Source organism: Salvelinus namaycush, unplaced genomic scaffold (genome assembly GCF_016432855.1).
Source record: "Salvelinus namaycush isolate Seneca unplaced genomic scaffold, SaNama_1.0 Scaffold651, whole genome shotgun sequence".
Classification (NCBI taxonomy): domain Eukaryota; kingdom Metazoa; phylum Chordata; class Actinopteri; order Salmoniformes; family Salmonidae; genus Salvelinus; species Salvelinus namaycush.
Window position 1 is genome coordinate 4974 of NW_024061366.1, and position 72089 is coordinate 77062.

General features: G+C 42.0%; 2 protein-coding genes and 1 pseudogene across 2 annotated transcripts; all 3 read right to left on the reverse strand.

The window, feature by feature from the left end:
* Positions 1–4886: 4886 nt before the first annotated feature.
* On the reverse strand, positions 4887–15041 carry LOC120042313 (solute carrier family 15 member 2-like). The gene is made up of 13 exons (XM_038987131.1): positions 14970–15041; positions 14218–14305; positions 12923–13064; positions 12596–12688; positions 9939–10038; positions 9606–9696; positions 9018–9095; positions 7478–7560; positions 7199–7282; positions 6859–6948; positions 5607–5651; positions 5311–5346; positions 4887–4979 (listed from the first exon to the last, which is right to left on the reverse strand). The coding sequence occupies exons 1-13, from the start codon at positions 15039–15041 to the stop codon at positions 4887–4889; spliced, it is 1095 nt and encodes a 364-aa protein (XP_038843059.1).
* A 4290-nt stretch (positions 15042–19331) lies between these two features.
* LOC120042314 lies at positions 19332–37175 on the reverse strand (annotated as a pseudogene).
* A 7310-nt stretch (positions 37176–44485) lies between these two features.
* Positions 44486–49317, reverse strand: LOC120042315 (ELL-associated factor 2-like). Its single transcript, XM_038987132.1, has 6 exons — positions 49126–49317; positions 48621–48715; positions 48363–48499; positions 47976–48145; positions 46438–46701; positions 44486–46191 (listed from the first exon to the last, which is right to left on the reverse strand). Exons 1-6 carry the CDS (start codon positions 49226–49228, stop codon positions 46142–46144), a joined length of 819 nt encoding a protein of 272 aa, XP_038843060.1. The 5' UTR covers positions 49229–49317; the 3' UTR covers positions 44486–46141.
* Between the last annotated feature and the right edge of the window lie 22772 nt (positions 49318–72089).

Below are 72089 nucleotides of genomic sequence, written 5' to 3' on the forward strand. Positions count from 1 at the left end.
TCTAAAGGGGAGATGGAGACGGTATCAGGCATTCTGTCTCTAAAGGGGAGATGGAGACGTATCAGGCTTTCTGTCTCTAAAGGGGAGATGAGACGGTATCAGGCTTTCTGTCTCTAAAGGGGAGATGAGACGGTATCAGGCATTCTGTCTCTAAAGGGGAGATGGAGACGGTATCAGGCATTCTGTCTCTAAAGGGGAGATGGAGACGGTATCAGGCATTCTGTCTCTAAAGGGGAGATGGAGACGTATCAGGCTTTCTGTCTCTAAAGGGGAGATGGAGAAGTATCAGGCTTTCTGTCTCTAAAGGGGAGATAGAGACGTATCAGGCATTCTGTCTCTAAAGGGGAGATGGAGACGTATCAGGCATTCTGTCTCTAAAGGGGAGATGGAGACGGTATCAGGCATTCTGTCTCTAAAGGGGAGATGGAGACGTATCAGGCATTCTGTCTCTAAAGGGGAGATAGAGACGGTATCAGGCATTCTGTCTCTAAAGGGGAGATGGAGCCGTATCAGGCATTCTGTCTCTAAAGGGGAGATGGAGAAAGTATCATTCTGTCTCTAAAGGGGAGATGGAGACGGTATCAGGCATTCTGTCTCTAAAGGGGAGATGGAGACGTATCAGGCTTTCTGTCTCTAAAGGGGAGATGGAGACGTATCAGGCATTGTCTCTAAAGGGGAGATGGAGACGTATCAGGCATTCTGTCTCTAAAGGGGAGATGGAGACGGTATCAGGCATTCTGTCTCTAAAGGGGAGATGGAGACGTATCAGGCTTTCTGTCTCTAAAGGGGAGATGGAGACGGTATCAGGCATTCTGTCTCTAAAGGGGAGATGGAGAAAGTATCATTCTGTCTCTAAAGGGGAGATGGAGACGGTATCAGGCATTCTGTCTCTAAAGGGGAGATGGAGACGGTATCAGGCATTCTGTCTCTAAAGGGGAGATGGAGACGGTATCAGGCTTTCTGTCTCTAAAGGGGAGATGGAGACGGTATCAGGCTTTCTGTCTCTAAAGGGGAGATGGAGACGTATCAGGCATTCTGTCTCTAAAGGGGAGATGGAGACGTATCAGGCATTCTGTCTCTAAAGGGGAGATGGAGACGGTATCAGGCATTCTGTCTCTAAAGGGGAGATGGAGACGTATCAGGCATTCTGTCTCTAAAGGGGAGATGGAGACGGTATCAGGCTTTCTGTCTCTAAAGGGGAGATGGAGACGTATCAGGCATTCTGTCTCTAAAGGGGAGATGGAGACGGTATCAGGCTTTCTGTCTCTAAAGGGGAGATGGAGCCGTATCAGGCATTTTGTCTCTAAAGGGGAGATGGAGACGTATCAGGCATTCTGTCTCTAAAGGGGAGATGGAGACGGTATCAGGCATTCTGTCTCTAAAGGGGAGATGGAGACGGTATCAGGCATTCTGTCTCTAAAGGGGAGATGGAGACGGTATCAGGCATTCTGTCTCTAAAGGGGAGATGGAGACGGTATCAGGCATTCTGTCTCTAAAGGGGAGATGGAGACGGTATCAGGCATTCTGTCTCTAAAGGGGAGAGGGAGACGGTATCAGGCATTCTGTCTCTAAAGGGGAGATGGAGACGGTATCAGGCATTCTGTCTCTAAAGGGGAGATGGAGACGTTTTCAGGCATTCTGTCTCTAAAGGGGAGATGGAGACGGTATCAGGCATTCTGTCTCTAAAGGGGAGATGGAGACGGTATCAGGCATTCTGTCTCTAAAGGGGAGATGGAGACGGTATCAGGCATTCTGTCTCTAAAGGGGAGATGGAGACGTATCAGGCATTCTGTCTCTAAAGGGGAGATGGAGACGTATCAGGCATTCTGTCTCTAAAGGGGAGATGGAGACGGTATCAGGCATTCTGTCTCTAAAGGGGAGATGGAGAAAGTATCATTCTGTCTCTAAAGGGGAGATGGAGACGTATCAGGCATTCTGTCTCTAAAGGGGAGATGGAGACGGTATCAGGCTTTCTGTCTCTAAAGGGGAGATGGAGCCGTATCAGGCATTCTGTCTCTAAAGGGGAGATGGAGACGGTATCAGGCATTCTGTCTCTAAAGGGGAGATGGAGACGGTATCAGGCATTCTGTCTCTAAAGGGGAGATGGAGCCGTATCAGGCATTCTGTCTCTAAATGGGAGATGGAGACGGTATCATTCTGTCTCTAAAGGGGAGATGGAGACGGTATCAGGCTTTCTGTCTCTAAAGGGGAGATGGAGACGGTATCAGGCATTCTGTCTCTAAAGGGGAGATGGAGACGGTATCAGGCATTCTGTCTCTAAAGGGGAGATGGAGACGTATCAGGCATTCTGTCTCTAAAGGGGAGATGGAGACGGTATCAGGCATTCTGTCTCTAAAGGGGAGATGGAGACGTATCAGGCATTCTGTCTCTAAAGGGGAGATGGAGCCGTATCAGGCTTTCTGTCTCTAAAGGGGAGATGGAGACGTATCAGGCTTTCTGTCTCTAAAGGGGAGATGGAGACGGTATCAGGCATTCTGTCTCTAAAGGGGAGATGGAGACGGTATCAGGCATTCTGTCTCTAAAGGGGAGATGGAGACGGTATCAGGCATTCTGTCTCTAAAGGGGAGATGGAGACGGTATCAGGCATTCTGTCTCTAAAGGGGAGATGGAGACGGTATCAGGCATTCTGTCTCTAAAGGGGAGATGGAGACGGTATCAGGCATTCTGTCTCTAAAGGGGAGATGGAGACGTATCAGGCATTCTGTCTCTAAAGGGGAGATGGAGACGTATCAGGCATTCTGTCTCTAAAGGGGAGATGGAGACGGTATCAGGCATTCTGTCTCTAAAGGGGAGATGGAGACGTATCAGGCATTCTGTCTCTAAAGGGGAGATGGAGCCGTATCAGGCTTTCTGTCTCTAAAGGGGAGATGGAGACGTATCAGGCTTTCTGTCTCTAAAGGGGAGATGGAGAAGTATCAGGCTTTCTGTCTCTAAAGGGGAGATGGAGACGTATCAGGCATTCTGTCTCTAAAGGGGAGATGGAGACGTATCAGGCATTCTGTCTCTAAAGGGGAGATGGAGACGGTATCAGGCATTCTGTCTCTAAAGGGGAGATGGAGAAAGTATCATTCTGTCTCTAAAGGGGAGATGGAGACGGTATCAGGCATTCTGTCTCTAAAGGGGAGATGGAGACGTATCAGGCATTCTGTCTCTAAAGGGGAGATGGAGACGGTATCAGGCTTTCTGTCTCTAAAGGGGAGATGGAGACGGTATCAGGCTTTCTGTCTCTAAAGGGGAGATGGAGACGTATCAGGCATTCTGTCTCTAAAGGGGAGATGGAGACGTATCAGGCATTCTGTCTCTAAAGGGGAGATGGAGACGGTATCAGGCATTCTGTCTCTAAAGGGGAGATGGAGACGTATCAGGCATTCTGTCTCTAAAGGGGAGATGGAGACGTATCAGGCATTCTGTCTCTAAAGGGGAGATGGAGACGGTATCAGGCATTCTGTCTCTAAAGGGGAGATGGAGACGTATCAGGCATTCTGTCTCTAAAGGGGAGATGGAGACGGTATCAGGCTTTCTGTCTCTAAAGGGGAGATGGAGCCGTATCAGGCATTCTGTCTCTAAAGGGGAGATGGAGACGTATCAGGCATTCTGTCTCTAAAGGGGAGATGGAGACGGTATCAGGCATTCTGTCTCTAAAGGGGAGATGGAGACGGTATCAGGCATTCTGTCTCTAAAGGGGAGATGGAGACGGTATCAGGTATTCTGTCTCTAAAGGGGAGATGGAGACGGTATCAGGCATTCTGTCTCTAAAGGGGAGATGGAGACGTATCAGGCATTCTGTCTCTAAAGGGGAGATGGAGACGGTATCAGGCATTCTGTCTCTAAAGGGGAGATGGAGACGGTATCAGGCTTTCTGTCTCTAAAGGGGAGATGGAGCCGTATCAGGCATTCTGTCTCTAAAGGGGAGATGGAGACGGTATCAGGCATTCTGTCTCTAAAGGGGAGATGGAGACGGTATCAGGCATTCTGTCTCTAAAGGGGAGATGGAGACGGTATCAGGCATTCTGTCTCTAAAGGGGAGATGGAGCCGTATCAGGCATTCTGTCTCTAAATGGGAGATGGAGACGGTATCAGGCTTTCTGTCTCTAAAGGGGAGATGGAGACGGTATCAGGCTTTCTGTCTCTAAAGGGGAGATGGAGACGGTATCAGGCATTCTGTCTCTAAAGGGGAGATGGAGACGGTATCAGGCATTCTGTCTCTAAAGGGGAGATGGAGACGGTATCAGGCATTCTGTCTCTAAAGGGGAGATGGAGACGTATCAGGCATTCTGTCTCTAAAGGGGAGATGGAGACGGTATCAGGCATTCTGTCTCTAAAGGGGAGATGGAGACGTATCAGGCATTCTGTCTCTAAAGGGGAGATGGAGCCGTATCAGGCTTTCTGTCTCTAAAGGGGAGATGGAGACGTATCAGGCTTTCTGTCTCTAAAGGGGAGATGGAGACGGTATCAGGCATTCTGTCTCTAAAGGGGAGATGGAGCCGTATCAGGCTTTCTGTCTCTAAAGGGGAGATGGAGACGGTATCAGGCATTCTGTCTCTAAAGGGGAGATGGAGACGGTATCAGGCATTCTGTCTCTAAAGGGGAGATGGAGACGGTATCAGGTATTCTGTCTCTAAAGCCTGATACCGTCTCTGTACCAAGAAGACTGTAGTTTCCAGCCGTCAAACCCTTTCTTCCTCCGTCCTTGTTTCCACAATTCCTCTTGAAGCTCATTGGAAGTGAGGATCCAAGAGCCGAGGTCCAAGCTCCCTACGGTATCCTCGTCCAATGAGCTTTGAGACAGAGTGAGGAAATAAGGACAGAGGAAGCAAGGATTTGACAGCTGCATAATAAGGTTTTCAGACACAGCCATGGTCCACTCACGTGAGATTGATCCTGCACAGGCCTATGAGTGGGTAGACAACCACGTCAAAGATAGGCACAAACATGAGGATCAGCAGAGCGTTTAACATCTGAAACAACAAGGATAAAACAAAACACAGGGAAGCTTCTGATGACTCAATATAAAATCACAACAAAAAATACCATCAAATCATATTGGTTGCTGAAGCAAACTTAGAAAAGACACTAGTAAATATTCTTGCTCAATTTATTTAGTCAATAACGAGATAGCATTATGGTGATAATGTCCATTATAAAAGGGTATGGGTTCAGGTGAGAACACGTGTGGTCTTACTCAAGGCCATTATAGAGAGAACCTATGGTTACAGTTACAGTATAAACATCACCAGCAGTCGTAATGCACTATAGAATACTAGGAAGAGAGTAAGAAGCTGCAGGCACCTGCATTTGATCAGGCTTCAGAACGAATGTTGATCCCTGTAACATAGAGACAGATTCCAAACAAGATCTACACAGATTCCAAACAAGATATCTATTTCAGATTACAGTCAACGATAGTAAAACAATGCAAAATACTATGAAATCATAAATGTTGTACACTTGGGTTTTACCACAGTTGTAGAGCACATTGTTACACCGTTTCAAAAGCTAGAAAAGGAAAGGAACTTACGAAGGCCATTCACTACGAGACTCCTGTTGTAATGTCCTGTACATTGAAAGAAAGACAACGAACTTACAAAGGCCATGTTCATCCGGGTGGCCTGGAGAGTCCAGCGGGATCCCTATAGTACCATATAACAAAGAAGGCTAAATGTTATCATGTTATCACTGGCCCATTCACTGTATTCTATGGCACTGGATAGCTGGTTCGCCATCACCATTCACTTCAATGGTATAATCAGACCTCATCAATCCAGCATGTCCTTGGCTTCTAACATGCCTAATGCAAAGCCAAACAAAATGTTCATGCCTATAAACAACATAGATTCCCTTCATTAAAACTAAGATAGAGGTTTTTGTTCTTCTTGTTAGTTTTAATCACAGTGTTTTATCAGAGGAATGTGCCCAGGGACTCTGGGTTAGAGAAGGTTGGATGGATGGGGTTTTGGGGTTTGCAGTTTTTCTTAATCAGTTGTTATTGTGGTGTTGTTTGGTCGTTGACCAGAGGAGAGGAGATGAGAAGAGAGGAGATGAGAGGAGATGAGAAGAGAGGAGATGAGAGGAGATGAGAAGAGAGGAGATGAGAGGAGAGAAGAGAGGAGATGAGAAGAGAGGAGATGAGAAGAGAGGAGAGGAGAGAGGAGATGAGAAGAGAAGAGAAGAGAAGAGAAGAGAAGAGAGGAGAGGAGAGGAGAGGAGAGGAGAGGAGAGGAGAGGAGAGGAGAGGAGAGGAGAGGAGAGGAGAGGAGAGGAGAGGAGAGGAGAGGAGAGGAGAGGAGAGGAGAGGAGAGGAGAGGAGAGGAGAGGAGAGGAGAGGAGAGGAGAGGAGAGGAGAGGAGAGGAGAGGAGAGAGGAGAGGAGAGGAGAGGAGAGGAGAGGAGAGGAGAGGAGAGGAGAGGAGAGGAGAGGAGAGGAGAGATGAGAGGAGATGAGAGGAGATGAGAGGAGATGAGAGGAGATGAGATGAGAGGAGATGAGAGGAGAGGAGAGGAGAGGAGAGGAGAGGAGAGGAGAGGAGAGGAAATGAGAGGAGAGGAGATGAGAGGAGACAACAGAACAATACCTTAAGATCAAGCAGAACTTGGGGTCCCAGAGGGCAAAGCTGGTTGGAATAATATCATTAAAAAAAGTAAAGAGTTGTAATCTGGTTGAAATTATGTAATTTCAAACCGTTTTGTCTTTACTTGGTCCGTATCTACTGTATTGGCCTGAATCCTGGGTTTGGGAACCATGAAAGGTCCTGCTTAGGGGCTTTTTAACAGCCAGGGTGGTGGTTACTGTTCTATTTAGGAAGGTCCAAGCTGGTTAGGGTAAGCATTGGGTCCTTACCTGCTGGTCAAACAGAGCCCAGAACATGGGCAGAGGGATGTAGAGCACCAGAACCCTCAGGACCATCTTAATCTCATGGATCAGACGTTTCTGTAGAGAAGCACATAGGAGAACATACAGTATGGGTCCATTTCACCAGAAACTTCTTCATACATACACATATACCTTTTCCTTAGAATGGATACATACCTTTTACCTGTAAGCCAGATCGCCATAAATGTTTCTCATCTTTATATTATATTATGGTATTATAATCTGAAACATTGTTAATGGGACAGTTAAAAGCTCCATGAAGTCATTATAGTCCTCACTGAAGTTATTTCATTCTTGATAATCATACCGGATACTTCTCCTCTGCCCAGTCCAGCCAGTGTTTCCTCTTAGAGTCATACTTAGAGCTCATCCAGCGGTTCTTGATGGCCAACTGTAGGATGGAGCGAACAGGAACAGTCATGGTCCAGTAAGCCCAGGGGTAGTATTCTTCAGTTGTTTATCTTTCTATTATCTCAGAACCCAGAACCAGATCTTGAGTGTACTAGCCAGCAATGTTAACAATCTGCCACAAGAGACTCATCTTTCTATGGAAATGTGTGACTGTTGAGAGAGGTGAATGACTTACCCCCAGGCACCGACACACATCCAATAAGACGTTCCCCTCAGGTGGACTCTTCTTATACATCCCACTTCCAGAGATGAACACGACTACAAAGACATAGACACATTTGAGTAGATGTTGAGTAGAATCTACTGATTGTAAATGTACTATCGCAATAAAATAAAATCCTCCAAAGAGCATTGCCTAACCGCAAAACAAAATACCATCAATATTGTCTTTCTGTCAGATCCAAGGGGAAATGAGTTCCCTCGTTGAAATACTTTTGACATGTAAAACTGAATTCTAGGAGTTCCTGTAAAACTGTGAATTCTAGGAGTTCCTGTAAAACTGAATTCTAGGAGTTCCTGTAAAACTGAATTCTAGGAGTTGCTGTAAAACTGAATTCTAGGAGTTCCTGTAAAACTGAATTCTAGGACTTCCTGTAAAACTGTGAATTCTAGGAGTTCCTGTAAAACTGTGAATTCTAGGAGTTCCTGTAAAACTGTGAATTCTAGGAGTTCCTGTAAAACGGTGAATTCTAGGAGTTCCTGTAAAATGGTGAATTCTAGGAGTTCCTAGAGTGGGTTTTTGGCATTTCTATCCCTGGTAATTTCTATCCGTGGTAATTTCTATCCCTGGTCATTTCTATCCCTGGTCATTTCTATCCCTGGTCATTTCTATCCCTGGTCATCCATGAAGGGGTAAAGGTAAAGAAGAAACACACTCCCTGTTAGAGTAAACTTCTTGTCTAGCACGGAGTGTTGATGATGTGTGTTATTTGGGTGTGTGACATTTATTCAGCCCAGGAGCTAAAACCAACTAGCCAAAAGACCTTCAGACTGTATTTTCATATGTCAACAACAGGTTGTATTGTTACTGTCCCCCACCCACCACTGAATCAAGCACTATGTTATTATGGACAAGACTGTGTGTGTGGTGTGTGTGTGTGTGTGTGTGTGTGACACAGTTCTGGGTTGTTTTGACTGGCGAGGCGCCATGTTTACACACCTCTGTGGTCCTCTAGGGTCTTTCTGATGACTGCCTCTGTGGTCCTGCCACTAGGATCTTTCTGATGACTGCCTCTGTGGTCCTGCCACTAGGATCTTTCTGATGACTGCCTCTGTGGTCCTGCCACTAGGATCTTTCTGATGACTGCCTCTGTGGTCCTGCCACTAGGATCTTTCTGATGACTGCCTCTGAATCCCATTCCTCTCAATCCATATGGGATTTAGTGTTCACTGCCTCTACCTCACTAAAGCATGTGCCATCAAAAGAAAATCCTGTTTTCCAACTCGTGGGGCCACATCCCCCCTGGTGTGACCCATAATGGCAGCTTGGCTATATGAATAGTGCAGTAGCTCGTGTATACAAGCCTGCTGCACAACCAGGTCTGTGCTGAATGCATTCAATACATTCTGTACCCCCAGCCGGCAAGGTTGTAATCTGGTCATTTAATAACGTCATTTCAACCAGGTTTACCCACTGGGTATATTCTACTCCAAGTATGCAACAGAAACCCAGACTAGCTTCATTAGATAAGGTGTGAAGAAGAGAGCACACTCACCTAGAGCAATGACCATCAAAATGGCTGGTACTCCGAAAGCAAGAGCGTAGCAGTCACCGCCAAAACACTGTACATTTCCTGTAAGTGCAAGAACATACAGCAGCAGCCATGAGCAAAGGCAGAGGCCTGAGCCCTCAATGCCTTTCACCTGAGAGGCCTGAGCCCTCAATGCCTTTCACTTCAGAGGCCTAATCCCTCAATGCCTTTCACCTGAGAGGCCTGAGCCCTCAATGCCTTTCACCTGAGAGGCCTGAGCCCTCAATGCCTTTCACCTGAGAGGCCTGAGCCCTCAATGCCTTTCACCTGAGAGGCCTGAGCCCTCAATGCCTTTCACCTGAGAGGCCTGAGCCCTCAATACCTTTCACTTCAGAGGCCTAAGCCCTCAATGCCTTTCACCTGAGAGGCCTGAGCCCTCAATGCCTTTCACCTGAGAGGCCTGAGCCCTCAATGCCTTTCACTTCAGAGGCCTAAGCCCTCAATGCCTTTCACCTGAGAGGCCTGAGCCCTCAATGCCTTTCACTTCAGAGGCCTAAGCCCTCAATGCCTTTCACCTTTGAGATAAGGGTTAAGGTTAATGTGGACACGAACCTCGCAGTATTGGAGTGATGACTGTCGATAAGACACTCCCAGCATTGATGGACATATAGAAGATGGAGAAGAATTTCCTCCTTTCGTTCGTCTGAGGTAACAAGGGAGAAAACCCAATGATGGTGAACACCGTTTAATATCATAAATTAATTTGATACTTTTTCAGGTCAAATTAGTTTTTTCTTCAATTTGTAGCATGATTTTCATCCCATTCTTCTGTAGCTAAGCCTACACACTTCAGTAATAACAGGTATTAGATTGAGAACTTCCTCATATGTTGCAATAAGAGTATTATTAGTGTGTATTTAAGACTAGACTGATAGAATCTCTTACATGTTCTTCATCAAACTGATCTCCTCCGAACGCTGCTACACAGGGTTTGATGCCTCCTGTGCCAAAGGCTATAAGGATCAGCCCCACCATAGACAATGCTCTGAGAGAGAGAGAGAGAGAGAGAGAGAGAGAGAGAGAGAGAGAGAGAGAGAGAGAGAGAGAGAGAGAGAGAGAGAGAGAGAGAGAGAGAGAGAGAGAGAGAGAGAGAGAGAGAGAGAGAGAGAGAGAGAGAGAGAGAGAGAGAGAGAGAGAGAGAGAGAGAGAGAGAGAGAGAGAGAGAGAGAGAGAGAGAGAGAGAGAGAGAGAGAGAGAGAGAACATTGTTGAGTTTAAGGTTGGTCAACATTCCTATCTCAGATGCACATTGAAGTCGGAAGTTTACATACACCTTAGCAAAATACATTTAAACTCAGTTTTTCACAATCATTAAAAGTCATTAAGAGCTGTATGTGTTTTCTAGAGTAATACATGACTCATACTAACGGGTCAGTTAAACAATGAATTGATGCTGCTGTCCATAATGCTTTACTACTGAGCAAGTCTCTGTCCTACACTTTAGCCAAATACATTTAAACTCAGTTTTTCACAATTCCTGATTTAATCATAGTAAAAATTCCCTGTCTTCGGTCAGTTAGGATCACCACTTTATTTTAAGAATGTGAAATGTCAGAATAATAGTAGAGAGAATTATTTATTTCAGCTTTTATTTCATTCATCACATTCCCAGTTGGTCAGAAGTTCACATACACTCAATTAGTATTTGGTAGCGTAGCCTTTAAATTATTGAACTTGGGTCAAATGTTTCGGGTAGCCTTCCACAAGCTTCCCACAATAAATTGGGTGAATTTTGGCCCATTCCTCCATGACAGAGCTGGTGTAACTGAGTCAGGTTTGTAAGTGTCCTTGCTCGCACATGCTTTTTCAGTTCTGCCCACACATTTTCTATAGGATTGAGGTCAGGGCTTTGTGATGGCCACTCCAATACCTTGACTTTTGTCACGTTCCTGACCTGTTTTCTGTTGTTTTGTATGTGTTTAATTGGTCAGGGCGTGAGTTGGGGTGGGTAGTCTATGTTATGTGTTTTCTATGTTGGGTTAATGGTTTGCCTGGTATGGTTCTCAATTAGAGGCAGGTGTGTGTCGTTTCCTCTGATTGAGAGCCATATTAAGGTAGGTTGTTCTCACTGTTTGTTTGTGGGTGATTGTTCCTGTGTCTGTGTATACCACATGGGACTGTTTCGTTTGTTCGTTCATTTTAGGTAGTCTGTTCCTGTTCGTGCGTTCTTCGTCTATATGTAAGTTCGTTTGTTTCAGGTCTGTTGCCTTCGTTTATTGTTTTGTAGTTTGTTCTAGTGTTTTGTCAGTGTTTCGTCTGTTTAATAAATTCAGTATGTATTCATCACCCGCTGCGCCTTGGTCCGTTCAATCACCACAAGACGAACGTTACAACTTTGTTGACTTTGTTGACCTTAAGCCATTTTGCCAAAACTTTGAAAGTATGCTTGGGGTCATTGTCCATTTGGAAGACCCATTTGCGATCAAGCTTGAACTTCCTGACTGATGTCTTGAGATGTTGCTTCAATATATCCACATAATTTTACTTCCTCATGATGCCATCTATTTTGTGAAGTGCTCCAGTCGCTCCTGCAGCAAAGCACCCCCACAGCATGATTCTGACACCCCCGTGCTTCACGGTTGGGATGGTGTTCTTCGGCTTGCAAGCCTGCCCCTTTTTCCTCCAAACATAATGATGGTCGTTATGGCCAAACAGTTCAATGTTTGTTTCATCAGACCAGAGGACATTTCTCCAAAAAGTACAATCTTTGTCCCCATGTGCAGTTGCAAACCATAATCTGGCTTTTTTATGGTGGTTTTGGAGCAGTGGCTTCTTCCTTGCTGAGCGGCCTTTCAGGTTATGTTGATATAGGACTCGTTTTACTGTGGATATCGATACTTTTGTACCTGTTTCCTCCAGCATCTTCACAAAGTCCTTTGCTATTGTTCTGTGATTGATTTGCACTATTCACACCAAAGTACGTTCATCTCTAGGAGACAAAACGCGTCTCCTTCCTGAGCGGTATGATGGCTGCGTGGTCCCATGGTGTTTATACTTGCGTACTATTGTTTATACAGATGAACGTGGTACCTTCAGGCGTTTGGAAATTGCTCCGAACGATGAACCAGACTTGTGGAGGTCTACAATTTTTTTCTGAGGTCTTGGCTGATTTCTTTTGATTTTCCCATGATGTCAAGCAAAGAGGCACTGAGTTTGATGGTAGGCCTTGAAATACATCCACAGGTACACCTCCAATTGACTCAAATTATGTCAATTAGCCTATCAGAAGCTTCTAAAGCCATGACATAATTTTATGGAATTTTCCAAGCTGTTTAAAGGCACAGTCAATTTAGTGTATGTAAACTTATGACACACTGGAATTGTGATACAGTGAATTATAAGTGAAATAATCTATCTGTAAACAATTGTTGGAAAAATTACTTGTGTCATGCACAAAGTAGATGTCCTAACCGACTTGCCAAAACTATAGTTTGTTAACAAGAAATTTGTGGAGTGGTTGAAAAACGAGTTTTAATGACTCCAACCTAAGTGTATGTAAACTTCCGACTTCAACTGTATCAATCAATTTGTCAGACTACTCACATGTGTATGGTCGAGTCCCCCACACTCGGTATGGCCCCAACCGACTTGACGACGTGACCGAGTACATAGACAACAGAGAGGTAAACAATGGTCCTGTGGATGACATGACACAGTAGTGACTTTCACAGTTACTTGAGCTTCTCGTCAACTAAGACAAGATTCAACATCGGAACAACAACAGTGGAAGCTGTTGGAGGGAGAAATCTGAGGACAGGCTCATTGTTATGGCTGGAAAGGAATGCAGCCCATCCTCCAATCTAAAGTGACACCACCCTCATATATTTCCCACTGAGGGATAGGAGGCATTGACTTCTCCATCTAACTCACTTGAACTTGCCCAGCCAGGAGTCAGCAATGAGGGCCCCCAGAACAGGGGTGAAGTAGCAGAGGCTGGAGAAGGCATGGTACACTGCTGTGGACAGGTTCTGGTCCCAATGCAGGTAGTTGATGAAGTACAGCGTCAGCACCGCTTCACGCAAGCACAGCCGGGAAGTAAGGAGAAATAGATAAGGAAGCACCGGGGATCAGAGAATACAGTATATCATCGCTCCCTCTTGGTCAGGTCTTTATTGTAAAAGAAAATGTGTTATCAATAAATGCGATAAATAGAGTTTGGCAATAACACAAGAAAATGTGTTTATTGATAACACATTTTCTTTTTCAAGAAGTGTGTTTCAGGAAGTAGATGAGGTAGAGGAAGTAGCGGTCAGACAGGGAGTCTAGATCATGTGATGTTTCCATCTTAAATCAGCGATAAAGCCCCTTGTGACAGCGGGAATGGAACCTTGTGTGCAATAGGGAGGGGTACATTTAATGAAAGCTTAACCAAAAAAATATAAAATTGCTAAAACCTTTTTAGCCTATCTATCTATGGGTAAAAGGGTTGACGTGTTATGCTCGACCCATTCAGTTTTCCACCACAAAACAGGCAAAAAGAGTAGAACCAGCTCACCTGCTCTACACTACACAGCAAATTCACCAGCGTTAAAGAAATACAAAATGAACAGAGACTGTTGAGTCTGTGGACCCATATAGACACCAAAACAGTGTTAAGTCTTGAACTACTCTGCTCTGTCGCCTATACACATTAAATTGTTAGGCCACTACTACCACATATCAGTTCAATTGGTAGAGCATTCTCACTAACAGGTGCAACAAATATAGCCACTTGCAAGGCCCGTCTCGAAATATGTTAATGAGCCAGCGACTCATTACCCGCACACAACATTTCTCCACAATGCACCATAATTCACAGCTTCCTCTGCTGGGATCTCTTGATTGGGCCAATACTGACTGTGAGTGTATCATTTAGAACCTGTGTGGTGTTGTGATATTGATTGCCATTGCAAGGGCATGCTGAAGAAGGGCTCATACCCAAACGTTCGTGCGGCAATAAAAATATGTCAATTTAAGTTATTTACCGGAGTTATTTACAGTATTTCTGTTCTGTGGAATTACAGTACCATTCGAAAATAAAGCACAATGAACCATCATTTACAGTAAGCTGCACTAAAACTTTTCTGTTTTTTTTTACTATTGATAATACCTAAAATGACCGTATAAATTACAGTTTTCCATTACAGTGTAGTTAGGAGAACCATTCTTAATTATAGGTTACCTACCTTTCATGCCATAGTAGGAGAAGCGTTCACAGAACTCATTCACCACAATGAAGGAGATGCAGACAGGGTAGTTGGTTCCACATAGTTTCTGAGGAGAAGAAAGTAAGAAAGAAATATGAAAAGAGAGAGCGAAAGACAAAGACAAATAGAGAGAGAGAGAGAAAGAGGGAACGAAAGACAAAGACAGAGAGAGAGAGAGAGAGAGAGAGAGAGAGAGAGAGAGAGAGAGAAAGAGAAAGAGAGTCATTAAAAGCTGTATGTGTTTTCTAGAGTAATACATGACTCATACTAACATGTCAGTTAAACAATGAATTGATGCTATTGTCCATAATGCTTTACTACTGAGCAAGAGTCAGTAAGTCTTCGTCCCAAATGGCACCCTATTCACTACATAGGGTAGTACTTTTGACCTGGGCCCATTAAGCTCTGGTCTAAAATAGTACACTAAATAGGGAATAGGATGCCATTTAGGATACATTATAAAGAGTCATTCATTAATCACACCAGCACATTACAGATTAGACTAAAGAGCAACTGACAGGTAATTTGACATTAATCATGGTCCAAAGAAAAGAGAAGTTAATAATAAGTCTGAAGAAGAAATGAAAGTTGAAATGATCAACGAAGGAAAACCCAGAAATCTTGCCAAGAATTTTCCAGTCAATATCCATTGTTTTACCTGTTCAATGCGGTCCAAATACATGACCATGAATATATTGTGCAATAAAACATGAAGAAATATAAAACATTACCGGTGATTTGCTTGTCTTTCCACTTTCATGAATTTCCAATTTGAGCTCTGTGAAGTAATCACAAAATAACATAATTTTAGAGGTATTGTATGCACACGATGCATGGACATGACTAGCCCTATAAATAGTACTCCAAATTCATGATATTCAAAATGAACATATATGAGCATTTAACATTACAAGTCTACACCTATTGTATTCTGTGCATGTGACCAATCAAATTAGATTTTTTAAATGTATTTACACTATGAAGACAATATCCAAATATTAAGTGTATTATCATGAATTTGGCGTAATATTTGTAGGGCTGGCTAGGACATGACATGACATACTGCATTTACATTATCTAATGCTGGTCTTTGGAATGAGTAAGACTTTCACTTGAGCACTATTCAATCAAACCCGTCTTGCAGCATTCACGGAGGAACAAATACAAGTAAATTTTGCGCATCATTTTGGAAATGGTCATTATTACTCTATTACATGACTGACTATTAATAATAAAATAATAATTAATGATGGACTACTCATTATTATTAGGCTATGGTCTAAGAGAAAACAGTGGTTGATGCTAATAACCTGTATTTTATGAGATAGCCAAATTAGAAAATAGGCAAATACAAACACTCAGTAAAATGTGCGTGTTGCATCAGTTCCCTTGCAATAGTGATGGTGTCTGAGAAGCCTAATGACAGGTGTGATGGCAAACATCTTCCGAACTTTCTACAGTAAAAATCTAACACTAGCTAGATTTCGATTCCAATGGCTAATCTGGAGGCGAAAGAATAGTATACATGTTTAGGCAAGGTGCTGGCTAGCGGAGTAGAACAGTTGAAATAGAAAAAGTGACAGATTTTCATCCAAATATTCTAGAATCCGCATAAAGAAAATGTGCATTTTCCCACCAGTGGTGTTTCGACCAAACATACCTGTGGATAAAAATAAGTGGGTGATGACATAGTGCACACAAAATGTACTTTTTCGTGTAAGTTTTCATATACCGAATAAAAATATCCTATATTATTATTGAAAAAGAAACATCACCGTGCACTTTCACCACCCTGTGAAATTCATCATCATTTATTTATTATCTGTAGACAACGTTTCCCGAGTCGTCGTGGGAGGACCACACACCCATATCATCGCGTGACTTCAAATTTACTTCGATATGATGGTTATTATATCAATATTTTAACACAAAGTTTCCACCGCCATTTCTCGCATAATACATTTTACCAACACAAAAGATCCCACCATGTAGAACGAACAAATCATCCGTCGGCATTTATAAAATTGTACGGAAACTTCATGTTTCCATCACAGCTGTCATGATGGTATCACTTTACTTGCATAAAAACTGTGTATGGAAACGTGGTTACTGAAGGCAAAATGCCAACCACTACACATACAGTATTTCAGCATTTCTATAAATCGAGCACATATGTTAGCAATTTGCCTAGATCCATCCTGTGAAAACACTGAATGCATACACCATTATCACAACAGTCTGAAAGTTGCAGACAGCGCTATCAAACGCGTCATTTTTGTAAATTGTCACAACTATTGATAACATTTGTGCATAAAACGCTTTCCTTCAATAATCCACGGCACATGCATCCAATAAAAAACATCTTCCGAATACTTTATTTTCCAAAGGTCTATGCACGCATTACCCTTTCGTTTCCCCATTCCTGTGTATTTTCTGAAATGTTTTTGGCACTAGTGTTGCATCGGTCGGTGGACCTCTTGACGTGAGTCCAAGTCCGTCCCTCTCTTGTCTGTCTGTGACTGTGAGCGCAGCAATGGAAACGCAGCTCTCTTATAACATATGTTCAACCCGTTAGTTAATATTCCACTCCTGATCCATGAATTTTTTACTTAATCTTCAATGACTTTTCAGTGCAGATCTGATCCTGTCACGTAGTCAATTGAATAGCGGATCTTACTTTACAGAGAGCAGTTGAGTATGGGAACCCGCCTGTGAGCCAGACTCTTTGGATTCACAATAGAGTTCTTGTTTGGGTCTTTTAACCCGCAAACCTGGGCGTGGAGTGCCTGTTGAAATTAGCCTGAAGTGATCATCGTGAGTCTCACGAGTCACATTGGTGGATAGTAACAGTACGTGTTTGCTCATGCAGAGTAGGGTACCTTATGAAGTGGACAATTTCCATACTTTCTGGTACTTATAATTGGGACAAGTTATGCATTTCTGGTTGTTCAAAAAATGCATTGTTTCTCACTGATTGTACTGTTGTTGAAGTGACTCAAAAACAACTATTCCTACAAAAAATTATCATTCATTTCTTCTATTTCCCGATTTCCAACATCTAGGAGACAATGAGCCCTCTAAAAATCACAATGCATTGTAAAACTCTGTAGTCTATACAGTAATATTAGCATAAAACTATTTCCCAAATAAACCCCTGCCATGCCAATGGGTTGTATTTGTCATTGTCAATAGACTCCTATTGTAAAATAAATTAATGTTTAGCATGTGCCATTCACATTATCCTTTGATGTGTTATGGAGTTCCACCATGGTGCCAGAGCCCATCTCCTATGCATGGGCACCACAGGCAGTAGAGACACTGACTACATAATTCATCTGAGTTGTTGTGGAATGTGCTGAATGAAAGAGTGAGTGAGTGAGTGAGAGAGAGAGAGAGAGAGAGAGAGATGGGAGAGAGATAAAGAGAGGAGAGAGAGAGGAAGAGAGAGAGAGCACAAGAAAAGGGGAACCAAAAATACTTTAAAGTACTACTTAAGTAGTTTATTGGGGTATCTGTACTTAACTATTTATATTTTGACAACTTTTACTTCACTACATTCCGAAATAAAATCATGTACTTTTTAATCCATACATTTTCCCTGACACCGAAAAGTACTTGTTACATTGTGAATGCTTAGCAGGACAGGAAAATGGTACAATTCACACACTTGTCAAGAGAACATCCCTGGTCATCTACTGCCTCTGATCTGGCGGGCTCAATAAACACACATGCTTCGTTTGTAAATTATGTCTGAGTGTTGAAGTGTGCCTTGGCTTTCTGTAAATTAAAAAAAACAAGAAAATGGGGCCATCTGGTTTGCTTAATGTAAGAAATTTGAAATGATTTGTACTTTTACTTTTGATACTTAAGTATATTTTTGCAATTACATTTACTTTTGATACTTAAGTATATTTAAAACCAAATCATTTTAGACTTTTACTCAAGCAGTAATTTACTGGGTGACTTTCACTTTTACTTGAGTCATTTTTTATTAAGGTATCTTTACTTTTACTCAAGTATGACAATTGGGTACTTTTTCCACCACTGTAACTAAAAGACGCAGCCCACTGGGTACACACTGGTTGAATCAACGCTGTTTCCACGTCATTTCAATGAAATGGCGTTGAACCAACGCGGAATAGATGTTGAATTGACGTCTGTGCCAAGTGGGAAACAGATCTGATAGTAATATTCCTTATTAACACCCTTATTATCTAATGACTCACTCTGAATCCACAATACTGACTTGGAAAAGGCATTTTATGTCACAATTAACTCCAAATCATGCCAGAAAGAATGATTATCTTGGGAGGGGGAGGAGTCATATCAAACTATACTATGAAAACATGAATAACAGGACTTTTACGGAATATATTTTGTGATAAAATACTGTTCAGTATGCCTAAGACTTTTATCCCACTGCTTGAATAATTAAAGTTACCATGGTTGGTGGAGAAAATCCTGTTGGTCTTCAATACTGAATTTATAACATTAACATATATTTTTAGGTAATTATCATCTATAATAGTATGTGCATAGTCATTTTAATATAAAATACATGTTAAAATCACAACTTTAAAAAAAAATGCCACTGCGTTTGTTAGTGACAAAGAGTAAATAGCCTCAACTGGAGCAGTTACATGTTAAACTAATGACATCAAATGGTCAGCAACAGGGCCTCACTGGGGTCTCACTGTGTTGTGGTCATGATGTTACACATTTGTGGGTCACTTGTTAATGTCAGGGATGGAACTTAAAGATTTTGGGCAGTGGCCAGCCTGACTAGTAGACCACAATATTTACTAGCCCAGGTCCAAAATATGTGCCATGCGATACTTGAAAAAAGACAGATTTCACTAGCCGTCGGGTTAGTGAGGCACATTTTCTACTAGCCCCGTCTGACAGGTACTAGCCTGTCATAGCAGGCTAGCTTAATGTTCATCGCTGTTTGTTAAGGTATGGGAAAGTTAAGTGAGATAAAGTACACCAAGTGACCATCCGTAAAGTAGTGCTTGGTGACAGGAAGACGTACACCGTGTGCATACTAATGTGGTTTGTAAGGAAACTCCTACTGCCATTGGTTCCTCCTGCTGCTAGACTGTCCTTTCAATAAACTGCAGGTTGACTGGGGTAGCAGGGACCAGAAGGGTTCTTGTGATTGGCTTGACTGTGGCTCCGGTAGGGTCAGTGCGTATTTCATAGTGTTTTATCAACTGTGAGGAAAGAGGAAAACACATTGATTATATGATGTTATTGTCCTAGTCTGATAGAATGTCAGCTCTCCACATGTTAAATGAAAAGAGATATAAAGAATAGATAAAAGGTAGAACATCATATGAATAGTACAATTACATAGAAATATGAACTTTCCAAGTGGGACAATCAATGGCAGTGTTTAATCACAATGTGTTCCGGATTTTCTTGAACCTGACTTGCCGTGGCTGTTGATATGAAGATTTATGTTATTATGTTATGTTATTTGTCACATGCGCCGAATACAACAGTGAAATGCTTACTTACAAGCTCTTAAACAATGCAGTTTTAAGAAAAATACGTGTTAAGAAAGTATTTACTAAAATAAACTGAAGAAAAAAATATATAATAAAAAGATTAATAATACAAAATAATTAAAGAGCAACAATAAAATAACAGCAATGAGGCTATTTACAGGTGGTACCGGTACAGAGTCAATGTGCTATATACATTCCAAGATCTTGAGAGGAACGTATATCTTCCTCAACGAGGACTATCCTGAAGCTGTGCGCCAGAAGAGGAAAGAACTGATCCCAGCCATGAAAGCTGCCTGAGCGCGTGGGGACATTGCTTACATCCGCTATGACAGGCTCATTGTCCACCCTCCCTCCCAGAAGCCTGGAAGGGATGAGAGAGCCAAGCCTATGGGTTCGTAGCCTCAACCCCACAGCACACACACCAATTGATTAATGGACTGCTGAATGTACATTTTTTCTCTTGCTTTGTCTGCTCTTTTCAGTATTATGTCTATCTCTGATAAGCTACCCAGGAAAGAGCTGAAAATGGCCCATATGAATACATGTAGCCTTAGAAATAAGGTTCATGAAATCAATAACTTGCTAACATCAGATTACATTCATATATTAGCCATTTCTGAGACTCACTTAGTGTTACGTCCGTTGTTCGAATGAGACCAAGGCGCAGCGTGGTAGGCGTACATTTTCTTTATTAAAATGTTCCACCAAAAAAACAATAAACAACTCAACGAACAAAAAGCTTAGGAGTGCAACCCATGCAACAAACAAAGACAAGATCCCACAACTGAAGGTGGGAAAAAGGGCTGCCTAAGTATGATCCCCAATCAGAGTCAACGATAGACAGCTGCCTCTGATTGGAAACCATACTAGGCCAAAAAAGAGAAGAAAACATAGATATACAAAAACTAGAGTACCCACCCTAGGCACACCCTGACCTAACCAAAATATAGAGAATAAACAGGGATCTCTAAGGTCAGGGCGTGACACTTAGATAATTCATTTGATGATACACCAGTAGCAATACAAGGATATAGCATTTATAGAAGAGACAGAAACGCTTATGGTGGAGGTGTTGCTGTATATATTCAGAGCTATATCCCTGTATTGCTTAGAGAAGATCTTATGCCAAGTGTTACTGAAGTATTGTGGGTGCAGATTCACTTGGCACATCTAAAGCCTTTTCTTTTGGGGTGTTGTAATAGGCTATCTACATTTGCACACACTGTACATAGATTTTTCTATTGTGTTATTGACTGTTTGTTTGCTTATCCCATGTGTAACGCTGTGTTGTTGTTTTTGTCGCACTGCTTTGCTTTATCTTGGCCAGGTCGCAGTTGTAGTGAGGTGCGTAATGGCGGCAGAGAAGTCAGGTGCAGGAGAGCGAAAACTGATTTACAACAGTGTCGTTTAATATCCATAAACCACCGTCAACAGAACAATACAATAAATGGGTCAAACAAAACCCGGTAAATACCAGCATACCGTGCACAAGCACTACACAAAACAATTACGGACAAGGACATGGGGGGAACAGAGGGTTAAATACACAACATGTAATTGATGGAATTGGAACCAGGTGTGATGGAAGACAAGACAAAACCAATGGAAAATGAAAAGTGGATCAGCGATGGCTAGAAGTTCGGTGACTTCAACTGCCGAACGCCGCCCGAACAAGGAGAGGGACCAACTTCGGCGGAAGTCGTGACAGCAGTTGTAAATGAGAACTTGTTCTCAACTGGCCTACCTGGTTAAATATAGGTGGAATTTTTTTTTAAAGGCCACCAAGTGCTAACAGTCAGTATCTAAATATTATGTGTGAAATGCTTGATAGTGTCTACTTTCTTGAGGACCTGAATATTGACTGGTTTTCATCAAGCTGTCCGCTCAAGAGGAAGCTTCTTACAGTAACCAGTGCCTGTAATCTGGTTCAGGTTATTAATCAACCTGCCAGGGTGTTTACAAACACTACAGGAACAAGATCATCCACATGTATCGATCACATTTTTACTAATACTGTAGAACTTTGTTCTAAAGCTGTATCTGTACCCATTGGACACAGTGATCACAATATAGTGGCTATATCCAGGAAAGCCAAAGTTCCAACAGCTGGGCCTAAAATAGTGTATAAGAAATCATACAAAAGATGTTGCTGATACTCTTATGTAGATGATGTAAAAAATATTTGTTGGTCTGATTTGATTAATAAGGAGTATCCAGAAGCTGCACTAGAGGAATTTATGAAATTGCTTTGTCCAATTATTGATAAACATGCACCTGTTAAGAAACTGACTGTTAGAACTGTTAAGGCTCCGTGGATTGATGACGAATTGAAAAACTGTATGGTTGAAAGAGATGGGGCAAAAGGAGTGGCTAATAATTCTGGCTGCACATCTGACTGGTTTACTTACTGCAAATTAAGAAATTATGTGACTAAGCTCAACAAAAAGAAGAGGAAACTGTATTATGAAGCCAAGATCAATGACAGAAATAATTAAATTATGGGCAGAAAGACGAATTCAACTCCATCTTTCATCGAATCAGATGGCTTATTCATCACAAAACCATTTGATGTTGCTAATTATTTGTATGATTATTTCATTGGCAAAGTGGGCAAACTTAGGCAGGAAATTCCAACAACGAACAGTGAGCAATTGTATTCATGTATAAAAAAACAAATAATGAAAGAAAAGCAGTGCAAGTTTGAATTTTGAAAGTTAGTGTGGGAGAGGTGGAAAATGTATTGTTATTGATCAATAATGACAAACCTCCTGGCATTGACAACTTAGATGGAAAGCTACTGAGGATGGTAGCTGAGTCTATAGCCACTCCTATCTGTCATATTGTTATTCTGAGCCTAGAGGAAAGTCTTTATCCTCAGGCCTGGAGGGAAGCCAAAGTAATTCCGCTACCCAAGAGTGGTAAAGCGGCTTTTACTGGTTCTAACAGCAGACCTATAATCTTGCTGCCAGCTCTTAGCAAACTGTTGGAAAAAATTGTGTTTGACCAAATACAAAGCTTTTTCTCTGTAAACAAATGAACAACAGACTTTCAGCATGCTTATAGAGAAGGGCACTCAACATGTACTGCACTGACACAAATGACTGATGATTGGTTGAAAGAAATTGATAAGATTGTGGGAGCTGTACTGTTAGATTTTTCCCTGTTGTTAAAAAAACTTGTGTTATGGCTTTTCAACCTCTGCCATATCGTGGATTCAGAGTTATCTACCTAATATAACTCAAAGGGTTTTCTAATGTCTAATGTCAATCATGTAAAGTGTGGTGTACCGCAGGGCAGCTCTCTAGGCCCTCTACTCTTTTCTATTTTTATCAATGACCTGCCACTGGCATTAAACAAAGCATGCGTGTCTATGTATGCTGATGATTCAACCATATACGCATCAGCAACCACAGCTAATGAAGTCACTAAAACCATTAACAAAGAGTTGCAGTCTGTTTTGGAATGGGTGGCCAGTAATAAACTGGTCATGAACATCTCTAAAACTAAGAGCATTGTATTTGGTACAAATCATTCCTTAAGTTCAAGACCTCAGCTGAATCTGGTAATGAATGGTGTGACTGTTACACAAGTTGAGGAGACTAAATTAATTGGCATTACCTGAGATTGTAAACTGTCATGGTCAAAACATGCACACAACTCAATGGTTGTAAAGATGGGGAGAGGTCTGGCCGTAATAAAGAGATGCTCTGCTTTTTTGACACCACACTCCAAAAAGCTAGTTCTGCAGGCTCTAGTTTTGTCTAATATTGATTACTGTGCAGTTGTGTGGTCCAGTGTTGTAAGGAAAGACCTAGTTAAGCTGCAGCTGGCCCAGAACAGAGCGGGAGGTTTTGCTCTTCATTGTAATCAGAGGGCTGATATAAATACTATGCATGCCAGTCTCTCTTGGCTAAGAGTTGAGGAGAGACTGACTGCATCACTTCTTCCTTTTATTAGAAACATTAATGTGTTGAAAATCCCAAATTGTTTGCATTGTCAATTTACACACTGCTCTGACACACACACTTATCCCACCAGACATGCCACCGGGGGTCTTTTCCCAGTCCCGAAATCCAGAACAAATTCAAGAAAGTGTACAGTATTATAAGATCCCTTATTGAATGGAACTTCCTTCCATCTCATATTACTCAAATAAACAGCAAACCTGGTTTCAAAAAACAGACAAAGAATCCTCACGGCACAAGCCTCTCCCCGATTTGACCTAGATAGTTTGTGTGTATGCATTGATATGTAGGCTACGTGTGCCTTTAAAAAAATGTATGTAGTTCTGTCCTTGAGCTGTTGTGGCTGAATAAAATAAAAAAGTCTTATCTGCATAATATTCTTATATGATATGCTTGTTATTAGAATGTATCCCTTCGGACTCTGGTGTTGGCAGTTGCACTTCTCCCTCAGCTGGGGCTCAGTCAACTGGGTCCCAGAGAGGGGAGAAGTCAGACTTGTCTTTCACATGTCTCTGGTGCTATGCAGAATATCAGAAAGAGAAGAGAACATTATCTTCACATGTAATTGTGTCTTTACCTATTCTAAACCATGTGAAGGGATGGCGTGATTAATGGGGAACCACTTGTCTCCACAATGTCTGTGCGCCAGTCACTCCCTCCTTTGGGGAGATAAAGCCCTGCCTTATCTCAGCTCACTGGTTACCATAGCAGCACCCACCCGTAGCACGCGCTCCAGCAGGTATATTTTACTGGTCACCCCCAAAGCCAATACCTCTTTTGGCCGCCTTTCCTTCCAGTTCTCTGCTGCCAATGACTGGAACCAATTGCAAAAATCACTGAAGCTGGAGTCGCATATCTCCCTCACTAACTTTAAGCATCAGCTGTCAGAGCAGCGCACAGATCATTGCACCTTTACATAGCCCATCTGTAAATATCCCATCTGTCACGATCGTCGTAAGGATTGGACCAAGGTGCAGTGTTGTAGGCGTACATTTTCTTTTATTTAAATGCACACCGAACAAAAACAACAAAATACTGAACGAAACGTGAAGCTACTGGTGTGCACACAGGCAACTATCTGTAGACAAGATCCCACAAAACACAAAGGGGAAATGGCTGCCTAAATATGATCCCCGATCAGAGACAACGATAAACAGCTGTCTCTGATTGGGAAGCATACCAGGCCAACATAAACCATTAATCACCTAGATGACCCACCCTAGTCACTATCGCGCCCCAACCAACATAGAGAATAAACCGCTCTCTATGGTCAGGGCGTGACACCATCCAACTACCTCATCCCCATATTGTTATTTATTTTTTTGCTCCTTTGCACCCCAGTATCTCTACTTGCACATTCATCTTTTGCACATCTATCACTCCAGTGTTTAAATGCTCAATTGTAATTACTTCGCCACTATGGCCTATTTATTGCCTACCTCCCTAACCTAAACCTCATTTGCACACACTGTACATAGATTTTTTCTATTGTGTTATTGACTGTACGTTTGTTTATTCCATGTGTAACTCTGTGTTGTTTGTGTCGCACTGCTTTGCTTTATCTTGGCCAGGTCGCAGTTGTAAATGAGAACTTGTTCTCAACTGGCCTACCTGGTTAAATAAAAGTGAAATAAAAACAATAAATATAAGGTCTGAGAAAAGATGTGTGGGGTAGTGTCTGGAACCATTGTATGTCATCTCTGATGTTGCACCTATCCTGGGGTAGTGTATGACCTAGAGGCTCACTCCTCAGTGAGCTTGTCCATGTGTGTGGTCATGAAGGGGTTTTACTTGAGATGGGAGTATCTGGAGTTGACAATTGATTTATGCCATAGAATGCATTGGTGTTTCTGTGCTATGAAGTACCAGGAATGAGATCGGAGCATCATCTTAGGGCCCAGACTTAACAATAAGAACAGTCTTCATAGCAAATACTATCTGGCTGCGGGATACTCCTTTCACATATCAAATTTCACCTTGTGACCCATTCCATACATCTGCTGTTTGTCATGAAGACTAAATGGGCGTATCTTTTCTATAAAATATTTGTGTATGTCAGAGCTACTCGCCACAACACTTGGAAGTGTTGAGCCGACCAGCCTCATCATTATAGAAGCAATTGCTCTATGCTTTCCTTATTAATATGTTTTGAATAAAGTAATATCCTGATTGGTGATTGACCTCATCTCTCCTCACTGTTGATTAGAATTTCCACCACACTGTTCTTGTCTATTGATGTTCTGTATTATGTTTCATGTTGTGTGGACCCCAGGAATAGCTGCTAGTTTTGCAACAGATAATGTGGATCCTAATTAAATACAAAATGTGCGGGGGCAAAGGTAAGTCAAGTTAATATGTACAGTACCAGTAAAAATTGGACACAACTACTTATTCAAGGATTTCTCTTTATTTTTACATTGTAGAATAATAGTGAAGACATCAAAACTATAAAATAATACATGGAATCATGTAGTAACCAAAAACGTGTTAAACAAATCAAAATATATTTTAAAATCTTGAAAGTAGCCACCCTTTGCCTTGATGACAACTTTGCACACTCTTGGCATTCTCTCAACCAGCTTCACCTGGAATTATTTTCCAACAGTCTTGAAGGAGTTCCCACATATGCTGAGCACTTGTTGGCTGCTTTTCCTCCACTCTGCGGTCCAACGCATCCCAAACCATCTCAATTGGGTTGAGGTCGGGTGATTGTGGAGGCCAGGTCATCTGAAGCAGCACTTCATCACTCTTATTGGTCAAATAGTTTTTACACAGCATGGAGGTGTGTTGGGTCATTGTCCTATTGAAAAACAAATGATAGTACCACTAGGCCCAAACGGGATGGCCTATCGCAGCAGAATGCAGTGGTTGCCATGCTGGTTAAGTGTGCCTTGAATTCTAAATAAATCACTGAAAGTGTCACGGGCAAAGCACCCCCACACATCCTCCTCCATGCGTCATGTGTGAACCACACATGCAGAGATCATGTTCACCTACTTTGCGTCTCACAAAGACACAGCGGTTGGCCCCAAAAATTTGGACTCATCAGACCAAAGGACAGATTTCTTTGCAGCAGTTCGACCATGAAGGCCTGATTCACGCAGTCTTCTCTGAACAGTTGATGTTGAGATGTGTCTGTTACTTGAACTCTGTAGTGCATTTATTTGGGCTGCAATTTCTGAGGCTGGTAACTCTAATGAACTTATTCTCTGTAGCAGAGGCAACTCTGGGTCATACTTTCCTGTCCTCGTGAGAGCCAGTTTCATCATAGCCCTTGTCATGTCTTAAAGTAATGATTGACTGTCGTTTCTCTTTGCTTATTTGAGCTGTTGTTGCCATAATATGGACTTGGTCTTTTACCAAATAGGGCCATCTTCTGTATACCACCCGTACCTTGTCACAACACAACTGATTGTATAAGGGCACAGGGCGAGACCCAGATGCAGACACGGGAGGCAGATGGTTACGAATAAATATCAGAGACTCGAACCAAGGGGCAGGCAAGAGAATGGTCACGGACAGGCAAAAAGATCATGACATGGTCAGAGTCCAGGAGGTACAGAGTGGCAGGCAAGCTCAAGGTCAGGGCAGGCAGTATGGTCTGGCAGGCGGGTTCAGAGTCAGGGCAGGCAGTATGGTCTGGCAGGCGGGTTCAGAGTCAGGGCAGGCAATATGGTCAGGCAGGCGGGTTCAGAGTCAGGGCAGGCAAGGGTCAAAACCGGGAGGACTAGCAAAAGAGAAAATAAAAAGCAGGAGCACGGGAAAAACACGCTGGTTGACTTGACAAGACGAACTGGCACAGAGAGACAGTTAACACAGATAAATACACCAAGGAAAATAAGCGACACCTGGAGGGGGTGGAGACTAGAGGTCGACCGATTATGATTTTTCAATGCCGATACCGATTATTGGAGGACAAAAAAAGCCGATACCGATTAATCGGCCGATTTATTAAAAAAAAATATCACACACACACTTTTGTAATAATGACAATTGCAACAATACTGAATGAACAATGAACACTTATTTTAACTTAATATAATACATAAATACACAGCTCTGAAGTGACAATGATACTGAAGAGTCTGCTTAGGAGACAAATACTCTCAACTGTTTGAATAAAAGAGTTTAAGTTACCTGTGATGAATGTTGAAAACAAAAACTTTAATTTCTATATGCAGGAAATCCTATTTTAATAATGGGCATGGTAAGAATTGACAACCAAAGTGCGAGTCATAATTCCCATGACACCTAGCAAAATCTGAAAAGCGGTTCCTTCATTTATTCCATAGGATATTTTTAGATTCACTTAAAATAAGTTCTGTGTTTCGTGTAGGCTTACATCACCGTGCCAATTTTATAACTGTGTAGATATCCATAGGACAAGGTAACTCTGATCAATATTGGCTAAATATATGCGAAGAAAAAAAAAAATTGTAGAGTGGATTTATGAAAATATGTTGACAAACGTTACCTTATCCTAGTGAGATTTACACGGGTATCAAAACGTCGAGGCAGTTTAAGCCTGCACGAAACAGACCTTATTTGAAGTAGATCAAGACATTCTCTATGGAAGACATGAACGGTAAAATAACGAAGGAACCCCTTTCAAATTCAGCCGCAAGTTATTACAGGAATTATAACGCGTCGACTATCTCTCTAAACCATATACCTTTGACTAATCCAGAAACTATCACCTCGAAAACAAAACCTTTATTCCGTTCCGTATTTTATCTAACGGGTGGCATCCATGAGTCTAAATATTCCTGTTACATTGCACAACCTTCAATGTTGTCATAATTACGTAAAGTTCTGGCAAATTAGTTCGCAAAGAGCCAGGCGGCCCAAACTGTTGCATATACCCTGACTCTGCGTGCAATGAACGCAAGAGAAATGACACAATTTCACCTGGTTAATATTGCCTGCTAACCTGGATTTCTTTTAGCTAAATATGCAGGTTTAAAAATATATACTTGTGTATTGATTTTAAGAAAGGCATTGATGTTTATGGTTAAGTATACATTGGAGCAATGACAGTCATTGATTGATTGTTTTTTATAAGATAAGTTTAATGCTAGCTAGCAACTTACCTTAGCTTACTGCATTCGCTAACAGGCAGGCTCCTCGTGGAGTGCAATGTAATCAATGCAAGATTGGATCCCCCGAGCTGACAAGGTTAAAAATCTGTCGTTCTGCCTCGTTTTTCCTAGGCCGTCATTGAAAATAAGAATGTGTTCTTAACTGACTTGCCTAGTTAAATAAAGATTAAATTAAAAAAATATATATATATAATTAAAATATATATTTTTTAAAATACAAAAAAGCTAATCGGCGCCCAAAAATACCGATTTCCGATTGTTACGAAAACTTGAAATCGGCCATTCCGATTAATCGGTCGACCTCTAGTGGAGACAATCACAAGGACAGGTAAAACAGATCAGGGCGTGACAGATTGGCTCAAACGCATTAAGGGGAAACAAAATTACACAAATTAACTTAAGGCACACCTGTTAATTGAAATGCATTCCATGTGGCTACGGTACCTCATGAAGCTGGTTGAGAGAATGCCAAGAGTGTGCAAAGCTGTCATCAAGGCAAAGGATGGCTACTTTAACCTCTAACGCCTCACAAACCCGGATCCGGGATCCCCCCATCAAAAAAGCTGACTAGCATAGCCTAGCCTAAAGCCACAGGGATATCATATAATAAAATGTTCATGAAATCACAAGTCCAAGACACCAAATGAAAGATACACATCTTGTGAATCCAGCCATCATTTCTGATTTTTAAAATGTTTTACAGGGAAGACACAATATGTAAATCTATTAGCTAACCACGTTAGCAAAAGACACCACTTTTCTTACTCCACCATTTTTTGACTGCATCAGTAGCTATCACAAATTCGACCAAATAAAGATATAAATAGCCACTAACCAAGAAACAACTTCATCAGATGACAGTCGGATAACATATTTATTGTATAGCATATGTTTTGTTAGAAAAATGTGCATATTTCAGGTATAAATCATAGTTTACCATTGCAGCCACCATCACAACTCTCACCAAAGCAACTAGAATAACTACAGAGACCATCGTGTATTACCTAATTACTCATCATAAAACATTTCTTAAAAATACAGCGTACAGCAAATGAAAGACACAGATCTTGTGAATCCAGACAATATTTCAGATTTTCTAAGTGTTTTACAGCGAACACAATATAGCGTTATATTAGCTTACCACAATAGCAAACATCACAACAGCATTGATTCAAGCCAAAAATAGCGATAACGTATAAACCACCAAAATATATTACTTTTTTCACTAACCTTCTCAAACTTCTTCAGATGACAGTCCTGTAACATCATATTACACAATGCATATAGAGTTTGTTTGAAAATGTGCATATTTAGCGGCACAAATTGTGGTTATACAATGTGATTAGTGGCCAAAACGTCAAGCAATCTGTCCGGCGCCATCTTGGAGAGGCACCCATTCTAATCGAAAACTATTCATAAACTTGACAAAAAAATACAAGTTGGACAGCAAATGAAAGACAAATTAGTTCTTAATGCAATCGCTGTGTTACATTTTAAAAATTAACGTTACTTCAGCATACAGCGTGCGCTAAAGCGAGACCGCACCGAAATTCATGGCGGAATTATTATTTGACATTTGTCAACATAAATACGAATTAACAACATAAAGATTGCTTACTATTTGCCGAGCTTCCATCAGAATCTTGGGCAAGGTGTCCTTTCTCCAGAACAATCGTCTTTTGGTTGAAAGATGTCCTCTTCTCATGTGGAAATAGCAGCTAACGATAGCCACCCACTGGAGAGGTGTCCAACTCGTGAAAGCGCATCACAAAGAAATCCAGGAAAATCGCAATAAACTGATATAAACTGCTATAAGTCGGTTTAAATTAACTACCTTATGTCTTTAACAACTATAACGAATAAAAACATGACCGGAGATACAGAACTGCTAAAACGAAAGCTTTGCAGGAGGCCATTGTGATGTCCCTGATGCGCCAGGCGCCCCGTTGAAAAGAACGGTACTTCCGTTCCACGGTCTTATATAGGGCCCCAGATTGCGCAATCCACCCCATTCAAATTCTCCCCGCTTACTGACATCTAGAGGAAGGCGTATGCAGTGCATGTAGCCCGATGGCTTACATGGGGACTTATAAACTGACCTCAGAACAGGGACCTCGATTTCTGAAATCTCACTCCCTGACAGGAAATGTGCTGCAGAATGAGTTCTGTTTCACTCAGAGAAATAATTCAAACGGTTTTAGAAACTAGTGTTTTCTATCCAATAGTAATAATAATATGCATATTGTACGAGCAAGAATTGAGTACGAGGCAGTTTAATTTGGGAACGAATTTTTACAAAGTCGAAATGGCGCCCCCCTAGTGTCAAGAGTTAAAGAATCTCAAATATAAAATATATTTTGATTTGTTTAACACTTTTGGTTACTACATTATTGCATATGTGTTATTTCATAGTGAAGACATCAAAACTATCATTCTCCAACGTGTTGGAATTCCAACTTTTGACTGGTACTGTAAACGTAGGTAGAGGGAAATTGACTAGTCATAGATAATAAACAGAGAAGCAGCAGCATACAAATGGGAGGGGTCAATGCAAATATATTCAGCTATCGTGTTCTAAACAAAAGACATGATCAACATGTTCGTACAAACTTTGTCTGTTGTAACAGTATATTTAGGCAAACATAACAAACACAAGCAAGACACAGGCAGTCAAAATAGCAATTATTTTCTCATCATTGCAAACATTGGCTAGTTCTTTTTTTAGCAACTCCTCTCGCAACAGAACATGGAATATTATCACAACTAGTAGGCAGTCTACAGCAGTAGTTGACAAACCACAAGGAATAATAGCGCAGCCTACTGCAAAATGAACTCATCCATTGTCAGACTCTAGTTACTGGTCCGGATACACATGCTAGAGCTGCCTAGAACGTTCGGCTGCCCAGAGGTGGAACAGGTAGGCAGCCTACTCATGCGGTACTAGTTACATCATTTGTACAGGAACTCTGACTAGTGGCTACAATATGACAGCAACTATAAAGATGTGTACATCACACAAAACGCTAATTGTTTTTGCTCCTATGCAATGTGTAGGGACTGTCCTGGTTGTGCCACTTCAATATCCGTTACAACAGACAGGAGGTTGTATAACCTTCAATAAATATTTTGGGGGATGTCATTCAAATCACTACAGGGTTTATTATTTCAACTGTTCAGAATTATGAGGCAGAGATCAGCTACAGCAACATGGTTTAGAAGAGACTGAATAAAGTGAGAAAGGTAAACGGATGGGGAGTGAGCAGTAGCGTGTGTAAAATAACACATGCCCAGAACTCTGATCCAGATCCATAGCTTTGAGAAAGAGGTTTCCAGAGGGGCGGGGGCAGCCAATAAAATAACATTAGAGTACTATACAGGATCTTCAAGTCAGGAGGTTTGAAAGTACAACTCCTTCCAACAACCCAAGTTAAGTTGATGATTACATATTCCTTGCCAACAGACAGACAAAGACTAATGTTAATACCATGTATCCAGATGGGATGAATTAGACCAAAGTTGAAGGTCTGGTCTGTCATGTTCTCTCCAATGCAAAGCTAACAGAGGAACACCACAACCAGCTGAACCTGATTATATTAGAGGGTTACTACAGACTAGATCAACAGTTATAACTAACTCAATGTCTTGAGGCTGCAGCTAAAAAGTAGGTTAAACATGTATAACCTAATGTAGCTTTAACCCATCTGCCCTCTAGAGGCACTGTCAAATGAAATGTGAAAGTCACTGAAGGAAACGTATAAAAGACAGTGCAAGAGACAATACAGCATCCCATCACACAGTTGCCTGATCGTTTCCAGATGCAGAAAAGCATGTGGTCTGAATCCCAAGCTACTATCACAGTTCTACATAACACTGTTGAATGAAGGGCATATGCTGTAGGTGTCACATCTGCTCCTGCTGCCCTCCCTAGTGGACATCCGGTGTCTCTTTGACCTGCAGCCATTTCCCCCAGTTCTCTCCCTCTCTGTGTGTGTGGTTGGAGACAGGTGTGCTGGAGTCAGCAGTTCCCCACCAGCTGCAACCCGTTCCATAATCAAGACCTCTACAAATACTCAGTCCTGCCACTTCCACTCTGCCAGATCATAATCTCTGTTCAGTCAGTCATGCTTCTAGCTATTTGTTGTCATTTAAGATCCTGTTTCCTGCTGTGCCTATTTCCTTGCCTGACGCTGTTTCTCCTCTCACTGCAGTTTTGCCACTCTGACTGGTTCCTGTTCCACATTTCACCACCCTGCTACCCTGTTCTGGATTCAACTGATCATCTCTCCCTTGGATTCCCCTCCGGACCTGTTTATCCTGTCCCAACCCAGCTCACTCCAACCTCAATATCTGGTTTCCTACAACTCATCCAAGCTTCCCTGGATCTGCACTTAATCACTCCCTGTGTTACAATAAATATATTGGTTCATTCATCCCCATTTCCTGGTTTGAGTCTGTTCTTGGGTTCCCCTGTGCTGCTCCGCATAACAGTAGGGGTACTATACAACTACAGAGCAGGCCTGGATGTCTTACCCTGGAGAGGATGAGGTACATCTCCAGCTCGGCCAACCTCCTGCCCAAGCAGGCCCGGCCCCCGAAACCAAAGGGTACTGAGCCGTGGTGCTGGTTCTTGTCTTTCCCCAGCCCACACAGAGCCAGCGTTCAAGCAGGAAGGCTTGGGGCTCTGGGAACACTGCCTGGTCATAGGACACGACATAGTGACACAGGTGGAACAAGTCTGGGATGGAAAGGAAGGAGGAGAGAGATGAAGCCCATTGAATTGAGATAGAGGGAAAGGACAGAAGAGAGGGAGAACAGTCAAATACAGCTACTCTAACTCTGATCAGTGGTATACTGTTTGGTGTGAGCGATATTAACAAACCATTTAAAATACTGAAGGGTGAAAGTATCTCTGGATATACAAGTGTGATCATATCTCCACACACAGGATGAAAATAAAAGTACTTTAGTTCACCAATAGCAAACATTTCCAACAGTACAAGATGGTAGAAGAGTAAGTCACATTTTTGGGGAAGAGGTGGTCGCCCACAACTATGCCATTTTCCACATTGATGCGGGCGTTTCCTGGTACTCCTGGGTACATCCTGGAGAGAGAGTATAGGAGAAAGTCACAAGGGGTAGAGAGGAAAGGATTGGCTCCATTTGACTAATTAAGAATAAATTATAGGCACATTGACGTATACTGCATGTAACAATACATAACTCATTATGAATATAATAACTTTAATAACCCATTATGAATTTTATAATGAGTGAATTTACAGAATGACAGATGACTGACAACTTATTGTAGTGTCTCCCTGACAACAGCCTTGAGCCAGGGCATTCTAGTGATGTCATCACTAGTAGGCACCTTGTCCCCCTGGACAGACACTGATCACTTCCTGGTACAGCTTCTCCTGGATCTCTGGCTCCAGGGCCATGTGGTACAGAGACCGCGAGATGGTGTTGGATGTCTGCAGCATAGAAATACAATTACAATAGGAATAGGTTGTAGGCTAATAATATTAGTATTACGTTAATTGACCAGTAATTATATTTTTATGGTCTGATTAGGGAGGCGGGCACCAATGAGAGACAATGGTACTGATACTGTTATGGTGCTTACTCTGACTGTCTTTGACGTAGGTAGCTAATGTGGTTGTTGAAAATGTTCACAATCTAAAACAAAAAAAACATCCCCCACCAGGCCTTCACCCCATTCTCCACTACTGTTGCCACCCTGTCACACCCTACTGTGAAACAGCGCTACATAAAACACACACCTCACCGTATCGACCCCAGCCAGCAGTAGTTCAGTGATGGACCCCAGTATCTCAGTGACAGACATCTGTTCACTGACCAGGAGGTGTGAGGTACTCTCCCTCCAACGGCTGGCCCAGACGAACCTTCTGCTCGTACTCCTCCATCTTCTGAAGCACCTTCGCTGTATGGGGACAGAGGTCAGAGGTTATAGTAACCAGCACAATATAGATGCTTAGGGTGAATCTCAGGTCTTTTCTCAATTCCTTGTGTAGCAGATGGGGATCTGTGAAACCACAGGAGGCTGGTGATGGGAGGATGGCTCATAATAGCTGGAATGGAGTAAATTTAATGGTTTCGGACACGTTTGATTTGTCGATACCATTCCATGTATTCCATTCCAGCCAGTACTATGAGCCTGTCCTCCCCAATTAAGGTGCCACCAGCTGCCTGTGTGTGAAACTCATACCTCAGCCTGAAGTGTCCCCACTTGCGCTGCCTCCCTGACCAAGGCCCTACTCCCCCGATTGCGCAGTTTGGCCGGGCAGCCAGCTCTAGGAAGAGTCTTGGTGGTTCCAGATTTCTTCCATTTAAGAATGATGGAGGCCACTGTGTTCTTGGGGACAATAAATGCTGCAGCAATGTTTTGGTACCCTTCCCCAGATCTGTGCCTCAAAACAACCCTGTCTGGGAGCTCTGTGGAAAATTCCTTCAACCTCATGGCTTGGTTTTTGCACTGACTTGCACTTTCAACTGTGAGACCTTATATAGACAGGTGTGTGCCTTTCCAAATCATGTCCAATCAATTCAATTTCCCACAGGTGGACTCCAATCAAGTTGTAGAAACATCAAGGATGATCAATGGAAACAGGATGCACCTGAGCTCAATTTCGAGTCTCATGCGCATGAGAAACATGATGTCACATAACATATCATCAACAACTTAAACACATTGCATCATTTTCATATGTGAAACGAGTGAGAGCGTGAGTGCCCTCAAAATATCCTACATCCTCCTCATTCACAAGTTTGCAGTAGAGGTTACTTGAGTTCATGGGTATGTGATAATGTGTAATGTAATGTGAAATTTTATTGTGCAGTTGTTAGGAGAATTTTGTTCTCAGTTGTTCATAATACCAAATTGAATTAATTACTCAGCCTGAAACCCAGAGTTTGTAAGAAACTGGTTGAAATGAATCAGCGGAGGCCCAGCTACAATTGTCAGGAATGTTTATTTAGAGAGCTCTGCCGTGCATATACAAAACCGTTCTTTTTATCCCTTCTCTTAAACTAACGCACATACATACACACTATATTTGGATTATCCCCTGAAGTCTCACCACAGTTTATTACCACTCAGCTGACAGTTCCAGTCCCCCCCAGATACGGAAAACCTGGAGGGGCTCTCGCTGTCTTATTTTATCTTCACAGAGTTATAGCTGGGTTCAAACATAGGTTAACGAATCTCTTTGCTTTCTTTTGGCACACACATACATTCCTTTCTTCCCCAATGGTTATCATTTTTAATTACTCCTTGTCCGTGCTACATAACCTCTAATCCTAATGGTTAAGTTTCTGGGTAGAATTATTTAATCATTTATCTTAAACCTTGATAAATTATCTTAACAGCAGTCTACCTTTTCAATCTTTATTATACACTCTTTGAAAAAAGGTGCTATCTAGAACCGAAAACAGTTCTTCGGCTGTACCCTTAGAAGAATCCTTTTTGGTTCCAAGTAGAACCCTTTTGGGTTCCATCTAAAACCCTTTTAACAGAGGTTTCTACATGGAACCCAAAAGAGTTCTACCTGGAACCAAAAATGGTTCTACCTGGAACCAAAAAGGGTTCTCCTATGGTGACAGCCGAAGAACCATTTTGGAACCCTTTTTTCTAAGTGTACATGATAGAGCATGTGATGCCATACAAATGTCTCACTTATTCAGTCATTCACTCACAAATTCACTCATTGACTCACTCACTTATTCATTCACTCACTCACCCACTCATTTACTCACTCTCTCTCTCACTCTCACTCACTCACTCTCTCACTCACTATTTAATTCATTCACTCACCAACTTTGAAGAGGTGATCCCAGACAGCCACAAAATGTTTCCAGAAGGGGAGGTAGGGCCAGGTGGACTTGGGGAAGAGAATGATGATTGGGGAGAGGCGGAACATCTCTCCTACTGAGACGATGAACTTCTGAGTCTCTTCAGGAACCTCCTCATTCAGACAGCCCATACGGGTCTTAAACAACACTGAGCAGATCGCTGCAGACAGAGAGGAAAACAACAGTAGCACTTTATTTGACCGTAGATAGATTTGATTGATCCTTGAAGGGCGAAATGTTGGTAGTGAAATGACCAGGTATTTAATGAGAAGTTAACACAGTAATAACCTATGAATATCTTGTCTGTTTCTTTAAGACTATATCAAGAGGAGGATGACATACGTAGGAGGATGTAATAAGATGCCGGCTCTCATACAGTGTTTAACAGTTAGTCAGGGTGACATCATATTATAGGGTGACATCGTTTGATCATCATTCGTCACTGTTGCCCTTGACCAATGAACAGACTGACCTTGAATACTCTCACACATGACCCATCTCTCTGTCTGTAAGGGAATTCAAGCGATCAGTCACTTGCTATACAATTCTTTATCTAATCAACTACCATGGATAAAGATCACTGTGCAATTACTTTAAGGTCTTTGCTCTAACACAATGGTTCTCAACCCTGGTCCTGGGGACCCAAAGGGGTGCATATTTTAGTTTTTGTTGAGAACCGTTGCTCTAACACAGTGGTTCCAAAACTTTTTATATTCCTGTACCCCTTCAAACATTCAACCTATAGCTGCGTACCCTCTCTAGCACCAGGGTCAGCGCACTCTCAAATGTTGTTTTTTGCCATTATTGTAAGCCTGCCACACACACATTATACGATACATTTATTAAACATAAGAATGAATGTGAGTTTTTGTCACAACCCAACTCATGGGAAGTGACAAAGAGCTCTTATAGGACCAGGGCACAAATAATAATATAATCATAATCAATAATTTTGCTCTTTATTTAGCCATCATACATAAAAAAAATATTTGTTCATCAAAAATGGTGAAAAACTCACCACAGGTTAATGAGAAGGGTGTGCTTGAAAGGACGCACATAACTCTGCAATGTTGGGTTGTATTGGAGAGAGTCTCAGTCTTAAATAATTTTCCACACATAAGTCTGTGCCTGTATTTAGTTTTCATGCTAGTGAGGGCCGAGAATCCACTCTCACATAGGTATGTGGTTGCAAAGGGCATCAGTGTCTTAACAGTGCGATTTGCCAAGACAAGAAACTCTGAACGCAGCCTTATTGTTACGGATACAAGTATTCTGTGTGTATCCTGTGTGTATTTATTTTCTCTCCTTCTCCCCTACTCACAGGTGACCATCATCATTCCCCAATCAGTCATCAATCAGTTGCTAATCAGAAGACACCTGCTCCTTTTCTGCTACCCAATCACATTCCCTTTCCCTTGGTTTAAAAACCCTGTCAGTTGTTTTCTCTGGAGCTCGATCTCTTTGTCTAGAGCAATCTCTCTGTAAATGCCATATGTTTGTAGACATCTTGTGTGGTTTAGGATACATGTCACTTTGTCCCCACCTGTGAGTATTGTTTTGGTTATGGTGTGTGAGTGTTTGTTTGATGGTGGGAAAAGGGGGTAACCAAGATAAGATGCCCATGGGCATACACTACCCGTAGGTAAACTTTGTTAAATACACTAGTTAGAACTGGGCGGACCACCCACTGTATTTTTGGTTAGTTAACTGTTGTTGAAATAGGCTAGTCTAACTTAGGGGTGTTTTGGGATATTTGTTTCTTTCCTTGGGTCCAGCTCAGCCCCTTTTCCTGCCGCCCCCATTACCGTGTGTTTACTAATAAACCCTGAGTTTGACGGTAAATTTAAGTTGTTGTGGTTATTTCGTTCTCACCGTTACTTTGTCACTATTACACTTTGCATGAGTTATGTTACGGGTCCCATTACCATCCCCCCCCCCTAGGCTGTCAGGCCAAAGGGATTCGTAACACCTATCCAGAAATCTGTCAGTGGCTTCTGATTAAATTCAATTTTCACTGAACCGCTTCTTGCAATTTTGATGAGGCTCTCTTGTTCAGATATTGGTAAGTGGACTAGAGGCAGGGCATGAAAGGGATAACGAATCCAGTTTGTGTCATCCGTTTCGGGAAAGTACCTGCGTAATTGCGCACCCAGCTCACTCAGGTGCTTCGCTATATCACATTTGACATTGTCAGTAAGCTTGAGTTCATTTGCACACAAATCATACAATGATGGAAAAACCTGTGTATTGTCCTTGTTAAGGCAGACAAGAGCTCCAACTTCTTAATCATAGCCTCAATTTTGTCACGCAACATTGTATTTGTATTTATTATGGATCCCCATTAGCTGCTGCCAAAGCAGTAGCTACTCTTCCTGGATCCAGAAAAGTTAAGGCAGTTTCTTCAATTTAAAAAAAACATTACAATACATTCACAGATTTCACAACACACTGTGTCCTCAGGCCTCTACTCCACCACTACCACATATCTACAGTACTAAATCCATGTGTGTGTATGTTATCGTGTGTGTGTATGCATGTGCCAATGTTTGTGTTTCAGTCCCTGCTGTTCCATAAGGTGTTGGATATACAGTGGCAAGAAAATGTATGTGAACCCTTTGGAAAGACCTGTATTTCTGCATACAGTTGTCATAACGTTTGATCTGATCTTGATCTAAGTCACAACAATGGACAAACACATTGTGCTTAAACTAATAACACACAACTTATTGTATTTTTCTTGTCTATATTGAATACATTTAAACATTGAGTGTAGGTTGGAAAATGTATGTGAACCCCTAAGCTAATGACTTCTCCAAAAGCTAATTGGAGTCAGGGGTCAGCTAACCTGGAGTCCAATCAATGAGATGAGATTGGAGATGTTGGATAGAGATGCCCTGCCCTATAAAAAAACACTCACAAAATTTGAGTTTGCTATTCACAAGAAGCATTGCCTGATGTGAACCATGCCTCGAACAAAACAGATCTCAGAAGACCCAAGATTAAGAATTGTTGACTTGCATAAAGCTGGAAAGGGTTACAAAAGTATCTCTAAAAGCCTTGATGTACATCAGTCCACGGTAAGACAAATTGTCTATAAATGGAGAAAGTTCAGCACTGTTGCTAGTCTCCCTAGGAGTGGCCCTCCTGCAAAGATGACTGCAAGAGCACAGTGCAGAATGCTCAATGAGGTTAAGAAGAATCCTAGTGTCAGCTAAAGACTTACAGAAATCTCTGGAATATGCTAACATCTCTGACGAGTCTACAATACGTAAAACACTAAACAAGAATGGTGTTCATGGGAGGACACCACGGAAGAACCCATTGCTGTCTAAAAAAAACATTGCGGCACTTTTGAAGTACGCAAAAGAGCACCTGGATGACCCCCGGCGCTACTGGCAGAATACTCCGTGGACAGATGAAACTACAGTTGAGTTGTTTGGAAGGAACACACAACACTATGTGTGGAGTTAAAAAAGACACAGCACATCAAAACCTCATACCAACTAAAGTATGGTGGAGGGACTGCTTTGCTGCTTCAGGGCCTGGATAGCTTGCTATCATCGACAGAAAAATGAATTCCCAAGTTTATCAAGACATTTTGCAGGAGAACGTAAAGCTATCTGTCCGCCAATTGAAGCTCAACAGAAGTTGGGTGACGCAACAGGACAACGACACAGAAGTAAATCAACAACAGAATGGCTTCAATAGAAGAAAATATGCCTTCTGGTGGCTCAGTCCTGACCTCAACCTGATTGAGATGCATGACCTCAAGAGAGCAGTTCACACCACATGCTGCCCATATCATTGCATAATGCAGAAAATACACTCAGAGTTCATGGGCCTTGCTTTAACAAAGTTAACCATTTTCACTAGTGTCCAAAACGTCTTTCAAGCTGTCAGGCATTCCCTTGGCAGCAAGAGCCTCTCGGTTGATGCTGCAGTGTACCCAAGTGGCATCGGCAGCAACGTTACCACTCCACTATGTCTCCCTGTCATGGCTTTTGCCCCATCAGTACAGACACCAACACATCTTGACCACAAATCCAATTGATGTCACAAAGCTGTCCAGTACTTAAAAAATATCCTCTCATGTTGTCCTGGTTTCCAATGGTTTGTAGAAGAGGATATCTTCCTTATTTGACCCCCCCATAAACGTAACAGACATATACCAGGAGCTGTGCCAGGCCCGCCACATCTCTTAACTCATCCAGCTGTAATGCATATAATTCACTGGCTTGTATGCAAAGCAGTAATTATTTCAAAACATCTCCTGCCATGTCACTGATGCGTTGTGAAAGTGTTGTTTTATGAAGGCATTGTCTGTATAGTCTGTATAGTTTTTGGGCCTTTTCCCCCAGCATTGTCCCAGCCATATCTGCGGCAGCATGAAGAATTAAGTCCTCCACTATAGTATGGGGCTTGCCTGTCCTAGCCACTCGGTAGCTCACCATATAAGACGCTTCTAGCCCCTTCTTATTAATGGTATCTGTTGCTTTTATCCATGTCTTCCTACTCGAAAGTCGTCTTTATTCTCACTCAAAAAACTTCTGTGGCTTATTTTTCAAATGGTCATGTTTCGTTTCTAAATGTCTGCGCAAGAGTGAAGGTTTCCCGCGAGAGAGTAATGGTTAATGTGATTGGATGTTCATTTTTTGACTAGGCTACCTGTATTTGATATTGTGTTGTTACTTCGCTGAACACTAGATGGTTGAATTTTATTTTTGGCAGTGAAGCAAGGCTACTCAGGCGAGAAAAAAAACTCACCCAAATGTATAGCCCCGTTGGAAAATATAAATGTACTGTTTGAAATTGTGAAGAATGAAAAAAAAAAAGTTTCATTAAAGAATAACAAATAAAAAACATGTTTTATTTTTTTATGTGAATCACCTTTTATTTGGCCTTTATTTGGAATCACCTTTTAAAATGTGAAAATGTTCCCTTAAGAAAAAAAAGACCCTAGCTCACAGAATTGACAGTTGAATCATTACACTTGTTTTATGCCAATATCACCCCAGGGTAGTGACTGAGCTACTAAAAACTGTGCTTGACATTATGCTGGTTCAGTCGGTTACATTTTTCCATCTTTATATTAACTTTTATTTTTTTATTTTTTTACTCACACTCAAACTCCAATTATACAAATCAAATCATACCCCCAACGGCGTTGTGTGTACCCCAGTTTGGGAATACCCGCTCTACAGGAATAACTGAGTCCATCCAAATCATCTTGGCTCTTTGACTTTTCAATGATCCAAGACCAGCTCAGTTAATCCTTACCATTGTAAAAATGAGTTGTCATAATGCTGCATCAAATGTACATGGTCCTAAGGGCATTGGCAAACACAATGTAAGTAACTTAATTTATGTGCCCCTAATTGCACCGAATTCCTCTGTTTATCCTACAGCTATTGTATGCGGTAATCATGTGCCTATGAACCAGAGTTATACTGTTAGCACTGAGGCGGTGTGCCCTAGTAGGAAGATCACTTTATGCAGCTCACCCTGCACTATCAGTTCCAATATAAATAACATAAGCAAATCTACTTCGGATAAGCTTCCCAGTAAAGCATTAAAAACAATCAAGCAACACAGAAAAGTGCTAAAAAATAGCTCATATTAACATATGCAACCTGAGAAACAAGGTCCATGAAGTCAATATATAATATAATATATAAATATATATTGTAACAGATGACATTCATATTCTGACTATCTCTGAAACTCACTTAGATAATACATTTAATGTTACAGTGGTAGAAATATAGCTATTTCACAGTAAAAAAAAAATGACAACAGACCTTCAGCACGCTGGAGTTACTTACCAAGACGACATTGAATGTTCCTGAGTGGCCAAGCTACAGTTGCAACTTAAATCGTCTTGAAAATCTATGGCAAGGCTTGAAAATGGCTACCTAGCAATGATCAACAACCAACTTGAGAAAGCTTGAAGAATTGTTAAAAGAATAATGGGCAAATATTGAACAGTCCAGGTTTGCAAAGCTCTTAGAGACTTACCCAGAAAGCTGAAATCGTTGCCAAAGGTGATTCTAACATTTATTGAGTCAGGGGATGGAATACTTATCTTTTCAAAATATTAAATATATTTATTTTACATTTATAAAAGTTTTTCTTCCACTTTGACAGAGTATTTTGTGTACATTTTTGATAAAAAAACAACTATTAAATCCATTTTAATCCCACTGTGTAACACAACAAAATGTGGAAAAAGTCAAGGGGTGTGAATACTTTCTCAAGGCACTGTAGCCCTGGTGTGATATGGTGCCATTTATTGGTGAAGCGTGGCCGACTTTAAATTAAGCATCTAATCATTCTCAAATTCAATAGAGGCTAATTCATTGAGTCTATATACCAACTCTGGAGTCAATCTTATATATGGTTAGTGAGAAGTAGATTTTTAAAGTATTTTTAGCATTAGCATGTGTGGTAACGTGCGTCTATAGGTACAATGCAGCAACTTGTTTTACTCAAAACCTTTCAAAACTGATGTAATGAGTCTAAATACAAAATCTGGAGTGAATCTGAAGTATGGTTCAAGAGGAGATGATTGCAGATGATTTTGAGCATTAGCGTTACATATGCAAAGAATGAGTTGTTAACAGTTACCTTGTTTTTTTTTTATATCAATACCAAATTCAGTTTTGTTCATTTTAGGTGTTTCCATGATAGAGATTACAAGTTTTAAATTGACAGGCCACTGTGGAGTGGATTTACAATGGTTTAAATGAACACGTAAAATCTGATTTTTCTCAAACTAAGACATGTACCAAATATTTTTATAACTAAACCAATATATTCCACAACCTGTCGTTTCCAATGGGAACAAATGAGTCATAGTGGGCAGAACAAGCAAGGAGAAGGGCAGAGCCAAGCACGCGCTAGCGAGATCCTATTGGCACGTTCTAGTATACATCTGAATATTTTCGTTAGGGAACGGCTTCTCTGTGAAGTGCTCGTGTGTAATAACTCAATTCACCTTTGCACTCCTTCTAAACAACGCGATTTTAAAAAACTTTTGCAAAGGATAAAGTTTACAGAACTTAGTCCACTCTGTCCATAACAGATTATAGTTTTGGGAACAGGAAACTGTATTGAGATCAAATGTTTAATCAACGAGAAAATGTCCAGATTGTCGGCCAAAATCCATCTCGTTCCATCTTCTCCCACTGTCGGCCAGTGGGTTTCTTCTTACTACCATATTTGGTAGTGAGTGAAAACGCCAAGTGGATGCTTCACATTTATACATCCGTGGAAATATCTGTCTCATTGTTCTATCTGTGCATGTACTATAGGCCTATATTCCAGATTACATGTACTACTAAATCTAAAAAGCATTGAATTGGTGTAAACATGGGCAAAATAAAGTTTCCTTCCACCTCATGTTTTGCACCAGTCTCTGCACTATTCCTTTTAAATCCAAGTCTCAGAGCCCCACAGTGGAGATGTAATAACACCCATAAATCCTAGCGGTCAAACAGGCAAATGGTTCCTATAATTTTTCCACCTTTCATTTTTCCCATAGGGGATTTTAGAAACAATGAAAATAAGGACTGTGTTTCGTGTAGGCTTACCCTGGCATGGAGTTTTGTAAATCTCTCTAGGACAAGATTACTTTTATCAATATATTCAGCTAGGTTACAATTTTCCTTTGCATACAGGTTTTGCATTACATTAGCATAACAGTTGTTTTTTTCCCCCAATATTGATTTGTAGAACAGTGCAAAGTGTACAATTAAGTAATTTGTCATATAACAGGATTGAAATAAAAATACATGACTATACATTGACAAACAATTAAACATTTTATTTATCTACAAAGAAATGCATATTCAAAATAGTTAATTATTCATGTCCACCTACTGAATCCACCATCCTTTCAACTGCCAAAACATACTACTATTATAACCACATTCTTATTTATTTACCCAGGCAGAATTAAAGGCTGTTTTCCTCACTCCCTCTTCCCTTCTTTCCCAGTTGCCCGAGTTTGTTATTAGACAGGCCATGGTTGATACAATCCCAATTATCTTGACTTTCTCTTAAAGTGTGCACTCGTTCACCACAAATATAAAAGCATTGGATTGGTGTAGGCATGGGCTAGAAAGAGTTTCCATATACAAGTCATTTCCATTCAAATCCATGAACAGGTGCACACCTCGGGAGAAAGGAGAGATTATTGGGACGGACCTAATGTTCTAACATAATACTTTAGAGAGGGTGCAGCACTGGGATATGAGATATGACCTGGGATATGTCTCAAAAGCATTTCCTGGATTCATCACACGTCTCATTAATTCCTTGATGAATCGCCTCTCTAAAAAAAATTTTTTTTTAACACATTGGAAGAGAAGATCCAACTACCTCCTCCCCTCAGACCTTCTCCTCCAATGCATTTTGAGAAATAATTGATGAATCAAGGATGCAAGGAATCAAGGAAATACTTTTGAGATTCATTTCAGTAACCATAACAGAAGGGATAGTAGTCATTGGAATGGCAGTTCTAAAGGCAGGGCTGTAAGACTCTCACTGGCATCAGGCTATAGGAGCATACATGCACTCCCATTGCTCTGACACCCATAGAATATATTAAGCTGTTGGTTTTTCTGAGTAAATATGTAAAATATAATCATAAATCAGATTCAAGTATTGCAGGTTTAAAGCAACAAAGCCAAGTAATCTTTCATATACATTACGTAGCATCACTGAGCAAAATCTTTAAGTTACGTTTACCCCACACTAGGCTAAATCAATCCACTTCAAGTAGTGCACTAGTTTTCTCAAATACCCCTCAGACTTGATAAGTTGCTAGGCCATATATTAAACAACAAAGTAACATTTTAAGATAATTCCTAATAAAGCAACATGATAAGACTGCTTCAACCTATCCCCTTACTTTAAGAGTAAATCTTTCACAGTAGTCACAGTCTAAAGGCGAACTAATGAAACACTGATGCTATGGGTGAATGCAGGGGAATCCATTCTGATATTGATGTGGCTGATCCTTGATAACAGAAATACCTCCTCTGTTCAATTCAGCAGTATGGTTTCCAGTTCCCTTTGGCCAACTAGTAGTAACACTAAAACTAGTAGAGTAACTACTACCTAAAATGAACAGTGAAAATAATCCAGATCAAATGTGTAGATTAGAGAATTGATAACAGCTATTGGCCCATTTCTTTCAAAAAGGCACTAACAGATATCGACAACTGAGACTATTGATAGAACTATTAAGACACATTCAACTGAAATGCTGGTGGGATGGTGAGGGGTGTTGCTTCCAAAAGGTGTAGGGGTTTGGTCTTATTTGGCATTAAGAAGATCACATCCATATTCCCTAGTCTCATCCCAGTCCTGTTGTGACCCTAAAGGATGGCCATCCAGCTGTCCACAGATGGACCTCTCTGACACGCCACAGAATCAATCAGTGGTCTCTCACTGGTCAGTCATCGTCACTTTCACTGCCAGACTCACTTAACTGCAGGTCATTCTCTGTAAAAAAGGGGAAGTACGAACATCATAAAACCATGTCACAATTCTAGCCTTATGGAGTTTGGCATAGGTCTAACTAGTACAGTATAGCCTATATCCACAGCAATGCAAATAGAAATTCTGATCTAGCAATGCAAATATAAAATGGTTCGATTTAACATTGAAGTATTCAAACTATATCCTAAATACTGAGGAGAGGGAGGGAGGGAGACAGAAATAAAAATAAAACGGAATGAATGAACTTACTTAGCGTACTCATGAGGTGTCCTCCACCCCGAGGTGGTGAGGAGATGGTGGTGGTGGTAACGGTGGTGAGGATGGGCATGCCCTGGTGGGGTGGTGGCGCTGTGAGGGGACCCCCAGAGGGGCCGGGGGGAGGCGGGTGCCGGGACTCGTCCTCAGAATCACTACTGCTGGAGCTGTCCCCACTACTGGAGGAGGAGCTGTGGGAGTCTGAGGACGAGTCCCCACTACTCATCTGGTCCATGACCTTCGCCTCCGCCATTAGCTCTGGTGCGCACGGACACACACAGACAGGAAGACACACCGACACATGCGGACAGACACAAAAACAGTGACTGACGTCACCTCTGACCTTGAATCACAACACAATCCAAGAGGATTTACAAACATAGCAATTGTTCCATTTATATGACCATGGACTACAATCTAGATCAGGCCTGGGCATTTATATGACCATGGACTACAATCTAGATCAGGCCTGGGTATTTATATGACCATGGACTGCAATCTAGATCAGGCCTGGGTATTTATATGACCATGGACTACAATCTAGATGGTTTGAGATTAGGACAGCTATTACACGTGACACTCTACCAGGGCTCTAAAGTGCAACCAATTTGTTTCCAAGTGCCCTGGAGAAAAAAGCGAATGCAGATTCACTAGCGTGGTTGCACCATTACTACAGCAAAAACAACTTGCTTCTAGCCCAACCAGGTCAAAAGACCTGACCCATATTACCCACATCTGTGCCCCCAAATGTTACCAAATATTTGGGGAAACAGAAAGAAAGGAAAAAAGATATCTTCTTCAGGAGATCAATGATCATAGCAATGAAAGAATGACAGATGTCTTCATCACAAACCTGACATTTTTAAAGAGACCGTGTACAATTTTCAATGTAATGCATCTCAATAGGAAAATAGTGAATTTTTGCTTTTATAATAAATTAATGTCTTTACAGTGTTACATATTAGTTTCTAGGGCACAACATGTGCTTCAACAGTAGCCAGATATAATATAGGCTGTATCTTATTTTCTGGTGTTCCTACATTTAATGTGGTGCTCCTAACTTTAAGTTGGGAGTAGAGGTCTGTGCAGGACTGCTTTATTCATCACGCTCCCCGCCCACAAAGGCAGCCTACTCTATTTCATTGAGACCACACATAATGTATACTAGGCACACTTGACCTCACACACCCAACTAGGAGAGGAGAGGTAGGCTACGAAACTTGAAGCAGCAAATTGTGTGTGTGTGTGTGTGTGAATAACGCAATAAAGATGTGCTTTTAATACAATAGGTAGGCTAACGCATACAAAGCAGAAAGACAACCATTTCCAAATAATCTGTGGGACAACAAAATGCTTTCATCTGTTTGACCGCCCACTCCCAACCGTAGCATGAAAAAGTGACGACCGCGCCACATTGATCTCTGTCCGGACCCGCAAGTCCCACGGGAATGTAGCCCTCTAGTTGTGAGCACCAGTGCTACCAATTAAAGTTTTTAATTTAGAGCCCTGTGCATTACTGATGGTCTACATACCTCTCTCAATGTCATCCATGGGGGAGGCAGGGGACATCTTCTCTTTGGGAGGAGAGCTCTTGGAGCCTGCTGGGGTTTTGCTGCTGCTGCTAACACTAGGCTTCATCTGCTGGCTCAGACGACTGGTCTGCTGCTCTATACGAGACTGGATCTTACTGCTGCCTTCAGCCCTGACAACACACACACACAGTTTATAGCTCCTAACTACATAAGTAATAAAAATCTGAATGACAAGTGAATCTGGACAGCCCAGGTAACCAAGGAAACAGAAGGATGCAGTTTGAAACAGAGTTACTGTCCATTAAGAAATGATAATTTTCCATTGCACTAATGTTTTGCTACAGTGTGCCCAAATAAACACAAGTCGACCCTAGTCTGTCCACCCACCTGGTCTTCTTGACTGCAATGTTGCTGTTGAGTTTCTCCAGACGGTACTCTCCTGTATCATGGTTTACAATGAGAATACATTCCTTCATATAAGGCCTCTTGGATCCTTTGAAGACTGTTACAGGGGCAGTGGATCCCTGGGGAAAATCAAGGAAATATGTTCATTTCTGGATATCAAGAGTAAAAGGGGGGAAAACAATCAAAATGTGCCCTTTTCAATAATCAACTGTAAAATACATGATAATGCTTAATTCTTACCTCCAGATTGGGCAATGTGATGGTAACTTGTTCTCCTTTTCCCACCTCCAGTTCTCCCTCACAGGAGGTGTCAATGGAGGCTGGTTTGAAGTCATCTGAATCAAAGAGATAAGAGAACAGTATAAGTTCCAAACTACTGAATTACACAGCAACATTATACAAGCAGACTGTAGGCTCCACACAAAAACACTCTTGGTTTGGTTAGTTCTGACAGTATGAAGCTTCAGTCGCCACTGTTCACCTACAGATGGTGCCACAAGGCCACTATTGTTGCTAACAAACTGCATATCAGCAGCAAGTGATGCGAACCAAAAGCCCAATCAAAAGTACGAAAATGTGATAAATGTTTAAAGGTGGATCACTGTTAATAAAGTGACAGCGATTTAGACAAACGAGTTAGCTATTTCATTTAAAACTAATATTTGGGGGTTTTAACTAACTAGCTATCCATTGGCATACGTTAGCAAGTTAGCTAGCTAGCAAGTATGATCAAAATGCCACTTACATCGCACCGTGTGGTAAGCACCTTTGGGTTGTTTCTCAAATGTTTCGCCTAATTTCAAAACATGTTCTTGACTGTCAAAGTGTGAGTATGTTGTTCCATTCATATTCTAATCAAAGTTTTCAATCATATGTTAATAACAGTAAACTTTCCACGTCCATTCGATACCATCTACCGCAGAACAAGCCAACTCACTTCTAGAGCTAAGTTCTGCCCTTCCTTCGTTGTGATTGATCAGACATTGATCTAGTTGCTTTTTTTGATTCGTGTAAATACCTGTCAATCAACATTTTGAGAATTTCAGGCGGACGTTGCTTCAGAGCTCATGTCACATGGCATGGTTTGCTTAAATAACCGTGCTGAGAATTTCTTCGTCATAACTGTACGAGTGTTTTATATTCATGGAGCTTCTATATGACAACGTCACACAGAACAGAGCGTCTATGGCCGGCTCCAAATGAGCGATGAGCCTCTAAGTAGCCCAACACAGGCAGCCAAACAACATGATCAATTCTTGGTTAGAGCTTTTCATTACGCTAGCCTATATTAAAACCAACATATAGCCCTGGCCAGTATGTCATTCTTTTTTTCATTTTTAAGAATCTACCAACCCTGCCATTTATATATATATATATATATTTTTATTTATTTTTTTTATTTTATTTTTTACATAACAGCATTAGGCCTATGTTTGCATTGCTGAATGAAAATAGAATAAGGTATTCTCAAGACAATGAGAGACATCTTGATACAGTAGCCTAGTAGGCCAATACACTGAGCAGGTGGTCTAAGTAATGAATTAGTAACAGTTGTTTGCTAGTGTCTAAAAACCCGCTATGGTAATGGACTAGCTGAGTTTACAGGGCTCTTCCCCCTAAATCTGGGGAAATAAGCTCTTTTCTTTTCCTTTCCTAAACTGAATCCTAATCCTTCAATGCCTGCTGTGTCTCTACTTTTGCTGTATCTGTACAAGCCAAGCCATATGTAACCCCTTCGAACAGTAGGCTAGAGTAGAGGATGTAAGTTTAGAGAAAGAGAATATGAAGATTATGCTTGTCAAGACCATAATGACAACATTGGTAACTGTTTATCCAGTGTCAATTTCCCCAATTACTTCACAGAGAGAAAGGTTGGAGTGCCAATCCCATCTGCTTTGTCTGGATGTTGTTGTTGGAAAATTAGGTCAAGTGTGGTGTGTTACTGTAAATGACAACCCGAGAGAGAGAGAGAGAACAAGGGAGGGAATGAGGGAGAGGGAACGAGGGAGGGGTCGAGGGAGAGAGAACAAGGGAGGGAACGAGGGAGTGAAAACAAGGGAGGGAGCGAGGGAGAGAGAATGGGCAATATAATGAAAGAGAAAGGATGAGGTGAGGTTAGAGGGATAAAAGGACTAAAGAGATATAATGGTAGGGTGGTAAAACATAAATGTTCAACTTCTCATAATGGTATTGCCTATTGGTGGGCCACAAAGGATGTTCCCCCATGTGCAGTACGTTAACACCCAGGCAGGGAGAGAGAGAATACCCCAGGCCCCCTTCTTCACTATAGGATCCAGTGTCAGGCTTTAGTGTAACAGGATATTGCAGGCCGAGTGGCCAACTATACACTAAGATATGTCCATTCTGGATCAGGTTTCATCTACTATTGTGAGCGGAATGGAGCATTAATCTGCCTAAGGCCCCATGGCAATAGTGTAATAAACTACTGATAAATAAACACGGTCCTGTGTGGCTCAGTTGGTAGAGCATGGCGCTTGCAACACCAGGGTTGTGGGTTCATTTCCCACGGGGGGACCAGGATGAATATGTATGAACTTTCCAATTTGTAAGTCGCTCTGGATAAGAGCGTCTGCTAAATGACTTAAATGTAAATGAAACAAAACAACAACACAATGTAACAGTGTGATAAATGTGTATTACACATTTTCTAATTGTCACTGGACATAATCAAGGATCTTCCCCTTGTTTTAAATTTTCGCCTAAAATGACATACCCAAATCCAACTGCCTGTAGCTCAGGACCTGAAGCAAGGATATGCATATTCTTAATGCCATTTGAAAGGAAACACTTTGAAGTTTGTGGAAATGTGAAATTAATTTAGGAGAATATAACACATTAGATCTGGTAAAAGATAATACAAAGGAAAAAACATTTTTTTTAGCATTTTTTTGTACCATCATCTTTGAAATGCAAGAGAAAGGCCATAATGTATTATTCCAGCCCAGGCACAATTTAGACTTTGGCCACTAGATGGCAGCAGTGTATGTTTTAGACTGATCCAATGAACCATTGGATATCTGTTCAAAATGTTGTATCAAGACTGCCTAAATGTGCCTTATTGGTTCATTCATACATTTTGAAGTCCATAATTGGGCACTCTCCTCAAACAATATCATGGTATTCTTTCACTGTAATATCTACTGTAAATTGGACAGTGCAGTTAGATGAACAAGAATTTAAGCTCTCTGCCCATTTCAGATATGTCTATGTCCTGGGAATTATTTTTGTTTCTTATAACCTCATGCTAATCACATTAGCCTACTTTAGCTCAACCGTAGACCTACATGATACATTTAGATTTCTTGTGGCCCCCACCCCTATCAAAGTTGCCTATCCCTGCTGAAGAAAGGCATGACTTTACAATTTAAATTACAAAAAATGTAGGAATTCAGTGTATTGTTGTTTTGGATATTGTCTAGGTCTGGGCTATGTCATGAATGTCCACAAGAACACAAGTCCTCCTGGTTTTGACCCTTGCCTGTTTCTGGACTCTGTACCCGCCTGCCTGACCATTCTGCCTGCCTTGACCATGAGCCTCTCTGCCACTCTGTACCTCCTGGAATCTGATCTGGTTTTGACCTTTTACCTGTCCAGAACCATTCTCTTGCCTACTCCTTTTGGATTAATAAACATTGTAAGACTCCAACCATCTGCCTCCACTGTCTGCATCTGGATCTCGCCTTGTGTCATGATAGTTCTGTTGCAAAGTGAACCTTCGCCCCAGTCTGAGGTCCTGAGCGCTCTGGAGCATGTTTTCATCAAGGATCTCACTGTACTCTGCTCTGTTCATCTTTCCCTTAATCCTGACTAGTATCCCAGTCCCTGCCACTGAAAAACATCCCCACAGCATGATGCAGCCACCACCATGGTGCCAGGTTTCCTCCAGATGTGACACTTGGCATTCAGAGTTCAATCTTGGTTTCATCAGACCAAAGAATCTTGTTTCTCATGGTCTGAGATCTTTAGGTGCATTTTGGCAAACACCAAGCGGGCTTTCATGTGCCTTTTACTGAGGAGTGGCTTCCGTCTGAACACTCTACCATAAAGGCCTGATTGGTGGAGTGCTGACAAGATGGTTGTCCTTCTGGAAGGTTCTCCCATCTCCACAGAGGATCTCTGGAGCTCTGTTAGAGTGATCATCGGGTTCTTGGTCACCTCCCTGACCAAGGCCCTTCTCCCCCGATTGCTCAGTTTGGCCGGGCGGCCAGCTGTAGGAAGAGACTTGGTGGTTCCAAACTTCTTCCAACTTCTTCTTCCAGAATAATGGAGGCCACTGTGTTCTTTGGGACCTTCAATACTGCAGACATTTTTTGTTATCCTTCCCCAGATCTGTGCTTTGAAAATCCTGTCACAGAGCTCTACGGACAATTCCTTTCGACCTCATGGCTTGGTTTTTGCTCTGACATTCGCTGTCAACTGTGGGACCTTATATAGACAGGTGTGTGCCTTTCCAAATCATGTCCAATCAATTGAATGTACCATAGGTGGACTTCAATCAAGTTGTTGAAACATCTCAATGATGATCAATATAAACAGGATGCACCAGAGCACAATTTTGAGTCTTATAGGAAAAGGTCTGAATACTAATGTAAATAAAGTATTTCTGTTTTCTATTTTTAATTCATGTGCAAACATTTCCACAAACCTGTTTTCACTTTGTCATTATGGGGTATTGTGTGCAGATTGATGAGGGGGGAAAAAATCATTTTATCCATTTTAGAATAAGGCTGTAATGTAATTTTATTTAGAAAAAGTCAAGAGGTCTGAATTCATTCTGAATGCACTGTATGATCAGAACTATTTTCTAAGTAAGAGAACACCGATGTGGCCTGCTCCCAAGGACTGTGGGCTCTCTTTCTCCGTGGCCGACGTGAGTAAGACATTTATGCATTTAACCCTTGCAAGGCTGCTGGCCCAGACAGCATCCCTAGCCACGTCATCAGAACATGTGCAGACCAGCTGGCTGGAGTGTTTACGGAGATATTCAACCTCTCACTATTTCAAGATGTCCACCATTGTCCCTGTGCCCAAGAAAGCAAAGATAACTAAACTAAATTACTATCGCCCAGTAGCACTCACTTCTGTCATCACAAAGTGCTTTGAGAGGCTAGTTAAGAATCATATCACCTCCACCTTACCTTCAATTTGCATACCACCTCACAGATGATGCAATCACCATCACACTGCACACTGCCCTATCCCATCTGGACAAGAGGAATACCTTTGTAAGAATGCTGTTCATTGACTACAGCTCAGCCTTCAACAACATAGTACCCTCCAAGCTCATCATTATGCTCGGGGCCCTGGGTCTGAACCCCGCCCTGTGCAACTGGATCCTGGACTTCCTGACGGGCCGCCTCCAGGTGGTGAATGTTGGAAACAACACCTCCACAACGTTGATCCTCAACACAGTAGCCCCACAAGGGTGAGTTCTCAGCCCCTTCCTGTACTCCCTGTTCACCCATGACAGTGTGGCCATGCACGCCTCCAACGCAATCATCAAGTTTGTTCAGTAGTAGGCCTGATTACCTGATTACCAACAATGACGACACAGTCACAGGGAGGAGGTGAGGGCCCTGACGGAGTGGTGGCAGGAAAATAACCTCTTCCTTAACGTCAACAGAAAGAAGGAGCTGATTGTGGACATCAGGAGACAGCAGAGGGCGCACGCCCCCATCCACATTGACGGGACAACAGTGGAAAAGGTGAAACGCTTCAAATTCCTTGGCGTGCACATCACTGACAATCTGAAATGGTCCACCCACACAGACAGTGTGGTTAAGAAGGCGCAACAGCGCCTCTTCATCTTCTGGAGGCTGAAGAAATTTGGCTTGTCACCATAAACACTTTCAAACTTTTACAGATGCACCATTGAGAGCATCCTGTCGAGCTGTATCACTGCCTGGAACAGCAACTGCACTGCCCACAACCGCAGAGCTCTCCAGAGGGTGGTGTGGTCAGCCCAACGAATCACCGGGGGCTCACTGCCTGCAATCCAGGACACCTAGACTACCCGATGTCACAGGAAGGCCAAAAAGATCATCAAGTACATCAACCAACCGAGCCACGACCAGTTCACCCCGCTATCATCCAGAAGGCGAGGTCAGAACAGGTGCATAAAAGTTGTGACAGAGACTGAAAAACAGCTTCTATCTCAAGGCCATCAGACTTTTAAATAGCCATCACTAGCCGGCCTCCACCCAGTACCCTGCCCTGAACTTAGTCACTGTCTCTCACCTTGCTACCACCTGGTTACTCAATCCTGCACCTTAGAGGCTGCTGCCCTATGTACATAGCACATCACCAAGAAACTATCATGGTTCAAACACACTAAGACAGTCGTGAAGAAGGAACGACAAAGCCTATTCCCCCTTAGGAGACTGAAAAGATTTGGCATGGGTCCTCAGATCCTCAAAAAGTTCTACAGCTGCACCATCGAGAGCATCCTGACTGGTTCCATCACTGCCTGGTATGGCAACTGCTCGGCCTCCGACCACACTGCACTACAGAGGATAGTGTGTACGGCCCAGTACATCACTGGGGCCAAGCTTCCTGCCATCCAGGACCTCTATATCAGGCAGTGTCAGAGGAAGGCCATAAAAATTGTCAAAGCCGTACCGGAGTGCCGAGTGGAGGTCCAAAAGGCTTCTCAACAGCTTCTACCTCCAAGCCATAAGACTCCTGAACAGCTAATCAAAGGGCTACCCAGACCCCTCTTTTACGCTGCTGCTAATCTGTGTATAATCTATGCATAGTCACTTTAACTCTACCTACATGTACATATTACCTCAGTTACCTCAACTAACCGGTGCCCCCACACATTGACTCTGTACCGGTACCCCCTGTATATAGCCTCGCTTGTTATTTTACTGCTGCTGTTTAATTACTTTTTACTTTTATTTTCTATTTATCAATTTTTTACTGAACACTTATTTTTCATTTTGTTTCTTAACTTCTTAAAGCATTGTTGGTTAAGGGCTTGTAAGTAAGCATTTCACTGTAAGGTCTACACCTGTTGTATTTGGCGCATGTAACAAATAACATTTGATTTGAGGAGGAGAAGTAGGAGCAGCAGTAGCAGCGGCAGGAGGAGGAAAAGTAGGAGCAGCAGTAGCAGTGGCAGGAGGAGAAGTAGGAGCAGCAGTAGCAGTGGCAGGAGGAGAAGTAGGAGCAGCAGTAGCAGCGGCAGGAGGAGAAGTAGGAGCAGCAGTAGCAGCTGCAGGAGGAGGAGAAGTAGGAGCAGCAGTAGCAGAGGCAGGATAAGGAGAAGTAGGAACAGCAGTAGCAGCGGCAGGAGGAGGAGAAGTAGGAGCAGCAGTAGCAGCGGCAGGAAGAGAAGTAGGAGCAGCTGTAGCAGTGGCAGGAGGAGGAGAAGTAGGAGCAGCAGTAGCAGCGCCAGGATGAGAAGTAGGAGCAGCAGTAGCGGGAGGAGGAGAAGTAGGAGCAGCAGTAGCAGCGGCAGGAGGAGAAGTAGGAGCAGCAGTAGCAGCGACAGGAGGAGAAGTAGGAGCAGCAGTAGCAGCAGTAGCAGGAGGAGGAGAAGTAGGAGCAGCAGTAGAAGCGGCAGGAGAAGGAGAAGTAGGAGCAGCAGTAGCAGCGGCAGGAGGAGGAGAAGTAGGAGCAGCAGTAGCAGTGGCAGGAGGAGGAGAAGTAGGAGCAGCAGTAGCAGTGGCAGGAGGAGGAGAAGTAGGAGCAGCAGTAGCAGTGGCAGGAGGAGGAGAAGTAGGAGCAGCAGTAGCAGCGGCAGGAAGAGAAGTAGGAGCAGCATTAGCAGTGGCAGGAGGAGAAGTAGGAGCAGCATTAGCAGTGGCAGGAGGAGGAGAAGTAGGAGCAGCAGTAGCAGAGGCAGCGGCAGGAGGAGACGGAGGACGAGCTGCAGATGCAAAGAGAAAAAGAGGGGGGAGAGACGGAGGAGGAGCCTCAGCATCAGAGTGAGGATAGTGATGCTGAGCCACAATCCTTTGCCAAGAGACAAGTCCCCCCCAGAAACCAATAACTCACTAGACCCAGGTCAAACAACGCGACTAAAATTAAGAAGTCACTCAGAAAAATGTATCATAACTATCGAGTCAGTCAAGTCCTTCACCAACCTCACATCACTAGTGTGTGTGTTTGACGTTATTGTTGTAAGTTATTATGCCTTGGAAAATAAAGGCGTTGTTCAAGTATGAATGTCTGTAAAACATTGTTTTCCAGTCATATCCAATACCAGGAGTATCAAACTCCAGTATTTGAATAAGGCTGTGACTGCATGTACTGTATGTATAGAATTGTAACATCAATGGTTACACATTGTAACTCTGCAGTAGACTAAAACACTTGATTTAAGTAGTTAAATGCTGATTTGTAATTCAAATGTATAGGACTAGAATTTAAAAAACAGTTAATTGCACTTCCTATGCATCATGTAAATACTGCACAGGATAAGCGTAGTATTTCATCAAATGAGACATAATTTCAACCAGAAGAGAATGTGAACCAATTCCAGTAGAGAATGTGAAAAGGTTTATTGAAAGATGTTCATTATTTAGTTAATATTTATTAGATTATGATAATATAATATAATAATATTTATTAGATTATGAATACAAGTTCAATCTGTACTTCAGTGCACATCTGGTGTTCATTATAAAAACAGAGGAAGAAAGAGGAGGTAGGTAGAGAGGTGTGAGAAAGAGTGTAAAATACAGAAGGGGAAAGAAGTAAGAATAGGGGAGCAGGGAAGACAGCATGTTTAATGAATTACAGTGCTACCCTAATATTATCTTAGTTCATCACAATTACATAATAGTGTCTCTAGCGGTGTCTCCTAACAGCCTTGGGCCCCCAGTTAACCCGAAGGTTATCTTAAGAGCGGGTGAGGTGGTGATGACGGGACTGGGGGTTGGCATCCTCTCTCACATCAAAACATACCTGCAGACGAGAGACAGATGTAGAGAGAGATAGAGAGCATGATTAAGCCTTGTGTTTTTTTTATTCTAACACTGTCAGTCATCATAATCATCATGAGGTTAAATGCAAAACTGACCTTGGATCATTAACTCTAGGACTACTACATCCCTATGTCTATTTCAATGTAAAGCATCTCTTTAGTAACACTTCCTGTTGACTCAGCCAAGTGACCTCTCGCCTCTGTGATCATGCTATGTCAGGCAGGCCAGAAGGGGAGAGGTTCACTGACACAGCTGATATAACCTAGAGGGTTTAGGGAGCAGGGGGAAGAGGCATGAAGTGAGGGAGGGAGACTGAGGAAATAAGGTATTTAAAGAGACAAAGTGTTCAACAGGAATCTGTATGTTTGTCTGTGTTTTCATCTGGTGTCCACACTCAGTGGCTGCAGAGTACTTTATACTGAAACACACACACACACACATAATAATGGAGTGTCTTACTATTCTCCATGGTTGGTCCTCTTGCCTATTCTTTGAAGGTGGAAGGCGCACAGCCCACAATTATACACCAGAGCTTCTTAAAGGCGCCTGTTTTGGTTTTGTGCAGACATCACCCTTACCTGAACAGCACCCTTACTGAGAAGTAGAAGGAGAGTGGAGAGAAACTGGGAATTGAATAACTGCAGTTGACATGGCTAAGTAAATGGAAAAAATACTATTTTATTGCAATGTGGGTGGCTCTTAAAAGAGCCTTTGTTTGTGCATAGTGTAGTCTATGGCACAAGGTCTTGCCAGGGAACAGCACCATCCTCAAAGAAGTAGGAGGTGAAGGTGTCCTGTACACGGATGGTCTCCTGGGCAGCGTTGTTGGCCTCCATCCTGGCAACATCCTGCAGAGCGGCAGACCTCTCCTCTGGCACGTGGCGGCGAGCTGCAGGTCCCCTCCTGGTCCTCGTGTCCATCCTCGTGAAGTTTGCAGGACACAGGTAGCCTTCACATACGCCTCTGTGTTAGCAGGGTGGACCCTGATGACTCGCCAGTACATCCGCCACTGGGACGCAAGAATGCCGAAGGTGCACTTGACGGTCTGCCTGGCTTGGGAGAGCCGGTAGTTTAAGATCCTGTTCCTTCTGCCGATGTTCGCTCCAGGGAAGGGCCGCATGAGGTTTCTCTGGAGTGGAAAGGCCTCATCTCCCACAAGGACATGGGGCTGTCTTCGGGAGGTCCAGGGTGCCATCTCTGAGGGCCTGACCAAAGGCAGATTTGGCCAGAGTGCCTCCGTCGCTCGTCCTCCCATAGCTGCCGACATCCACTAACCGAAAGAGGTGATTGGCATCCACAACTGCCAAGAGGACAATGGAGAATGTCCCCTTGTAGTTGTAGAACAGGGAGCCAGAGTTTGGGGGGGCTTGCAGGACCACATGCTTGCCATCCACTGATCCCAGATTATGAGGAAAGTTTCACCATTCTTTAAAGCCAGCAGCGATGGCCCTCCAGTCGTCCTTGGTTGTGACAGGCATTAATTCCCCCATGGCCCTGGTCACACTGATGATGATGAACCCTACTGTGCAGTGCCTTACACGGTAACTGTAGGCAATGGTTTTGAAGGAATCTCCAGTTGCAAGGTATCTGTAGGAATATGGAAGATAATGTCATTATTAGACATTTACATCAACAGGTAATTGTGGATTACTTAAGCATAATGTCTCTCGTAACAAATCATGATAACATTGGATAGATAGATGCATGTGCATGTGTAGCATGTGACAACAGGGTCATATGAAGGATAGCATCACAAATTAATATATAAATACCATAATACAACAGTAGCATCAGTAACCTCAGATGTAATCAATACACATCAATGTAAATTAATCCCATAAATAATGTTTTTTAGTGTAGCCTATGAAACATTTTGTGTTACAATGCTATTTGTTGTTGTTCTGGTCTATTCATATAGGCTATTGTCTCACTCATGATATATTTATCGATCGATAAAAACATGTCAGGATTCTAAAATTGCTTGACAATATTTACCTTAGACAAATAGCGAGACGTTCAGCTGGACAAATAGCTCGCCAAAATGTTGTGTCTTCCCTTGCAATGCAAGATCCCATCCTGTACAGCAGGTCATCGAACTGGGCTTTATCAAGCCTGAAATAGCCCTGGAACATCACATAGTCAAACCGCAGCTCCTGCACCAGATGATGGTACTCTCCATACCGGCTGCGGGACATCAGGATGTGGTGAACCCACATGGAGCGCCGTTGCTGCAGGTTCCAAAGTTTATAGATCGCTGCAAAAAATGCCCCGTGTACACTAGCACATGCTCCCGAAACACCGCTTCCCATTCATTTTAAAAGGACGGAAAGCGATGAGAAGCGGAGAGGGTGGGGGACCATTGGGTGGAGCGAACGTGGCGTGGTAGGCGGTGAAAAAGTTAATAATTTCTCAACTTTATGGAAATCACCAGCGGCGACCACCGCGATGACCAATCATATCGAGTGGTTCCCATGACGAATTTTACGCTTTGCGACCCATCCCTGGAGACTTTCTTCAGCAAAGATGGGTGACAAAAATACTCGGATGGAAGCAAATGTAAGTAATTATAACGTCATGACGAGTCATGCAAAAAATTACAGTTGAGAGGAAAATGTTAGTTAATGTAGAGACAAACGATTATGCATATGTTTTGTCATAAAGTTAATTCACGAAAATCGCTATTTAGCAAGTTAGCTGACTAGCTAACATTTGCCAGCTAGCTAACTAGTTTTATGGGTGTTGTGACATGAATAAAAAATTGTAATTCGTGTTGTTTAATGTTTTAGAAAACCAGCAAACCAGGCTGTCGTCTTGTGAAATAGTGGACGTAAAGAATCTAGCTAGCTAAAGCATTTACTGCAAATTTTAGGTACAAATTTGTAAGCTTGCCTTGCTGATATTCCCCATGCAATGCAGCTGAAGTAACATAGCTAGCTAACTATTTTCTTGATTATTGTGTAGTGGAGGATAAAAATACCTGTATGCCTATGGATGTGTAGCCGATCTGTGTATGGACCCTAAAGCGTTTGGTATAAATATTAGTTCAGAACCTAGCTATGATCATCAGCTATCATAGCCTGTTGTATCGACTTCAAAATAGTCTGAATGGCATTAATGAAGCCTATGGATTAAGTAAAATATAATATAACATTATTCTGCCAAGGATGAAAGTCTTATATACATGTAGTTATTACCAAGCATAAGATCCTGTCACAAGTGTAGAGAGGAGTAGGCAGGAGGCAGTTCCAGGTTTAGAACTACTGAGTTTATTAAAGCACTATAATTCTAAAAGCGGGACGAAACCCAAAGTACAAAATAATAAAGTACTCAGGAAATAGTAGGAGAGATTCCTCTCAAGGAAAACTAACAACATTTACAATGACCGACAAAGACAAATTACAGAGTATGTATACAGTGATAGAGTGGGGATTGGAACCAGGTGTGTGTAATGATGACGAGACAAGTCCGGGGTTGATGAGTGAAGGGCGTTTGCCAGCAGCAGGTTCGGAAGGAGCTAGAAGGCCGACGACGCTGAATGCCTGAGCTGGACAGGAGGGGGAGTCAAAGCGAAGGCTGGTGTGATTGTAGCCTGTACATTGAATATATTCACTGATCATGTACTCTACCTTGGCAAATAAAGGTGCGGTTCAGATATGAATGTCTGTGAGACATTATATTTCCGTCATATCCAATACCAGGAGTATCAAACTCCAATTTTTGAATGATGCTGTGTCTGCATGTATTACAATTATACACTTCAACAGCATTTACCGATCCTGGTCCTGGGACATGAATGGTTACACATTTGAACTATGCAATAGACTAGAAACATGATTTAAGTAATTAAAGGCTGATTTGTAATTCATATATACAGAAACAGAATTTAAAAAACAGGACACTACCGTTCCTATGCATCATGTGCAGTTTACATACACTTCGGTTGGAGTCATTAAAACTCGTTTTTCAACCACTCCACAAATTTCTTGTTAACAAACTATAGTTTTGGTAAGGACATCTACTTTGTGCATGACACAAGTAATTTTCCTAACAATTGTTTACAGACAGATTATTTCAATTAAAATGCACTGTATCACAATTCCAGTGGGTCAGAAGTTTACATACACTAAGTTGACTGTGCCTTTAAACAGCTTGGAACATTCCAGAAAATGATATCATGGCTTTAGAAGCTTCTGATAGGCTAATTGACATAATTTGAGTCAATTGGAGGTGTACCTGTGGATGTATTTCAAGGCCTACCTTCAAACTCAATGCAACTTTGCTTGACATCATGGGAAAATTAAAAGAAATCAGCCAAGACCTCAGAAAAAAAAATGTAGACCTCCACAATTCTGGTTCATCCATGGGAGCAATTTCCAAACGCCTGAAGGTACCACATTCATCTGTACAAACAATACGGGACCATGCAGCCGTCATACCGCTCAGGAAGGAGACGCGCTCCTAGAGATGAACGTACTTTGGTGCGAAAAGTGCAAATCAATCCCAGAACGACAGTAAAGGAACGTGTGAGGTTGCTGGAGGATACAGGTACAAAAGTATCTATATCAACAGTAAAATGAGTCCTACATCGACATAACCTGAAAGGCCGCTCAGCAAGGAAGAAGCCACTGCTCCAAAACTGCCATAAAAAAGCCAGACTATCGTTTGCAACTGCACATGGGGACGAAGATCGTAGTTTTTGGAGAAATGTCCTCTGGTCTGATGAAATAACAATAGAACTGTTTGGCCATAATGACCATCGTTATGTTTGGAGTGTCATGACGTTGGCCTGTGGGTAAGGTTTATGACCCCCCCCATAAATACCTTTCTCCCTTCCCTCTCTCTCTTGACTCGACTGAGGGACTGAGGGAATAGCCTTTGTTAAACATAGAGAGTCTGAGAACATCAAACAAGTGGAGGGAAAGGAACCATATTTCAGTAATAGAACCAGTTGAAAATATGCGTTAGTACTTAATGAATATGATGTCAGTTCGGTTGTCATCTGAGACACTATGACTGACGACAGGACGACAAACTGTATCTGGGAAAGTCCACACATTATAGTTATCAGATTCACATGGAATTGTTGTGCAATTTAAATGCAATTTAAATTAAACTATTTGTGAAAAGATTAAATGTACATTTTAGCTTCCAAATGAGAGATTTGGGTTATCATAAGATTAGAGCTCTGCTCAATCAGTGGCCCGCCCCTGTGAAGAGACATGGTTTATAAACTATGGATCACACCCTTCTCTCCCTCCACTGTATAAGCCCTTGACGAAAATGTAACCTCCGGTTCTGGGTACATTAAGATGACGGTCCGATGTCAGAAGTATTCAGATAATAACTACAGAACGAAGCTAACCTCAGCGTGAGCTTTGGTTGCGAATGGTATGAACTTTGAACTCTTATTCGCTACAGAAGTGATACCTCCTAGCCGTTGAGTTAGCAGCGGCCGCTGTAAACGTGGGCTAGGAGAGGACAGACAGAGTATCCCGTCTACCACACAACGACGACACTACAACGTTTCCCGTTCACCACCAGAGACACTCTTCAAAGGACAAAGGACTCTGTTGGGCAACGCGGCCTTCCATCTACCACCAACCTATTGAAGCGCAGCTCAGAGTAAATATTTATTGCATTTTCCTTTTCCAAATGGGCGGTAATTTAGAATGCATAGGATACTGTATTTACGATAGCACAGCTTCTCCCTTTGTTCCTCAGTCTTCCCGCTCTTTCACTCAAACCCAACCCCCTTTTCTTTGTGTAACCAGCTGTCATATCTGTTCCGTCCGCTAGGGACGTTTTCCTTTATGACGAAATTTGTAATCAATGTATGGTTCATTCTGTCTATATGTAATTCTGTGTGATTAGTTTGGTATTTAGTAAATAAATAATTAAACCCAATTTTGTATTGCTGATTCAACTTGTTAGCCAGGGTTCGTGAAGATAACCATGAATTTACAACTTTCAGATGAGACTGAAATAAGGTGACGATTAATATTGACTGCTATTGATGTAAAATATTACTAGGTCTTTAAGAGTGTATTCGGAAGATAACTGCTCTATAAATATTATTTCGTGGTGCCCCGACTTTCTAGTTAATTACATTTACATGATTAGTTCAATCAGGTAATATTAATTACAGAGAAATGATTTTATAGAATAGCATGTCATATCACTTAATCCGGCATAGCCAAAGACACAACAGGAGGAAAAAGGGGGAGGCTTGCAAGCCGAAGAACACCATCCCAACCGTGAAGCACGGGGGTGGCAGCATCATGTTGTGGGGGTGCTTTGCTGCAGGAGGGACTGGTGCACTTCACAAAATAGATGGCATCATGAGGTAGGAAAATTATGTAGATATATTGAAGCAACATCTCAAGACATCAGTCAAGAAGTTAAAGCTTGGTCGCCAATGGGTCTTCCAAATGGACAATGACCCCAAGCATACTTCAGGAAGTTGTGGCAATATGGCTTAAGGACAACAAAGTCAAGGTATTGGAGTGGCCATCACAAAGCCCTGACCTCAATCCTATAGAAAATTTGTGGGCAGAACTGAAAAAGCGGGTGCGAGCAAGGAGTTCTACAAACCTGACTCAGTTACACCAGCTCTGTCATGGAGGAATGGGCCAAAATTCACCCAATTTATTGTGGGAAGTTTGATGAAGGCTACCTGAAACGTTTGATCCAAGTTAAACAATTTAAAGGCAATGCTACCAAATACTAATTGAGTGTATGTGAACTTCTGACCCACTGGGAATGTGATGAATAATTCTCTCTACTATTATTCTGATATTTCACATTCTTAAAATAAAGTGGTGATCCAAACTGACCTAAAACAGAATTTGTACCAGGATTAATTGTCAGGAATTGTGAAAAACTGAGTTTAAATGTATTTGGCTAAGGTGTATGTAAACTTCCGACTTCAACTGTAAATACTCTAAAACCGGTTCATCTCAATGTCTAACTCCCTTTATCTGCATTAATCTGAGGACACAGGATAGGTGGAGTATTTCATCAAATGAGAGACTTCATTTCAACCAGTAGAGAATGTGAAACACTTTATTGAAAGAAGTTCATTATCCAAGTGTTATAAATACATAATATATCCATTATATATATTATAATTGTAATATTATATTATAAATACAAGTTCAATCTGTACTTCAATGCACATCTGATGTTCATTATAAAAACAGAGGAAGAAAGAGTGTAAAAGACAGAAGAGGAAAGAAGAATAAAGGAGCAGGGAAGACAGCATATGTTTAATGAAATACAGTGCTACCCTAATATTCTCTCAGTTCATCACAATTACATAAGTGTCTCTAGTGGTGTCTCCTAACCAGCCTTGAGCCCCCAGTTGGCCCGAAGGTTATCTTAAGAGCGGGTGATGACGGGACTGGGGGTTGGCATCCTCTCTCACATAAAAACTTACCTGCAGACGAGAGACAGATGGAGAGATATAGAATTTAAAAAACACAAGGCTTAATCATGCTAACACTGTCAGTCATCATAATCATCATGAGGTGTAATGCAAAACTGACCTTGGATCATTAACTCTTGGACTACTACATCTCTATCTGTATTTCAATGTAAAGCATCTTTTTACTAATACTTCCTGTTGACCCGACCAAGTGACCTCTCACCTCTGTTCATGCTGTGCCCTCTATGTGCTAGTTCAGCTCCGGGAGGGGTTCACCGACACAGCTGGTATAACCTAGAGGATTTAGGGAGAAGGGAGGTGTCCCACCCTGATCTGTTTCACCTGTCTTTGTGCTCGTCTCCACCACCCTCCAGGTGTCGCCCATGTTTCTCATTATCCCCAGTGTATTTATACCTGTGTTCTCTGTTTGTCTGTTGCCAGTTCATCTTGTCTTACCAGCGTGTTTTCCCGTCTCACTGCTTTCTCAAGTTCTGTTCCCTGGTTTCCCCGGTTCTGACCATTCTGCCTGCCCTGTCCCCGAGCCTGCCTGCCGTTCTGTACCTGTCTGACTCTGACCTGTTTACAAACCTCTGCCTGTCCTGAACCCGATCCTGCCTGCCATTTTGTACCTGCCTAACCCTGACTCGTTTGCGAACCTCTGCCTTTGACCTGTCTTTTGCCTGCCCCCTGTTTGGGTCAATAAACATCTGTGACTCTAGCTGTCTGCATCTGGGTCTTATCCTGAGTTGTGATAGGAGGAGAGAGATGAAGTGATGGAGAGAGACTGTTATTGAGAAAATAAGGTAGTTAACGACAGTGTTCAACAGCAATCTGTGTGTGTGGTGTCGTGGTAATTTCCTGTATTACTAAATGATGAGAGTTTACAAACCACACACAAGTCAGAGTTATATTTTAAACTCCATCTTTAATTATATGAGCTTCACCATAGCCCTTTGACTCTCAGATCAATTCAGTGTCTATAAATGAATTCTCTGAGAGTGCTTACAAAATCATTCTTAGTATCTTTTATAGCCAAGATACACCCCTCTCAACTCACATGACAAACCACAGATCTTAGAAACTTCACAAAGGGCCTTTCATTTGAAAGAGGAGTATCCCATAGCCAGATAGCATTAGCTATAAATTATCGTTCAGTTTGGTCTCTTAGACGAGGTTCTACTTCTCGTTCTTGGTACTTCCTAGTACCAAAACATTACCTCATCCAATGGCATATATCAATTGTCAATTCTAGATACTCCCATCTCAAATACACTCCCGCTTCTCCCCACTCCTGGAGAAGCTCACTAAGGGGAGTGAACCTCTAGGTCATATACTATGAAAGTTCAACATCAGAGGGGTGGTATAATGGTTCAAGACACTGCCATACTCCTCCCCCCAATGGGAAAAGGAGGGTATGACTGGCATACAGACATAGTGGAGCCCTTCACATGGTTTCACAGATATATTCACATATGCAAGACAATGTTCAAACCTGACTTCTCCCTTTCTGATATTCTGCATATTACCAGACATGTAAAAGACAAGCCTCTCTCCCCTCTCTGGGCCCCAAGTGACTTTTCCCTAGAGGAGAAAGGAAAATGCAACTGCCAACAGTATAGTCCAAAAGAAGACATTCTAATGACAAGTATAAGATAAATAAAACATCTTATTTATCTATGTTACCTAACTAATTCTGATTCAGCTACGACAGTGGTCTCACCTGGTATCCACACTAAGTGGCTGCAGATTACTTTATTGAAAAACATGCACAGACACACAAGGACAAACAATATAGCGTAGTTATAGAACTAATGATGTCTTACTATTCTCCGTGGCTGGTCCTCTTGCCTATTTGAAGGTGGAAGGAGCCACACCTGAGCCTGCTTACTGCCCAACACAATCCATCAATCAGATTGATACACGAGTGTGTAGGTGTGGGTTATAGGGTGTCTAATTGTTCTACATTTTCTCAATATGGGGGACTCTTAAAAGAGCCTGTTTTGTTTTTGTACAGACATCACCCTTACCTGAACAGCACCCTCACCTGAGAAGTAGAAATCAAAAGGAGAGAAACTGGGAATTTAAAAACTGCAGTTGACATAGCTAAGTAAATGGAAGAATACTCTTATTGCAATGTGGATGGCTCTTAAAAGAGCCTTTGGTTGTGCATAGTGTAGTCTATGGTTTTGCCAGGGAACAGCACCCTCTGAAGAAGTAGGAGGTGAAGATCTCCCGCACACGGATTTCCTCCCATGCTGCGTTGTTGGCCCCAATCATTGAAACATACTGTAGAGCAGCAGACCTCTCCTCTGGCACACAGTGGCGAGCTGCAGATCCCCCTCCTGGTCCTCGTGTCCATCCTCATGAAGTTATGCACGACACAGGTAGCCTTCAAACGCCTGAATTCCTCCAGGAGGCAGTCCCAGATGGCTCTGGTCACCCAACCTTGCAGTGCCCTACACGGTAACTGTAGGCAATCGTTTTGAAGGAATCTCCAGTTGCAAGGTATCTGTAGGAATATGGAAGATAATGTCATTATTAGACTTTTACATCACCAGGTCATTGTGGATTACTTAAGTATAATAATTCGTATAACAAATCATGATAACATTTTGATAGATAGATGCATGTGCACATGCATATGACAATAGCAGGATCATATCAAGGATTGCATCACAAATTAATCATAAATACCACTTGAAGCTTGATGATGAGTTGATCATTTGAATCAGAGCTAAGGCAAAAACAGGTCCAGTCCCCACGACCAGGACTGAGAACCACTGCTCTTCATTGGGACCTCTTTATCTGCAGGCAGGCTTTCACAGCTCTCTGTATCTGAGGACAGAAAACCACACAAGAAACAGACATCATTATACTCAAATTAGACCACACTGTATATTATGTTACTATTATTTCCATCCTCACTTCTAGGGACTGGAACTACACTAAAGTACCTGCTCTATCCAAAATAGCCTACTTTCTCACTGACAGTTGGGGCTGCTATCCTTTCACCCTCCTCCATGGCTGTTAGCTAGCTACCTACAAATGCATTTGGAGTTTGTTTTGTTGTTTTGTTACAGTGAAAAAATAGATAGCTAGCTATATGATGTTAGGTAGCTGTGATATTTAAGTAACTTAGCTAGCTATCTATACAGTATGTCAAGTTGTCTAGATAGCTAGCTAGCTACATTAGCAGCTTGTTTGAGTTAACCTGCACTGTAGCTAGTTAGCTAATAATATGTCTTATTTTATTTATTTTTTCAAAATGTATTTACTTACATGAATAGGTTCTCCCAGCCATGTGGACGATTGGAAACAGGGCAACAAAGTGTGTTTGTCACCAGAGCTTTTTAGAGCATATTACTTTTTACCTGTGAATAAATTCATGAAATGGATAATGGATTAAACTATTTACCCATTTAATAACCAAACCTTCATACAAACTTGCTATGCTGAATTCTTGACGAACAATCGAACTGCTGCCATTAGCTGCCAGCACGCTCAAGCGACCCACTCACGCAACAATTTACCACGTGCTAGTCATTGTTACCAGTTACATTACATGGGATGTGAAAAATCACGAGCATCATGCTCTCTTCCGTGTAAAGAAATTTGACTGCAAACAGAGATCTGTATATAATGATGAGCTGTTCATGTCTCAATGGGAGTCGTCCTAAAAGTGGGAAGACAGGCGACAAGCTTAGGTCCAAAATAAGCCAATAGAAACACATTGGGCTTATTTTGGACAGATTTTGGCGAGAGTGAAACATCTCGCTTCGCCTCTTCCTCTCTGCTGCGTTTCCCTGCCAAGGCTCGCTTTGTGACTGACAGGCACCTATCCTATCAATAGATCGCTAGAAGATGCATATTGTTCATTATAGTGGGAGAGGGCTCGACAGACTAGCTAATTGAAAATGAAAAGTAGCATACTTAATATGAAGTGGAAAACACTGGTATTGTCAGTCACTCAATTAGCCATTTCAGCTAACAATTCTTTGATTGGTAAATTAGTCCATTGATTTTGTTAGTCACTCTCACTCAGGTATCATTAACATGGATGTAAGTCTTGCCAAAATGTGTAGACTTGCATGAAATTAGCTTTAAACGTGCAAAAATGTCTCTCCACCCCATGGCAAAATGGGTAGATTTGCAGGAAATTAGCTGTAAAACTGTAGATTTAAAAGAAAAAATCTCTGCCTCTTGGCAAAATGTGTAGAATTTCAGGAAATTAACTTTAAAATTGAAATGTTTATCTCTGCTGTCAAAAGGGGGGCCACAAAAATGTTTTGCTCACAAGGTGGGGGGTCCCCCAACCAAATATTTTAGCTTAGGGCCACCAAAATCTAGGGCCGACCCTGGGAGATTTTGTTAGTGAAGAGAGTTGTATTACACCGTTGTACACTGGGGTACGGCTCGAGTGATCTCCCTCATGCTCAGACAACAAAAAGAAAAACATACAGTACACATTATATCGAGACTGAAGATTTAAAAACTAGATCTTTAAAACGTCAGCAAATCATTAAAAGTAAAATCTGCAAGTATAATTGTTGGTCCGGGATTCGAAGGGAAACCTGCTCGTGATGCGATTCTAACTGGGGGTTTCGGTGTTACTTTGAAAAGTAGCCTACTATAGATGTACGTTTGAGCTTCATCAATGCAAAAATGTATCAATGTGTGTTCATGAGTTTATTCTTTCAACGTTTGAAGTGCCACGAGCTAAAATGTAGCAATTTTGCAAGATGACCTCTCGTGCTGGTTACAGTAGTGGTTTTCTGTTGAGGGATGCGGAACGATGCGAGCAGAGATTGTATCTATTGTCCAATTAAACGATATGCTTTATATTATATATGTGTTTATTGCATTATATTAGGATTCCATTGTTGGTAGGGCAACAATTATACAGCCGGTTTATGCATGCACTGGAGGCTATAGTAGAGTACCCTCACTTCATCACTAACTGGTGCTCATTCCCGAGAGAGAGGAGCAGGTGCACTCCATCCGCAGGGATGTAGGGGAAGGGCAAAGGTAAAGGATGATTAAGATCCAGGCATACAGGCTGGATGCATGTCACTGGTTCAATAGGGCCCAAGAGTGGTAGAGGTTTTATAGAGCCAGAAGCTCCTGTTTAATGTTGAATCGTTGGGTCAGGATGAAGTGATCAGGAATGATGGCAATTGTGCTTTGTAGACTACACCACACTGTACAGGAAGAAAATCCTTGATAGAAAACACTATCCATTCGATCTGAAAACATTATTCCATCCTGTCAGCACATTAAATATAGATGAATGTAGGTATTTTTTTCACCATGGTGAGGGGGGAGAGAGAGGGGGAGATGGAGGAGAGGGAAGGGAGAGATGGGAAGGGGAGTGTTACAAGTTGAAGATGAGACCTTCCATAGTCAGCATTGACCCTGGTCATGTGTGCACTTACAGTAGAAAGAAAGTCCAACATGAGTCAAGTTTCAAGATTTTAATGCCACATGCACAAGTACAGTGAAATGCCTTTCTTGCAAGCTCCAAACCCAACAATGCAGTAGTCAATAATCACTAGTCACCACACATGACTGGATGGACCTCTTAGATTAGTTTATCATCGCTCATCACATGTATGATGGAAGGCTGGCAAGGGCACTCCCTCCATGCTTCCATGTTTTCTTTACATAACTGGATTCATATTGAATATCACCTGGTTTTTCAAGGTTATGTATACAATGCAGTTCCGGGGCCTGATTAAAATGAAAGGGTTGCTGTGGTCTACTGAACTCAATCTACGAAATGAACATTGCTCCCTCTTTGACTCTGTGTACAGTGCCACCTTAAATTAAACTCGCTCTGCGGTCTGCACTACTAAGACACAGGACTGACATTGAATTATAGAGCAGGACCAGGGCCGGCTCATAGCCTTAACAGGTGGATCATTCACGCTGTGCCTCACAGAGCTCAACAGGGATTTAATCAAGCGATGTGCTGTGGACAAAGGTCAAGTAATGTTCGTGTTGGTTCATACAGTCTGTCTCTAGCTGGCAACACACACACACACACACACACACACACACACACACACACACACACACACACACACACACACACACACACACACACACACACACACACACACACACACACACACACACACACACACAGTGTGGCTCATTACCAGGAGTCAATAGCACTAGACTTAATGAGACAGGCAGATTGCTCAGGCTGAACCAGCAGATATCCCTGGCAGGCAGGTAGGTGAGGGGTCTAATACTGATGTATACTTGAGACAGGCATCCTAATGCTTATTGCTGATGCCTATTTGAGACATGAACCATATCGTAATGCACTCTATTTTCATTTTAGGCATGTTGGCAGTACTTTACTGCACTGAGTGTAATTGTGTTCATTCCATTAAGTTATTGGCTGATCTCAGGACTTTTAGGTCCATTGACCTCCAATTATCTAAGTAATGGTCATTAGAGAACAGTATTTAGGTGATTACAGTAATAACTCATGTTCCGCTTTGAATAGTATACAAATCAAGGTGCCGTTGTACACCGCCATATTCACTGCATAAAATCAAATCAAAGTTTATTTGTCACGTGCGCCGAATAAAACAGGTGTAGACCTTACAATGAAATGCTTACTTACAGGCTCTAACCAATAGTGCGAAAAAAAGGTGTGTGTGTGTGTGTGTGTGTGTGTGTGTGTGTGTAGGTAGGTAAAGAAATAAAACAACAGTAAAAAGACATTTGAAAATAAGAGTAGCAAGGCTATATACAGACACCGGTTAGTCAGGCTTATTGAGGTAGTATGTACATGTAGATATGGTTAAAGTGACTATGCATATTTGATGAACAGAGAGTAGCAGTAGCGTAAAAAGAGAGGTTGGTGGATGGTGGGACCCAATGCAGATAGCCCGGTTAGCCAATGTGCGGGAGCACTGGTTGGACGTGCCAATTGAGGTAGTATGAACATGAATGTATAGTTAAAGTGACTATGCATATAAGATAAACAGAGAGTAGCAGGAGCGTAAAAGAGGGGTTGGGGGGGGCACACAATGCAAATAGTCCGGGTAACCATTTGGTTACCTGTTCAGGAGTCTTATGGCTTGGGGGTAAAAACTGTTGAGAAGCCTTTTTGTCCTAGACTTGGCACTCCGGTACCGCTTGCCATGCGGTAGTAGAGAGAACAGTCTATGACTGGGGTGGCTGGGGTCTTTGACAATTTTTAGGGCCTTCCTCTGACACCGCCTGGTGTCGAGGTCCTGGATGGCAGGCAGCTTTGCCCCAGTGATGTACTGGGCCGTAAGCACTACCCTCTGTAGTGCCTTGCGGTCGGAGGCCAAG

Coding starts and splice junctions, on each gene's coding strand:
- LOC120042313 (XM_038987131.1), bottom strand. CDS start 15,041: ATGTTATTTTGTGATTACTTCACAGAGCTCAAATTGGAAATTCATGAA. Junction 10,039..12,595: donor GGGGACTCGACCATACACAT/GTGAGTAGTCTG, acceptor TCTCTCTCTCAG/AGCATTGTCTATGGTGGGGC. Junction 4,980..5,310: donor TGAAGCCTGATCAAATGCAG/GTGCCTGCAGCT, acceptor TTGTTGTTTCAG/ATGTTAAACGCTCTGCTGAT.
- LOC120042315 (XM_038987132.1), bottom strand. CDS start 49,228: ATGAATGGAACAACATACTCACACTTTGACAGTCAAGAACATGTTTTG. Junction 48,500..48,620: donor TCACATTGCCCAATCTGGAG/GTAAGAATTAAG, acceptor GATTTTCCCCAG/GGATCCACTGCCCCTGTAAC. Junction 48,146..48,362: donor ATTGCAGTCAAGAAGACCAG/GTGGGTGGACAG, acceptor GTGTGTTGTCAG/GGCTGAAGGCAGCAGTAAGA.